This window comes from Glycine soja, chromosome 12 (assembly GCF_004193775.1).
Source record: "Glycine soja cultivar W05 chromosome 12, ASM419377v2, whole genome shotgun sequence".
Lineage (NCBI taxonomy): Eukaryota > Viridiplantae > Streptophyta > Magnoliopsida > Fabales > Fabaceae > Glycine > Glycine soja.
Genome location: NC_041013.1, coordinates 4,124,736 through 4,185,683, shown reverse-complemented (window position 1 = coordinate 4,185,683; position 60,948 = coordinate 4,124,736). Strand labels below are relative to the sequence as shown.

Sequence of the window (60,948 nt, the reverse complement as noted above, 5' to 3'; positions counted from 1 at the left end):
GTTTTCAAAATTTTCGTTTTGATTATTTTTTTATTCTATTAGCAAACATTAATGTTTTATTAAATTTTAAAATAATTTTGATTAAAATCGTCACAATCTTTAAAATGTATTTAATCATAATCTCCATCCATAAAACAATACCCGTATGTCACTCCATAGTCACATTGTTGTTCAACACCAACATAGATAAAAAAATATTAGGCTTCTACATTAATGAGAAACTTTAAGTCTAATGTGTCCATAGTAATTTTAAACCGTACTTTGATCTTAGTTGTTATTATTTTAAAATTTAAAATTAACAAAACATTAATGTTTGCTAATTTGTGAACAATGATTAAAATGAAACTTTGAAAAATATAAAATATCAAAATGAAAATTTTGAAAATATAAAGAATCAAAATAAAACTTTTAAAACTTAACATATTAAAATAAAAATTTAAAAATATAAAAGATTAAAATGAAGCTTTTAAAAATGAATATACCAAAGTAAAAACAACATTAAAATATTATGAATAAAAAAAGACATTTAATTTTTTATTTTTATATTTAATATTTAAGGATAGGCGTAAAGAAAAAAGAAGAAGCGAAATTATATTCAATACTAATAAATTAAACTATAAGAAATTAGTTTTAAGATAAATTATAATATAATTATCATAAAAATTAATAAATTTAGTTACATAATATTTTATATTGGATGAATAATTAAAAAAATTATACTGTTTATATATTTTAATTAAATTCTAATAAATAGATACACAATTCATACAAATTAGAGTGAAAAAATATAGGATAAAACAAATAATGTAATAAAAAAACAAAAAAAAATCCTATAAATGCTTAGTAAATATGATGACTTAAAAAAAAGAAAACAATGTAAAAATGAAATTGTCTTAAATTAAATACTTGACATAACCTAAATATTTTTTATGATATATCAGATTTAAAATGTTATTTTACTACATTATGAAAAGACACAGTGATATAAAAAAATAATAAAAATAAATTAATTTGGAAAAAAAGACATGAAACATTTTATAATTTTAATTTTAATAAATTAATTCAATTTAATGCTGTTGGACTTTGTCTAGTTGGTCTCTCCTCCTGTTCTTTTCAACCCTCCATCCAAAAAGCGCCAGAAACTTCTCAGTGGCATCGCATTCGGCTTCAGCCATGGCGGCCTAGCCTAATTAATAATTCAAAACCCTAAACCCCAACCACCAATTTTCTTTTCTCTTCTCCACTTTCCCGAGAAAATTCAAATGGCCTCGGGACTCGCCTTGCGATTCAGATCCCATCTCCTCCGCACCGCCTCCCTCCTCCCATCCTCCCTTCTCCACCACCCTCCCATCCAACCCTCGCCGCCGCACCTCTCCCTCCACCGCCTCCTCTCCACGGCGCGCCGCTCCCCGCCGCGCTCGAAGAAATCCGTCGACATCAGCGCACGCGCGCGCCAGCTCCAGACGCGGCGCCTCTGGACCTACGCGCTCACCTTCGGTGGCCTCGCCGGCTTCGTCGTGATCGTTCTCAACAACTTCCAAGACCAGCTCGTCTTCTACGTCACCCCAACCGAAGCCCTCGAAAAATACGCGAACAATCCAACAAAAGCGCGGTTCCGGCTGGGCGGTCTTGTCCTGGAAGGCAGCGTGGTGTACCCGGCGTCGTCGCCGGAGGTGGAGTTCGTCGTCACCGATCTCATCTCCGACATCGTGGTACGGTACGAGGGATCGTTGCCGGATTTGTTCAGGGAAGGGCACTCCGTTGTTGTGGAAGGGCTCGTGAAACCGTTCACGGACGAGATCAGGAAGGAGGTGTCGGCGAAGAACGTTTCCGAGAAGGCGAGGAAGATAGAGTGCTATTTTTCGGCCACGGAGGTTCTCGCCAAGCATGATGAGAAGTATATGCCGAAGGAAGTTGCTGCTGCTATTGAGAAGAATAAGAAGATTATTGAGGATGCTGCCACTGCCACCGCCACCGCCACCGCCACCGCCACCGTGGCCATGGAGGGACCAAAGACACCATAGATCGATGGTCGCGGACGTGGTATTAATCAATTTTTGAAATTACTTACAGATTACAGTGTTATGATTTTTTGAGGGATGTTGATTATTTAACTATATAGGATGAGATTTTTTTAAAGTAATAATTAGGATGAGCACGGGTAAAGCTGAGGGTTATAATGGAGAGACAAATTTTGATTATTTTTTTAAACAGAGGCAATTGTTTCTTGTTGTTTTAATACATTATTGTGCGATGTGTTTCTAAATAAATGTTTAACTGAATGATAATGTAGCTCTTTTATACTTTGCTCTGAAAACAATTTGGGTAACATGTTAGCTCTGGAATGGGGTTTAACGTTGTACCCTTTGACTTGCCATGGTTTAGTGCTGGTAATGGATTTGTGGTTTCATGTCTCGCTTGTTACTGTGTTGTCTCGGAAGTGTATCTGATTCTGCACACTAAGCTGAAGTTTGTGTAGTGTTTTGGATCATAATGTGAATGGCTGGCTGGCTATTTAAAATGCAAAATTTCGGAAGATTGTTGGGGGCGTTGAACTTAATTTGATTATTTTAATCTTTTGCAATTCAGAAATTTGGATTGTTGGGAGCTTAGCCTTAGTAAGGTTTATTAGTTGTGACAATTTATTTATGGGCAAGGGGCTTGACTTCAATTTTACAGCCCGTAAGGTGTAATTGCTAGAGAACATGGAGCTTTTACTTGAACATAGTTGTTCGATCAGTGCTGGATACCATTGTGTTAACTGTCAAATACTTTTCAGATACCTGTGGATGCTTCCAACTTATATATTTCAATCATTTCAGAACTTCTATACAAATACAAAAGGGATGCCACAATGATTAGATAAAGGATGGCATTTCATTGTACTTATGAGTAATACTAACTTTTGAAAAACTGTTATCTGTATTTTAATTTAGCATTTGTGTTTTTTTTTTTGTTAATATTATATTGATTTTGCATGTAACTTGGTGGTGTCTTGTATTTTTTAAAGTTGCTGCATCCACTTGTTAGTGTCTAGTCCTGTTCTGTATCTTTGCTTCCTAGATATAGATGTTATAGTCTAATCGATGTACTATGGCCCCTGCTACACTCTTTTCTATTGTCCACTCTCCACTATTTAGAGCTACATCAGTTCATCTCTCTCTCTCTCTGCCTTTTCTTTCCCAAAATGTGACATGAGCTGTGTTTCTTCCCCTTCCTTCACTTACAGAAAGCCAGATAATGACTAGAAAAAAAAAAAGGCAAAAATAAAAAAACTAAAAGGAAAAAAGCTTACCTGTGGCTGCATTTCTGTCCGGGTTTTCATTTGATTTTTTTCCCCAGACTATAACATTAGTTTTCAACAAGCAAATTCTTTGTTTTTATATAATAGTTTTAGTTATCTAAGATTAGAAGGATGGTAAGTTCTTTTTTACTATGGTTGGAAGGTATGAGATTTCCCAGCTTCCTATTATATTCATTGTGCATATTTATGTTGTGAACATGTTCAGTTGGGGTATTTCCTTAAAAAAAAACAAATTGTGACAATTAGCAACCCGACATTTGATTATAGAATTTCAAATTTTATAGTCTTAACCTGGTTTTAGGCAGTGGCTATACTGACGTTGTGTTTCGATCTGCTAGGAATGATAATAATTATCATCTATGAGAATCTGTGATCATTATCAATTATCTGCTATGTAAGTTTACTATAACATCTGAAAATTTCGGCTTTTATTGGGACTGCTTAAAATGGCGTTGCTAAAAAAGATAACAAGTATTCTTCAGTCAAACTAAATACACATTTCCACTTGGCAAATCGAATCATTAGTCCGTTTGTTTGAAATTCCATGTGTGTCTTATCTTTTTTCCACCTTTACAGACAGACAAGAAAACTGTTACTGGTTTGTGAAGTCATTCTCAATGCTCTGATGTATTTTTCCTGTCCTAATTATTGATTAACATAATTTTTACCTTATTTTTTCTCCTTTAAACACTTCACTTTGTCACTCTTTAAGAACACCATGCAAGATCATAAGATAAGAAGTACTTGACGACAGAAAATCAGAATTCAAACAATATATAATATTTATCTCATTTTCTTAGTAGAGGAGCTCAATTAATAAGATAACACAACAATAATAATGCCATCAACAAAAGCACTCACATTTAGTAGAATGAAGATATAAGAGAACAGAATCTGGGGAAGAAAAAAATAAATTGAATAGAGTAGATAGGTTTCACTCCTTGCAGCATGAAGAATTAATGGCATAGAAGGGCAATAAGAGAGAGGAGCAGTGAGGAGCAAACAAATGCTCCAGAGTAAGTCACCAAAAATCCAGCTCCAGCGTCCATTGTTGGTGCTGGTGCTGGCGCTTGAGGGAACTCACTGGTCTGAGCACTCACCCCTGCAGCAAATAGAAGCCCCACAAAGAAAGCCATGAAGAAGAACATTGCTCTGCTCTTGCTAATGCATGCCATTTTTCTCACACACAAAAAGATGTAAACTTGCAAAGAAAGAAGTAATAACAATTCTTAGATAGCTTGAGCTTAAAGAGGTGGTGAAGAGGGTGAGTGAATTGCTTTGCTACTTTTGTGTTGTTAGAGAGAAACAAGACTGCAAATTTATAGGCACCACTTGATAAAAAATTAATATTTAAAGTTAATCAACTATCACATAATTTGAGTTTAGACGGCAACGTCTATGTGCTTTGAATAATTTTAATGGTTGGTGTAGGACCCTCTCACACACTAGACAGGTCATGTTGTGGTCCCTTCACACAACAGGCTTCAAACGGCTATACTTTATTTTCGGTGAAAAATCAAACGGCTATGCTGACAAGTGTCAAGAAGATCCACCGGTGTACCCCCTACATGATTTGTTTTAGGACTCCATACTTTCCCAATTTCAAATTATGAGAAAGGGAGAAAGTTAGCACAAGGTGACAGATCTTAACACTGTTTGATTTCTATACGAATATTTATCTTGCATGACTATAGAATTTCGAAAACTCTAAACATACGCTTCATTTTCTTTAGGTGGAAAGAATCAAGAAAGAGAAAGACAGAGAAAGAGAAAAGATATTAAATGTAACACAAATGATATAATAAGAAATGAAGAGAGAAAAAAAAATAGAATGTACGAATACTTTTTTTTTTGGTAAGGAGAATGGATGAATATAATTACTCGTATAATTTAACTTTTCATTTTAATATGACTTTTGACCATAAAACAAAAGACAAAGAGGAAAGACAAATGATTGAGCATCTTCTTTTCAAATTCTGAAATGTTTCAGCGAAAACTAATGTGTAACTTTGATAAACGTGTTTGAAAATCTGTTATAAAATTAAGTTTAAAAGGAAAAGTAGTTTTACAAATTCTGATATGTTTAGGTGAAAAGTATACGGTAACATTTTCAATTATAAATCAAACATGTCAGATATTATTCAATACTTTCGAAAAATGCATAAAAACTATAGGGAAAAAATAAATTATTAATGTAAATATTACTCAAACATAAATTTCACTAAACACATAGGTATAATTGCAGAGAGAGTTTTGTCTCTTTTTATTCTCGCATAAAATTATCTTTCATGGAAGATATGTGTGAGTTGTGAACCAAAGTTTAAAAAAAAAAAACAGAAGAAGCATGGAAATATATTTTTCTTTCTGTTTAGCCAATTCCCAGCAGGCTCCGGTAAACTAAATCTTTAGATAAGATTATTGCTTTTTAAATATGATATCAACATATCGGAATAATTACTTTGTTTCATTGATAATGTAGTGTTAAGTTTTTATTACTATTTTATTAAAAATAGTAATCAAAACAATATTTTTGTTACTGACAAGTACAATTAGGTTTTTTTTTTCTTACCGTTAAAAAATTAATTTTTCAAACTTTTCAATAATAAAAAACCTACCTCTTAACCAAAAGATATAGCTCAAGTTAATTTATACATTTGTTTAAAAAGAAAAGATTAATTTATTTTTCTGACAGTAAATTATCCCACAGCCGGAAGTCACTAATCCCTCTGGAATTAAGAAGAAATTCTTCTCCCACATGTACTATTCTATGCACATAATTACTTAGTCAGTGATCGAACACATATCATATGTTTAAAAGGTTCAAACTACTTATTATTTGTATCACATCCGTAGGTTTTATACATATGTATTGCAATCATATTTAATTATTTAATTTCATAAAAAAGTTTAAGATTTGAATAATAGGCTGGAAATGAATGTGCACAGCACAACTTTCCCAATCTCAAGCCGTACTCGTAAGTCGTAACAACAGATCGATATATCAATATAGTACCACAGAACATCGTCTTCAATCCTTAGGATTATATTGCAGCCAAAAGTCTCCCCCACCACCAAAAGCCAAAAAGCCAAGTTCCGAAGTTTATTGGAGTATTACTGTGAAGTAAAGTTTTATATTGAGTAAAAATAAAAAAGTTAAGTATCTAAAAATTATTTAGTGAAAATGAAGTTAATATAATTTTTAACACAATTTTAAAATATTTTTCCATCAAATTAAAAAAAATTATTAATTTGAATTTTAGTTTTAAAAAACAAATTCTTCTTAAATTTCACAATGATTTTTCGTATTATTACTCATATTGATAGTGTTTCACCACCACTATCATTTGTATCATTCTGATTATCATTTTATTACTATTAGCTTTGATTTCACTATTGCCACCCATACAATCATAGACATTGTAACTTCTAAATTCCAAAAAACTAACTTGAACTTATGGCTAAGTTATTTTTAGCTTATGGGAACAACATGTGTCATTTTTGTTTTTTATTTTCTTTTTATAACTGTTTGTGAAAAAACTTATCCAAATAAAACCTATATATGAGCGATAAAGACTAATCCTTATATGTATTATTCTTTCTAGTAGGTTAACAATATATCAAATACAAAAGGTTACAAAGAGTATCTATTAAAGAACTTTCTTATATTCACCTTACAAAGATTCGATTGTATGAAGATGATGTAATAATTCATGGTCATAACATTTTGAAATTTTGTAACGCTCATCAGTTTTGAAAGCCATTTTGAATGGTTGTTAATGGATGATAATGGCCAATAAAGAATTGTAACAGCCAATAATGAGTGGTAATGGCTGATAAATGCATTCTTGATGGTAGAATGCCTATATAAGCACATGAATTTGGTCCCTGAGCTCATCCCTTCGAATTCAGTCTTATACACCATCTAGAGAGTGGAAGAGAGAGAGCTTGGAAGAACCAAAACAAGAAACTCTTCATAGCAATGGCTGGAGGTATGTTTTGATCTGTAATTTCCGCATTTTATTAATAACCTGTGTTTCTTTGTAGTTTGTAATATCACAGGTTAAAAGAGATTTGTTCTAACATTTGGTATCAGAGCAAGAATTGCCTCTGCCTTGTCCATTTTCGTTTTTCGGTATTTTCCGATTTGATTTTGTTTATGGTATGAAGGGCCTTGTTTCTTAAAAAATAAAATTAGAAATATGTATTTCGTTTGATTTCCTTAATTTTGGCTTTTGAATCGTGAAAAATGGTGTCCGAATGAATGAAAAACGAACGGGTCTGCGTATGGGTCGGGTTTGACCCGCTAAAGGTTGAAGATGATGAACAGTGTTTTAAAAAAAAAAAAAAAAAGACAAAAACTCCTACGTTTTGTGCTAGCTGGGTATCGAACCCTTGATTTCGAGAACACTAATGTATGTGCAGACCACTAAACCAATAAGGCTTTTCTGATATGTTGTCGTTTTTAATACGTTATATACACATTGTGCTTTACAGTTTTTTGAATTTTGATTTAATTTATGCATGAATATATTCTAGAACATTTTATTCTATGCATATATATATGAAATCAAATGCATAATATTATATTTCAATTATAAAATTATATGAGAATCTTATTCATAATTATATTGTATCTTGATTTTGAAATGCAAAATACTATTTATTCTCATATAATAAATTTTTATGTCTAAGTGATCTTTATGATTTTGATTAATTATGGATTAGCCACAGCATCTATATTTGATTAAAATTATATATTAAGTTGGTTAAAGATCATATAAGGAATTAGACATAATATTGTAATTAATTATACTTATATAATGAATTTTATCTCACAAGAATTTTTATTATATCTGTATAATTAATTGGGATAAAATGACGTATTATTTTTCATGATTTACCCACAGGCATCATGATGTATGGATAATTTGTCGATTTTATCATAAAGTAAAAATTTACGATAGAAATTAAATTATTTTCATATTGTACCCGTAAAGCATGAATATTAAGCAAATTATTTGATTATTCCATCATAAGGTTTAATTGTTTCTTATTGAATTAAAAATTTAGCCCACAGGCAATTTTTATGTCACAAGATTCAATTTTATGGTATGTTTACATTGGTAAAAGATACAATTAAGATTAGTATGCCTCAAATTTTGACATAAGCCTTTGAATTTTGCAGCTTCTCAAACTATTAATTTTTCTGATATTCAATGTGATGTTCCCGAACTCAAAGGAGATAACTATAAGATATGGAAGGAGAGAATTCTTTTACAATTGGGGTGGATGGACATAGATTATGCTATAAGGAAAGACGAACCACCTGCAATCACAAATGAAAGTAGCCCAGCTGACGTTGCGCTATATGAGCGGTGGGAACGATCCAACCGGCTCAGCGTGATGTTCATTAAGACTAAAATCTCGGCTGGGATACGTGGTTCTGTTGACCAGCATGAAAAGGTCCGAGACTTGCTTAAGGCCATTGATGACCAGTTCATCACTTCAGATAAGACTTTAGCAAGCACCTTGATCATGAAGTTTTCTTCTCTTCGGCTCACCAGTGTGAAAGGTGTGCGTGAGTACATCATGAAAATGCGAGATATTTCAGCTCAACTTAAGAAACTAGAGGTTGATATGTCTGAGTCCTTCCTAGTGCATTTCATTTTGAACACCCTTCCGCATGAATATGGGCCATTTAAGATTTCCTACAACACACATAAAGATAAATGGTCTATCAATGAATTAATGACCATGTGTGTTCAGGAAGAAGAAAGGCTTGTAATGGAGATGGGTGAGAGTGCACTACTGACTACTGCTTATGGGAAGAACAAAGCAATTAAGTCTCAAGCTTATCAGAAGGGGAATGGTAAAATACCACCTCAAGCTGATATTAAGAAGGTGGCAAAGTGTTTCTTTTGCAAGAAGAAGAGACACATGAAAAAGAATTGCCCCGGATTCCAGAAATGGCTTGAGAAGAAAGGTAAATCAATCTCATTAGTATGTTATGAATCTAATATGGTTAGTGTTAATATTAACACCTGGTGGATTGATTCTGGATCTACTATTCATATTGCAAATTCTTTACAGGGTATGCAAAACCTAAGGAAACCAGTGGGAAGTGAGCAAAGCATTTTATCAGGCAATAAGCTAGGCTCACATGTGGAGGCCATTGGAACTTGCATTTTGACTTTAAGTAGTGGCTTTATTTTAAAATTAGAAAGGACTTTTTATGTACCAAGTTTTTCCCGAAACTTGATTTCTATTTCAAGGCTTGTACCGTTTGGATATTCCTTTAATTTCAAAGACACATCATTTGAGTTATTTTATAATTCTGAATGTGTTGGGAATGGTATATTGTCTGATGATCTTTATCTTCTTGGTTTACAAAATAATGCCACTTATAGTTCTATGCATGTTCAAACTGGTATTAAAAGGTGTAATATTAATGAGAATTCCTCTATGTTATGGCACCGGAGATTAGGACATATCTCCATTGAGAGGATTAAAAGGTTAGTGAAAGATGGGGTACTCAATACTCTAGATTTTGCTGACTTTAAGACTTGTATGGACTGCATTAAGGGTAAGCAGACCAACATGTCTAAGAAAGGTGCTAATAGGAGTTCAAGCATATTAGAAATAATTCATACTGATATTTGTTGTCCAGATATGGATGCACATGGTCAGAAATATTTTATCACCTTTATAGATGATTATTCACGATATATGAATGTTTATTTGCTTCATAACAAATACGAAGCATTGGATGCCTTCAAAGTCTTTAAGGCTGAAGTTGAGAACCAATGTGGCAAGCAAATAAAAATAGTGAGATCAGATAGAGGTGGAGAATACTATGGCAGGTATACTGAGAATGGACAAGCACCTGGTCCCTTTGCAAAGTTCCTTCAAGAACATGGGATTGTTGCCCAATACACTATGCCTGGTTCTCCGAATCAGAATGGTGTGGCAGAAAGAAGGAACCGAACATTATTGGACATGGTGCGGAGTATGCTTAGCAACTCCAATCTTCCTAAATCCTTGTGGGCTGAAGCACTAAAGATGGCAGCGTATATATTAAATCGTGTTCCAACCAAGGCTGTCCCAAAGACACCTTTTGAGTTATTTAAAGGTTGGAAACCGAGTTTGAAACATATGCGCGTTTGGGGTTGTCCGTCTGAGGTGAGAATATATAACCCACAAGAGAAGAAACTTGACCCGAGGACCATTAGTGGGTATTTCATTGGATATGCCGAAAGGTCTAAAGGTTATAGGTTTTATTGTCCACATCATATTACTAGGATTGTGGAATCAAGAAATGCCAAATTTATTGAAAATGATTTGATCAGTGGGAGTGATCAATTGAGGGACTTAGGTTCTGAAATTGATTATATAGAATCTCAACCTTCCACGTCAAATGAAAGATTGGTTGTAATTCATACCCCTCAAGTTCAAAGGGATGATGAACAACACATGATTGGCATTCCACAAACTGTTGTTGATAATCCAGTAGATCAAGTTGATCATCAAATTCATGAAAATGATGAACAACCAGTTGAACAACATGATCCCCAAGAAAATGTTGATGCAACATTAAGGAGGTCTACTAGAGTAAGAAAATCAGCTATTCCTAGTGATTATATTGTATATTTGCAAGAATCTGACTATAATATTGGAGCTGAAAATGATCCTGAAACTTTTGATCAAGCCATGAGTTGTAAAGAGTCAAATTTATGGTATGATGCCATGAAGGATGAGATGAGTTCCATGCAGAGTAACAAAGTTTGGAACCTTGTAGAGTTGCCTAATGGGGCGAAGGCCATTGGATGTAAATGGGTCTTTAAGACCAAAAAGGATTCATTAGGCAACATTGAGAGATACAAGGCAAGACTTGTTGCTAAGGGATTTACTCAAAAGGAAGGAATAGATTATAAAGAGACTTTTTCTCCAGTATCTAAGAAAGATTCTCTTCGTATAATCTTGGCATTAGTTGCTCATTTTGACCTTGAGTTGCAACAAATGGATGTGAAAACAGCTTTTCTTAATGGTGATTTAGAGGAGGAGGTTTATATGAAACAACCTGAAGGTTTCTCCTCTAATAGTGGTGAGCATTTGGTTTGCAAGCTTAATAAATCTATATATGGTTTAAAACAAGCTTCCCGTCAGTGGTACCTTAAGTTTCATGGGATAATTTCTTCATTTGGTTTTGATGAAAACCCCATGGATCAATGCATATACCACAAGGTTAGTGGGAGTAAAATATGCTTTCTTGTTTTATATGTAGATGATATTTTACTTGCAGCCAATGATCGGGGTTTGCTACATGAGGTGAAACAATTTCTCTCTAAGAATTTTGACATGAAGGATATGGGTGATGCATCTTATGTCATCGGCATTAAGATTCATAGAGATAGATCTCGAGGTATTTTGGGTCTATCACAGGAAACCTATATTAACAAAATTCTAGAGAGATTTCGGATGAAAGATTGTTCACCAAGTGTTGCTCCCATTGTGAAGGGTGATAGGTTTAATTTGAACCAATGTCCAAAGAATGACTTTGAGAGGGAACAAATGAAAAACATTCCTTATGCTTCAGTTGTTGGAAGCCTCATGTATACTCAAGTATGCACAAGGCCTGACATTGCTTTTGCAGTTGGAATGTTAGGAAGATATCAGAGTAATCCAGGTATTGACCACTGGAGAGCTGCTAAGAAAGTGTTGAGGTACCTTCAAGGGACCAAAGATTACATGCTTATGTATAGACAGACAGACAATCTAGATGCGATTGGTTATTCAGACTCAGACTTTGCTGGTTGTGTTGACTCTCGTAGATCAACATCTGGGTACATTTTCATGATGGCTGGTGGAGCTATTTCATGGAGGAGTGTTAAGCAGTCTTTGACTGCTACTTCTACCATGGAAGCTGAGTTTGTCTCTTGTTTTGAGGCTACATCACATGGTGTATGGCTTAAAAGTTTCATTTCTGGGCTGAAGATAATTGATACTATTTCAAGGCCTTTAAGAATTTTTTGCGATAACTCAGCTGCTGTCTTTATGGCTAAGAATAACAAAAGTGGAAGTCGAAGTAAGCACATCGACATTAAGTACTTAGCCATTAGAGAAAGAGTAAAAGACAAGAAAGTGGTCATTGAGCATATAAGCACTGAGTTGATGATCGCTGATCCTTTAACTAAAGGCATGCCACCGTTTAAATTTAAGGATCATGTAGAAAGAATGGGACTTGGTTCCAATTTATGATTGTATACATATATGTAAAAATTGAAACTTTTATATTATGATATTTTCTCATATTTTGGTGCACATTGATTTATTTGAGAAAAATTATGTTTTGGACCAAGAATAAACATTGGGTTTATTCATGAAGTTTTATTACCACTTTAAGTATACTGCTTGGGAAATTGAGTATATTGTAATACATAGATGATATTACTCGTTATAAGAGGAACTATCACTATGATTCATATATTCATTTCTTAAGAAGATTGAGCATTAAGTCAAAATGTTTGGACCAAGTGGGAGAATGTAATAATTCATGGTCATAACATTTTGAAATTTTGTAACGCTCATCAGTTTTGAAAGCCATTTTGAATGGTTGTTAATGGATGATAATGGTCAATAAAGAATTGTAACAGCCAATAATGAGTGGTAATGGCTGATAAATGCATTCTTGATGGTAGAATGCCTATATAAGCACATGAATTTGGTCCCTGAGCTCATCCCTTCGAATTCAGTCTTATACACCATCTAGAGAGTGGAAGAGAGAGAGCTTGGAAGAACCAAAACAAGAAACTCTTCATAGCAATGGCTGGAGGTATGTTTTGATCTGTAATTTCCGCATTTTATTAATAACCTGTGTTTCTTTGTAGTTTGTAATATCACAGGTTAAAAGAGATTTGTTCTAACAGATGAATTATTCACTTAATATATGAAATTTGTTTATGAAGACTTTGAGATTTTTCTTTGGTAAAAACAATACGAAATTGAAAGACTACTTACCTCTACCTTAAAAATATATGCTTTAAAATAAAAATTTTGATATATCATAGATTCAATGCAACAAAGAATAATTTAAAAACTCAAAACAAAAATCAAACATTTATTAGATCCATATTTAAGTCAAAATTTTAATGAAGCAAAAAAGTGAAAGAAAATACTTCTTAAAAGTGGAGACAACGTACTTAAATCAGAAAAAGGGAAAAAGTATCCACCTACCATATGACATATAACATACAAAGTAAATTAGTAGAATGTTTTATTTTATCAACTTTACGTTTTTTGCATCAAACATGAAGGAGTGCTCCAACAGGTATATTTCAAAGCTCCTTATAAAAGGCTCGAGAGAAGAACATGCTACACAGAATAATGATGCAACATAATAAGTTGGAAATAACTTCTATGATTTAAAACATCCTCCATAAAACATAGAATATTCTCCTAGCATTCGTAGGTTATTTCATTTTTTATCAAGCTTGTAGGACAATAAATGTTATCACCTCTTGTACACATTTCTTCGTGATTTACTAAGAGCCTGAATATGCTTGGTAAGAAATAATCTTTGCGAAAATTGCCTGGAGAGGCAAAGACAAAACAATATTTGATTAAGGTCTGAAAAGGCCTTGGTAAAAGAATGCATTAACAATTAGAAACTTTTTTTTTTATTCTATTTGGTAATGGAATTTTTATGGTGTACTAACTAAATGTAGTATCTGTTAAGACAAACAAATATAAATTTTCTGTTCCTTTTTTTTTCTTCTCCCTTATCCTTTACATTTTATAAACAGGGGAGCTGACAAAGTAATGTAGCTTATTTATTTTTACAACTTAAATATTTTTAAGAAAAATATTTTAACACATATTTGTTTGTGTGTATAATAGCGACAATGATAATCAAACAAGTTCTCATGCATCTATCACAACCCTCACCACTATGCTAACCCAAGTGGGTTAATATTTTAACACAGACGAAATATTATTTTGTTGAATACAAGTGTTTTGTAAAAAAAATGTGAAAAGTTTTTACAAACAAAATCCAACTCCCATTAAAGAGGATTAATTTGTTTTTTTTTATAGAAATTAATCATTAGTAAAAATTTTATACCAATGTCATGATGATAAAAAAAAAAATAACATCTAAAAATTTCAACATTATTCTAACACATAACAATCACAACATGCACTTATAATTGTAAAACCACAAAATAATTAAATGGAATTTAAAAGTGTATACATGTAAAAAGGAATTCAAATCCACGCTTTCTACCTCGAAACAAATTCACAGGCAACAAGAAGAAGAGAAAATATTATATATTATAGAGAAATGTAAACAATACATTTTTTAACACATCATAATTTATTAAAATTTATTAAAAATTATAAAATCAAAAAAAGAAACATTAACTAAAAAGTGAGACTCAGAAAATATATTAATTTTCAATAAACTTTAGTTAATAATAAATAGTGTATTCAAAAGAGTGTATATTGACATCTCTTTATTATATATGTATTACCAAACTGTCTAATGGAACAATTTTTTTCTGTTAACTTCTTGATAACAGTATAAGCTTCTCATTTGGTAAAGGTATGAGATTTTTTTTTACCAAATAAAGGTATAATAACCTAAACACCGTAAACTCACTCACACCATAAATCTAAATGGTAAATATTCATCATAAGTTTTATGATTAATATCATTTAATGATGTACGTAGTATTAACCTAATAATTGAATAATGTTAATAAAAAAAATCCAACATTAATTTATAATATGAAACGGTACTGTTAATAAACTAGCCTTAAGTATACAGGCAATTTACTTTTCAAACTTTAATCCATACCTCAAAAAAAAAAAAAAAATCCAAACATAGCCCATTTGGATACTTAAAATTCAATTTCTAAATTATTGGTTTAAGTTTAAAGAATCTTATACCAAACTACTGATTGCTCTACTCGTTCAATGATAAAAATATTAAATAACTAAAAATTACATGTGTATAACTAAAAATAATTTGTATAAAGTTTTAAGGTTCTAACTTTGTTATTGTTTTTTTTTAATGGCAACTTTGTTATTGTTGTCATTATACCTAAAAACAAATCTTGATTATTTACGGCAAGAGAATACTAATGAGTGTAATGATTATATATATATATATATATATATATTTTGTTAGATAACACACTTTACACTTAGAGTGTATTGCTTATTTTCTCAAAAATCTTGCTAAGGAGTGTTTTTAATTAAAAAATTCAAAACAATTTTTTTATTATTGAAACTCATGTAAAGAATATATTAAAAATATGTTAATAACGCTGTCATGCAAAAAACACTTTCAATAACAAATATTTTAATTTTATTAACTACTGCCTAAGGACCCTAGTTAACATTAGAGGTGCTCCAAGAAAAGTTTTTAATTGTTCTGGAAATTATGGAATATGTGCAGTTGCTGTCATGGAAGTTGATGCGGTTTCGTACCAAAGGATTCATTTATCCACTGTCTTCTTGGATCAATAACCCTCTGGCATGTATGAATGGTAATAGAGGAAATTAAAATGAAGATTTCTGGTTTAGGTAGCTGACTTGAAATGTAATGGTGTAGTGTAAGTGCATTGTGGATTTTTGAATGCAATCTTGCAGCTACAGGATTTATGGTTTCGTTGCTGCAGAATGGCTGCGGGCAGGCCACAAGTGCTGAAACTGCACTATGGTTACCTTTCTATTATAGGAAAGGGTGGGTTTATGCTTAATATATTTTTATTGTAATCATGGATGCATGGTTTTTCTGTCAGGTACAACTTGTGCATGCCAAATCCACTTTAATATAGTATCAGTTTTGCCTTATTAAAAAAAAAAACATTAAAGGTGCTCATAAATCAGATTGGATCAGTTTTAATTAAGGAAAAAATTATTAATTTATCATCTAATCAGTTTGATTTAAAATTTTAATTTAATATGATTCAATCCAATTTAAACCGTTGTGAATTGGATGAGTTTTTTTCTTCTATATTTTACTTTATATTTTTTTAAGAAAATATTAAATAAATAATAAAATATATAATAAATATAATAAAAAATATATCAAATATTTCATTTATATGTCATTATATAACTAATAAATTAATGATTAACTTTTAAAACATATACTATTTAAAAAAATAAAGTTACACAACTTGATAAATGTAGTTATGCATCTTAACTTGAATAGTTAATGATAAAATTATCTTTAATTATTTTACAAAAAGAGTTATCTTTAATTAACTATTTTTCTTTTATAAATTGATATAAGTTATCTAATAATTTTACAAACATATAAGAAAAAATAATACAAACATTAAGTGATATTATAAATTTATAAATATATATATATATATATATATATATTTGAAGTAGATTGAAACATCAAATTCAAAATTAAATATAACACAATAAAAATTTTAATTTTAATTTTTTTTATCAATTTGAGTCTCTATATATTGAAATTTCAGTTTTTTAGATAATTTTTCTTATTCTTGTTGAATTGAATATGTTTATGAACCATTAATATAAGTAATAATGGATTATATCTTTTAATTTAAAGTTTGAATTTTGATTTTGGATATAAAATAAAATAAATTAAAAAGAAATACACATTTTATATGATTCATTAATCATTATTTTTATGAGATTATTTTATACCAAAAATATCGACAGGGAACAAAAAAAAGGATTTAAGAATCCCTATTAGCATTACTCCCCTGAAACACAGGTTAAATTAAGTATTGGGAAGCTGGCAAAAGCGTTAATAGTAAATGAGAAAGGGACAAAATAGGGAATGTCAGAGTAACACGCGCACCCAATAGTAACTCCCCACGTCGCCTCAATTCTCAGTAAACGGAGTTCGTTGGTACATACAGAGAGAGAAAGTGAAGCAACAAAAGGCCCTTTTAAATACCAAACACTGACACATACAAACGACGCATCCTTCTCTTTCTTTCGGCTTTGATTTCTCTCTCCTCGACTCGATCCCAATTCCACTAGGGTTAGGGTTCCGTTACCCTTTTCCCCTTCTCAATTCTTGCTTTCCTCTTTTAACCGCTATCGTTTTCGTTTATTCATTGATCATTCTTTCTCGTTTTCTTCTTTTTCGGTGAATCCAGGATTCAATTCCGATGCGATTCCGAGCTTGTTAGATCCACGACAAGGTTTCGTTTCCCAGATTCTTTTGTAAAAAAAAATTCTTCCTCTGCCCAACAGGTTAGATTATCGTTATTTCTCTCGCAATTTTCACTTCGCCGACGTGTCTCTGTGTCGATTCGTTCGTATTGATATCGTCTCGTTTTAATTGTATTTTATTGTGTGAAGGAATTTGAGTTGTAGTTTGGTGGAAATAGTTGGTTGTGTTTTGCAGATACGGACCGCGAATAGAGACGTAGGGTCTTTTTTCCCCTCACATGCCATGGCGATGTTTTTATTGAATTTTCATTCAATTTAATGAAACTTTCAGTGATGAGAGTCAATAGTAGGGTGTTTGAATTTTGCTCATATTGTATGATTGGTGTGTATTACTGTCCCGGCTATGGCCTCTGTACTTGTTTGTTCCTAATAATTGAGGCTTTTAAATGCTTTTGGCATTTGTTGTCCTGTTTCTCTTTTTATGTTTATGAAGTTTTTGGTCAAAGTTTTTTGTTGTTAGCCAATAGGTAGGTGATGTGAGGTTCAATATTTTCATAATTTCCTGAAATTTTGTTGTTAAATGTTTCAATTTTTGTTGTGATGGTTAGTTTTGAGGTAAAAGGTTTTTATGTTAGTCAATATAATTCATATTCTTTTCTGGAAAATATAGATAAAGGATGTGGTGACTTTTAATTGTATTATTATTGTCTGGGAAGGTTAGTGGTTTATTGCATCAACTGTGCAGGTATTGGACACTAGTTGAACTGAGGGGTCATGTATGCATGTGGAATGAAATCTATAATAACACTAAAAACAGGGCTAGCTGACTATCTTTTAACAAGGAGTTAAGTGACTTTATATTTGTGATTAAATCTGATAATATTCATTGATATCTTTTACACTGTCAATTGGAATGGATTTGCAGTAAGACTTTTACCACTGCATCTAATGTCAATGTGCAATCCCTAATTGCTTAAAATTGAATCAGTGCTGTAACTTTTTCTTTTATGGCCAGGGGATAAGGTGGTTGGATTGTTATAAATTGCTCTTTTTTAGGTTTAGGAAGGCATTTTGTGCAAGATTCTGAAAGGTCCTAGTCAAATAATGTTTCACAACATTGCTACCTGGCTTGTGATTTACTTTTTCAGTTTGTTCTTGTGAAGTTGACATGCTCATGAGTCTTAAGTCTTTTGGCCATTTTTAAGGGCTGAGTTTTTTCTTTGGGTGCAACTACATTTTGAAAATTTGGGTTTCTGTTTTTGCAACTTGGCATATTCATAAAGAGGAGCAATGCACCATCTCTCTGTCATTTCTTGTTTAATTGCATGGGTCTGCTCAAAAGCTTGTTTCATCAATATGTTGCATTGGGAAAAGGGTGCTATCCTGTTGCCTTACATAAATTGGACTATAATCATAGTTAGTTATTGGGTTTTTTTAAAATTAGTGATGACGTGATGTTAGATGTTCTATATTTGAATATCGTTTGTGCAGGTAAGTTGTAAAAAAATGGACCATGACAAGACTGGGTGCCAAGCTCCTCCTGAAGGTCCTATATTGTGCATCAACAACTGTGGGTTTTTTGGAAGTGCAGCTACCATGAACATGTGTTCTAAATGCCACAAAGACATATTGCTGAAACAGGAGCAGGCCAAGCTTGCAGCATCATCCATTGGGAATATTATGAATGGGTCATCAAGCAGCACTGAAAAGGAACCTGTTGTTGCTGCTGCTGCTAATATTGATATCCCAGTTATTCCAGTAGAGCCTAAAACTGTCTCTGTGCAACCTTTATTTGGTTCAGGTCCAGAGGGGAGTGTTGAGGCAAAGCCGAAGGATGGACCAAAACGTTGCAGCAGCTGCAACAAGCGAGTTGGTTTGACAGGGTTTAATTGTCGATGTGGTGACCTTTTTTGTGCTGTACATCGCTACTCAGACAAGCATAATTGCCCATTTGATTACCGCACTGCCGCTCAAGATGCTATAGCTAAAGCAAACCCAGTTGTCAAGGCTGAAAAGCTTGATAAGATCTAAGATTTGAAGTTGAAGTTCCATGCCCTGAGATGAAGTTATGCACAATTTCATCATGAAATGATCCGAGTTTCCTTCACATTTTATTGGTGTTCTTATTATATTGTTATATGTGGTGGGTGACTTGAGTTATTGGACATCTCTGCAATTTGAAGGACTCTTTCATGTGATTGGTGAAAATATATATGTTGGCCACTGTTGTTTTTAAGTGCTGGTTTGGTGAAAGTTGGTTGGTGTTGTTAGCTTTGTAATGCATCTATTCTTGTATCAGAATGGTATTTGCAATTTAAAGATGGTTTCAAGAGCATCCGTAGACATGTGTTAGATTGTAATTATTGTGGGCCATCTATGAATTATTTTCGATATGCTAGAATTTTCAGAAGTTGCCCTACCTTGATCACTTATTTAATATATTAAGTACCCAATATTTTTTTTTTTAAGAAGTTGGGTTAATAATTGAGAATTTGGAATAGACTGAATTCGTACTTTAGTAAGAGACAATAATAATGCGTTGACGAGGTTAAAACTCTTATTCAATCTCTAAACCCTGATTGTTTTGCTGGAACAGTAATAATGCGGTGACGAGGTTAAGCTAAACTTGCGACTCTAATTGTTTTGCTGAACCTTGTTCGTTCTCTTAGCTGTCTGAAGGTGGAAATTTGTCCTCACACATTCCATCCAAACCAAATGATGCTCATATTAGGTCTAGTAACTTTGGCATGAGATTGCCAAAATCTCATCACTAAAGCTCATGTCCCAATGTCGATCTCAATGGCTAATCGAAACAGATAAAGAAATGACATACTTGAAACAGGAGTCTTGTCCCAGGCATGACGATCCTAGCGATTACAGAGGAACGTCTCAGAACATGCTGCTATTATTAGCCCGTTTTGGTTACACATTTTGGCAACAGTGAGACAAATTACGGGACAAAAGGACCTTTGAAGCTCTCATTGAACGACATCATCGTCAAACTCGGTTTCGTTTCGGCCATATGTAGACAGTTTCGTAGTCAACGCATCAAAATATGCTTAGTTAAATGTACCTGTGTAATGCGGATAATTTTACTTCCACAGTGCGCAGCACAATCATAAACCAAGGAAGTTGTAGCAACAGATCTTTTTTAGTTGTGGGTACGGGGTTGCTTAAATACCAAAACTAAAAAAAAAAAAATTAAAGGACTAAAATCAAATTTAGTCACATTCAAATATTTATAAAAATAAAAATAAAATGTATTTTACCCTACAAGTGATTAGTTTAATTTGAGGAATTATTCATTTAGCTTTTGATGCAAATATTAAATGATGGGTACGAGTTATGAGCTAGGAATTTATTTTGTTTAGTCCGGGGCCGAAACTATAATTTCACCTTAGTGGTGGGTCGGAATTTATTTGAGCTTGGCACACCGTAAATTTTTCATGTTTTTACTTGACAAAATTGGAACACGAGCACACGAGAAAAGCATATTCCTTAACGATATGAAAAATCACATTTTTTTAAAATCTTTTGAACAGTAATTCAGTTTGTCGTTATTACCGCTGGAGTTGGTTCCACTAAGATCTCTCCAAATAGGTGTAAAATTGTTGTAATCTTGTATGTAGTGTGATGTATGTGATTCATATGTGCCAAATATATATATATATATATATATATTTTATTTTATTTTTTCTTTTTGTTGTGCATGACTCATGGGCAGTTTGGAGTTATAAGGGTAATTTGTTGTTGGGTTACCAGGTTGGGGATACAGAGATAAAGTTCTCGCAGAATGCGTAATATTGTATGTGGATTACAGATGATTGTAATACACACCTAAAGATAATGTATGCAATACACGTATATTATATATATCCTGATGTAACTTCATTGTTTACGAATAAGAAAAAGAAGTTCCTTATTTCTGAGAACATAAGCACACTTGCTGAACCTCGTTAAATCTCTTGTGTTTGCGTGTGTGTGTGATTTCTTTCATCCCTTTTAGAATTCTGGTCACTAGTGCTAACAACTAGTATCAGATGGCGCATAACTGGGGCCAAATCTGGAGTGGGGAAGTTGGATAGAATTGAGAATTTTGGATTGTGGCATAGGCGAGTTAAGGACTTGTTGACACAACAAGGTCTTCTAAAGGTCGACTCAAAGCTTGAGAAAATGGAGGATTTGGATTGGGAGGAGTTGCAAGAGAGGGTTGCGGCAACCATACGCTTGTATTTAGTAGACGAGGTCCTCTATCACGTGACGAAGTTGACGTCTCTGGGGGTGTTATGGAAGAAATTGGAGAGTTAATACATGTCAAAATTGCTGATGAACAAATTGTATTTGAAGCAAAAATTGTACGGGCTGAAAATGCAAGAGAGTTTGGATTTCCAATAGCATGTGAATGCCTTCAATCAAATTATCAGCAGTGATCTCACAAGGTTGGACATGAAGATTGAGGACGAGGATAAAACATGTATTGTGTTGTGTTCTTTGCCTTTTTCTTATGAACATTTGGTGACAAATTTAACGTACATGGAAAGACTTAATCAATTTGGAAGCAATACAGGTTGTACTTATGTCTCTCTCTCAACAGAGACAAAATGCAATGGGTAGTTCGAAAGGCGATGGTCTGCATTTGAAAGGGAAACATGAATGTGGAAGGACACAAGACAAGGATTATGGTGGTAGGCAGAGGAAGAGTCTAAGTCTAGAGAATGTAAGAAAATAATAACGAAGTGCTACAAATGCAATCAGAAGGGGCATTTCAAGAGGGACTCCCCAGAGTTGAAGAAATCTAGTGAAGAGTCATCTCGCTCATCATATGTAGCAGAGACTAACGATTCAGACTACTACAGTGAGGGAGATGTTCTCTTTGGTTCATGCAATCAATTAATAGATGCATGGATTCTTGATTTTTGGATGTTCTTACCATATGACTCCCAACAGGGAGTGATTCACCACATACAAGTTAGGTAATTTTGGTAATGTTTATATGGGTACAACAAAGTGTGTGTTGTTGTTGGAATGAGACAGGTGCATATTCCTATGGATGGCGATGGAGTGACAAAGTTATGTGATGTCTGACATATTCCTAAGTTGAGGAAGAATTTGATATCACTTGGTTCCTTGCAGGCAAATGGTTTCAGTTATAGAACTGATGAAGATCAGGATACCTTTAGAGTATGTAAGGGGGCGAGATATGTATGGGTGTTGACTGTGATGAAAGCACATGGGGCTATAGGAAATATTTTTGGGCTACTGGAGAGCATAGTTGTAGGATGAGTTGCATTTGTTGAGTCTGATGATGATGCTACCAAATTGTGGCACCTGTGCTTGGATCATCTTAGTGAGCGTGGGATGACGAAGCTTCATAAGAGAGAACTCTTGAAATGAGTTCAGAGTTGCAAGTTAGACTTGTGTGAGTATTGTGTGCCTAGGAAATAAACCTAGACGTGGTTTAAAGATGCAAAGCAGACCACATAGGGGATTCTAGATTATGTGCATATTGATGTGTGGGGTCTTACTAGAGATTCTTCCTTGGGTGATTCTCACTATTTTGTGACTTTCATTGATGATTTTTCTCATAAGGTCTGGGTGTACTTCATGAATTACAAATTTGAAGTCTTTGAAAAGTTTAAGATGTGGAAGACTAAGGTGGAGAACCAGACGAGCAGAAAGATCAGGTACTTCACATTTAATAATGACAGAATACATAGACTCACGGTTTCAGAAATTCTATGAGGAACATGGCATTTGAAGACATTTCTTAGTGCAGAAAACACCACAACAAAATGGTGTTGCAAAGAGGAAGAATTGGTCCCTTACTGAAAGGGTCCGATGTTTGAGGCTTTTGGGAAGAAGTGGTGAATATGGCATGCTATTTGCTCAACCGATCATCACGAGCATCATTGGATGAGAAAGTTGTAAAGGAAGTTTGGACACGTAACTTTGTTGATTTTAATAATTTGAGAATATTTGGGTGTCTTTCTTTTGTGCATATATTCAATGATGAGAGATCTAAACTAGATCCAAAGTTGAAAAAGTGATTTTTCGTAGGTTATTCCAAAGGTGTGAAGGAGTTAAAGTTTTAGGATCCAATTTCCAACAAGATGGTGATCAACAGACATGCAATGTTTGATGAACAATCCATGTTGCCAGAAATAGTTGAGACAATTGTGCCAGTGTCTGATGGAGCTTCCCTTGGCTCCATGGAGGTTCAGGTGGACTTTGAGTAGTTGTTGGTGATTCCTAAGAGGGTAGAACCATGTAGTCTAAGGCTTTAGGCCACACCTACATATGGGCCAGGATCAATGAGTCCAAGTGGACTGCATCAAGAGTACAATCTTATCAAAGACAGAGATTGTCGCAACATTAATCCTGTTGTCCAATATCAGTTTGAAGAATTAGCTAAATCGACTGCTTTTGCACTTCTTACTAGTGCTACATATCCTTTTACCTTTCAAGAGGCTATGAACAACCAAGAGAAAAAAAATGGATATGTACTAAGGTGTAGGAGATGGAGACTTTGTAGAAGAATCAAACATGGGAGCTAGTTGAACTTCTTGTGGGCAAGAAAGCCATAGGGTGCAAATAGGTGTACAAGAGGAAACTTCTATATCAGAAAAAGAAGAGGAAAAGTTTAAGGCTCTCCCAATAGAAAAGGGGTATGCATAGCAGAAGGGGGTTGATTATAATGAGATTTTCTCCTAGTTGTAAGAAATACTTCTATCAGGACAATGCTTGGTAGCCAGCCACAACATGCATTTGGAATAGATGGATGTGAAGATAATCTTTCTTCATAGTGATCTAAAGGAGCAAATTTACATGGAGTAGCCAAAATGGTTCAATAAAGGTAGACCAGGTCAACTGGTTAGTAAGTTAAAGAGGTCTTTGTATGGATTGAAGCAGTCTCCAAGGCAGTGACACACACAATTTGATTCCTACATGCTTATGTGAGAAGTCTTGATGATGACTATTTTATTTTTCTGCTATTGTATGTTGATGATATGTTGATTGCTAGTAACCTTTTGCATGATGTGAATGAGTTGAAATCATTATTGAACAAGGAGTTTGACAAGAAAGACTTGGGTCCTGCCAAGAAAATTCTTGGGATAGAGATTCACATGGACAAGAAATCTAGACAGTTGTGGCTCCCACAACAGACTATGTTGAGAAGGTGCTGGACAGGTTCAACACGAGTAATACCAAGCCTATGAGTACTCCATTAGAAAAACACTTTAAGCTTTATGTAGATCAATGTCCGAAGACAAATGTTGAGGTGAAGTACATGTCAAAGGTTCCCTATGCTAGTGCAGTTGGTTGCTTGATGTATGCTATGGTGTGCACTAGACCAAATTTGACACATGTTGTAAGCCAAGTTTGCAAGTTTATGCTTGACCCAGGGAAGCGACATTGAGAAACAGTGAAGTGGATATTGAGGTACCGAAAGGGTACAACAAATCATGGTATTATGTTTGACAATTAACAGGGTGATCCTTCAGTTGTGAAATATGTGGATTCTGACTATGCTAGTGATTTGGATGATAGAAGGTCTACAACAGGATATGTCTTTAGTTTTGGAGGTGAGCTTGTTTGTTGCAAGTCTATAATTTAGTCTTTGTGGCAATGTCAACAATTGAAGCGGAGTACATGGCGTTAGTAGAGGCTAGCAAGGAAGTTGTGTTTTTCATAGAGCTAATGAATAAGCTGGGTATTGAGTAATATGGAGTTCAATTGCAATGTGATAGTCAAAGTGTTATCGATTTGGCAAAGAATTAGCTGAATCATGCTGGAACAAAACATATTGATGTGAGGTTTCACAAGATCAGAGAGTTGATGACATCTAGTCAGGTTTTGCTAAAAAATATTCACACTTTAGTGAATGCAACTGATTTGTTAACCAAGAAGGTCACAACCAACAATTTCAATCATTGATTGGACCTGCTAAATGTTGCTTTGTGCTAGGCATGACAGGACCCCTAACCTAGGACACTATGAAGTGGATTTGTTGTTTATCTTTCACGGGATTGAATATTCGCCAAGGTGAAGATTGTTGTGTATGACTCATATTTTATGGGCAAGGCAAAGTTGGAGTGGAGTATAAGGGCCACTTGTTGTTGGGTTACAAAGCGGGTTGGGATGGAGCGTATAATATTGTACGTGGATTAAGATAATGCACGATGTTTAAGATGATATATGATAATGTATGTGTTTATTTGGTAGGAAATATCAATGAAGCTATTATGAAAGCTATGAACTTGAAAATGGAGAGCAATTTGAAGAAATGACTTTAAATCTTTGTGCACTAACCCCCAATCAAATTGTTTGGGAGTTGGAAGTGAAGGAAATTATTTTATTTACTAATAGCGGACAAATTGGAGTATTATCAAATCATGCGCCTATTGCTACAACCATAGACATAGGTATTTTGAGACTACTTCTTCTTGAAGACCAATGGTTAACGATGACTAATGGACGGTTTGGCTAGAATAAACAATAATGAGATCACTATTTTAGTAAATGATGCGGAAAAAAGTCTGATGTAAACTCATTGTTTATGAATAAGAAAAAGAAAGTCACTTTGCTCTTGAGAACGTATACACACTTGTTGAACCTCGTTAAATCTCTCTTGTATTTGCCTGCTTGTGATTCCTATGATCCTCTTTAGAATTTTGGTTGCTATTGATAACACTTTCATCTCTGTAAATGTGATGGTGAGTGCTCTGCCTATAGTATGTTTCTATAAGACATAATGTATAGTGCTTCAAGGTGTTATCTCCCTAATGTATCGATTGACATTCTTATAGGACAAAATCTTCCATTGCAACAATTCGGGATGACAAAGTGTAATGGGCACCCATAAAAATAGCCACAAGTAGGATAGGTAATTACCCATAATATTGGGATTGGGTACGAGGCAGGTATATACCCATAAATTTACATGGGTATGGGTACAAGCACGAATACTATAGTATCCAACCCGTTCTGCCCCCTGCGCACACACACACATAGACACACACACAATTTGCTGTGAAAAATAATTATATTTTGTATGACTACTACTTTAGGTCTCTAATCTCTAACAATATCATTATCAAAAAGTGGAAAACATAAACCTTTAATTTCAGTTTTTGTTAAGTGATTAGAACATTAACTTTAACAATCGCTATGTTGAATGATTATCTTTATAATTTTGTTTATTTATGACTTAAGTTTGGACAAACCAATTTTATGTTTGCTTATTTTTAATATTTTGTGTGTATGCTTTTAATGTTATGTTTGAATTATTTAAGAATGAATTTTCACTATATATTTGTAGTAATTGTTTTAATTAGTTTTTTGTTTATTTACTACTATTAACTTTATACATAAGTAAAGTATGAGTCGTGAGTACATGTATAGATATATAGGTACCCAATGGATAAGAGGATGAGGATTAAAATTGCTATCGGTACAGGTATGGGATCGGGTACGGATATTATTTTTAAACATGGGTCTAAGAACAAGTATTATAGAACCATAACCAGACCCTACCCATTACATCTCTAGCAAAAATGGTATCCAAAGCTTTGTTCTTTCTTCAAGCACTAGTGTCAAGCATCAATATTTGGTTTGAATGGAAACTTTCTAACACCCTTTTCATTCTCAATAGGAAGAATTATGATAAGTGGTGCATTCAAATGAAGGTGATCTTTCACGACTTTCCAAAAATCACCCACATTGTAAATAGTTATAAAGAACTTGGATATGGTACTATTAAGATTTTTTTTATTGACAAATATTAATTTTTAATTATTAGTTTTTTATTAATAGGAGGATCGAACCCATGATCTTTTTTCCCTTTCCTTCTCCTTTAATCATCCAACCTACCTTATATTTTCTTGGTTCTACTAAGGTGCAGATGGCAGCATATCATGAAGTGATATCAAATAAAAGGGATTGTAAGGCAATGTATATCATTCATCAATGTGTGAATTCAACAAACTTTGAGAATATTATGTTTGTGTCCCCTGCAAAGGAAGCTTGTTAATAATTGTTACATAGGTGTGGACAAGTTAAAGGTGAGACTGCAAACCATAAAGGTGTCAATATGACTTGCTACAAATGGAAGGAATTAGAAGAAATTTGATTCAAAGGAAGCATGGTAAGCAATCTTTTATTACATATGTCCTTTATGTGCCTAATAATATGAAGACCAATCTCTACGGTCTTGAACAATTATTGGAGAATGGATATTCTATTAGAATGGAATAAAATTTGTTAAGGGTCTATGGTAGTAAAAAGAAGTTGATTTTGAAGGCTCATTTATCCAATAATAGGAAAATGTGTGCTTCTGAGTATTTGAATGTATCATTTGAGTACGTATCATCTGATTCTGTATTTTCTTATCAGACTTTACCAACTTCGTTTGAACCTACTTTGTTTGACACACACCGATCACAGATGGTCCAAGAAGCATCACAAATATTAGTTGACTATGAAGTTTCTCTCAACAACATTATAATCAAAGGAAACCTTGAGTTATGACTGATGACATGGTGCATCTAGCTTTGTTAGCAAAAGCTCAACCAGTGAGCTTCAAATAAGTTATGAAGAAGCCTGAATAGAAGGCTGCCATGGAGGAAGAGCTAAGGGCAATTGGGAGAAATAACAATTGGAGTAAAGTGGGTGTAAAATTATGATGTCAAATAGATGAATAAAATCATCAAATCAATTAAACTATGGCTTAAGTATTTTTCTTGTTTTTTTTTAAAAAAGAAAAGAAAATAAAAACTTTTCATGCTTTAGGATGTGAAGTGGGAAGAGAAGACACAATGAGAGATTTAATTGATATAAGTTTTAAAAAATAGAAGATAGTAAACAAGGGGAGAAGTGATAAGGAAACAATTTTTTTTAAAAAAAAATTAAACAATGACCTAAATATACTTTTGGTCCTAATACTTACTCCTTTTTATTTTAATTTTAGTTCTTGCATTTTCTTAAAAGATTCCTAAAATTTGTTATTTGTTTGTCATTGGTTCTTGCGTTAAACATTTTTAACAGTAGCTTAGCTAGCTGGCGTTAGCATGTGCCACATTAGTAAAAAAATATCATGAGTGTCACATTAGCATGGACAAATTTTTTATATGGAATAAAAAAATATTAATTTTTTTTTACAAAAAGAATAAAAACAAAAACATTTTTTTTACAAGAATTGAAAGCAAAATGGTAACATTTTTATATGATGAAAAAGATTAAATCTTAAATATTAATCTAAAATAAATCCTTAAATGTAATAGATCTATATAAAAAATTTAATATGAAACAAATATTTAGGAGTGAGAATAAGCTAGGCTTTCATAGACTTAAGTTATCTTGGTGCAAAATTACAAAAGTTCAGCTTGACCTATTTTCTTGTTAAGGTAAATTTTTAAGCTTGGTTTGTCATGCTTGAAGTTTAATTTATTCTAAAAGGTTTTACATAAACATAACCAAGACATGTTTAACAAAACCAAGGTGTTGGATCACGATTGTAACAATAATGAAAAACTGTTTTGAAAATTTGGCTTGGCTTAAAAGCCTACTTACACGACCTACCCAATTTGAAGGTTCTACAATAGTGGCGTTATAATTTTTTGTTTCTTCAAATTCTTACCATATGCATACAGCTAATCCAATATGGTACCACCCCTGAACCAAATTAAGTCATACCATCACTTGAGACAATCACCCAAAAAATCATAACGCCAAGACTATATAGTCTTTCATCGAGTCACACTTGGCTTAAATAAGTCTTGCTTGAAAAATTCAAGGTTAAAGTTTGTCTATTTGTCATGGATCATATTTTAGGTTTGACATTGTCATTATCAAAGCATAACTTAGTTTATCATAGAGTTTGCAAAGGGTTAGATCATTCGATACAACTAGCTACATAAGTAGGCTTTCAGGTTAGCTAGACCTTTAAGATCAAATCTTATATATATATATATATAGTTTTTGTAAATTATGTTATTTTTGCTTTTAGTTTTTGTATTTTTTTTTTTAATCATGCAAACATGACACTTGTGACATGATATATTTTTTTTTCTGATGTGGTACTTGCTGACATTAACAACCATTAGCCACATCAATTGTCCTTAGAAATTTTTAATATTAACTGAATACTATAACAAGATCTAACTAATTATCAAAAACGAGTTTCATATATATATATATATATATATATATATATATATATATAATCTTTAAAATTTAAATATACTCCCATCATATAATATACGATATATCATCTTATGTTTTTCATATTTACTTAAGGGCCTAACTTAATTAACTTATCATTTTTATTAACTTTAGTTCTGACTTGAATTTTAATATTTGTTTATAAAAATTATTAATAAATAAAATAATATAATATATCACAATATGAATTATTTATCATAAAATATTTAAAAGTATTATTTATTATAAATTTTAATTCTATAAAATATATATTTATTCTCTATTACACACAAGCTAAACACTAATTTATGTATAAAAAAATCATTTGATACTAAAATATAAATCTTAATGTTAACATCCTGCACACTTACATGTTATAAACTCAATTTTTATTTATTCTTTTTATACGTATAAAAAACATCAAGTGAAATACTGAAACGAAAACATAGATATTTATTATCGCTTATTATATTTTTTTAAAACTCTACCTTTGTTCTAATTTAACCCTAATAAGATACTTATAATAAATTATCACAGCATTTTTTATAATATATTTTTTTAAAAAATTATGTCTGTTACATCACTCGTCTTAATTTTTTATCACTTCGATTATAAGATGTCAAAAAGTTGTGAGAAAAGAAGTTTCTAGCTCTTAATTAATTCATCTAATCATAGCATGAATCAATTAATCAACACTTAATTCAACCAAAAGTTTCACAAACATTCGGCATAATAAGAGAGACATAAATATATAATAGATATATGGTCTTTGCTCACTTCCTTTGTGATCAATGTCTCACAGAAAATCAGCACCTATTTTTCTTTTCCAATTGCGAGAATATTAAAAACCCAAAGACAAAAAAATAAAAATGCATAACAAAATTGTATGGCAACTAACTAGTACGTTGTCCCATACTAGAACTAGCTTCCCTTCCTTAATCATTCCACATTGTGAACACCCCACCATTTGACGTCTGCATGGAGTCCGCCGCCGACCAGCCACCGTAACCTCCAGCCGGCATGTCATAGTCCACCTTCACCAGCCCTAACTCCTCCGCTGTCCCCACCGTGTTCCCCGTCGTTGCATTCGAAGCCATACCAAACCCACTTCCCACAAACCCACCAACATTATTATTATTATTGTTACTATTATTATTCTCCAACACAGATGAGGAAGAAGAAGAAGACCCCATGTTCATCATTCCCTGAAGCAATGCAGGGTGGTTCTGAAGGTAACCATTGTAGAACTGAGCATTATTCTGAAAGCTATAAGAAGAAGCGCCACTCTGCTGGTGCAACTGAAGCTGCGTTTGGATGTAACCCTGATGATGCAAAGGGTCTTGCTGGTGAGAGAAGTGAGAAGAACTTATGTCGTGGTTTTGAAGAGTTAGCAGAGGTTGAGGTTGCTCGAACTGGTGGTGGTGCTGCATTAGAGGGTAAGCGTGAAGCCTAGAAGAGCTTGCTGAGGTTCCGTATTGGAACGTGGAAGATGAGCCTAGTGCAATCATCTCTTCGCGTTTTCTCGAAGATTCTAGAGCTTGAGCTTCTTTCAGACGCTTTGCAGCGCCTCCTCCTATTGGGAGAGTGTTGCTTTCAAGAATGGCTTTCACGTCGTAGCGGCTCATGTCAAAGTTTGTGACAGCGTTGAGACCTCTGAACTTTATCGCTGCTATGTCGTATGCTTCTGCAGCCTCTTCCTCAGTACCTGTAATGAAATATTGTGCTGTTCATATTATCAAAATATTTGTGTTGGTTTACTTTTCTAATTTTTTTTTGGTATGAACTCAAGATATTATCTGAGTCAAGGACTAATAATTGAAGATACTGAAGTAAGTCTATTTAAGGGATTAAGTTATCTTAACAGATATTTTTTGCTACAAACAATAAGTGGTTAATTTGAAGTTCTATTTTAGTGTAACATTCTTTGCATGTGATTATTAAATTTATGTCTTACTGAAAGTTCCCAAGTAAAGATCTTTGTTTCCTGCAACTCTGCCAATCCTTGCTTGCCATCTTCCGTGTTGGTGATGCCTAATCAAAGAATAATAATAATAATATTTTGCTAAGAGAAAGTGTAGAAAGAAAAGAAGACAATGCATGGGATGAGAGAAAGAAAAAGAAGAAAGCATTGTTGTCGCATTTGATACCTTGTAACTCCACGATACATTGAGGCACCCCTGGAGAAACCACTGCTTTTCCTGCAAATCATCACCACACTATGTTTAACAAACATTTGAAAGTGATCTACAAAACTTATTGAAGTGTATCAAGTAGAAACTTATCAAAATAAGCTCCAACTTATTTAAAAAAGTATTACATTCAAGTGTATAAATAATTAAGTTCTCTGGTAATCAAAGTTTATTAAATAATTAAAGTTTAAAAAGCTTATAGAAATGCAGCCTTAATGTTTGCATACCCTAAAATTCACTACTTAATCTGACTATTATTTCACTATATATATTATTGACCATGTATATATGCGTTATACATGTATCTCTTCATTAATCACCTTCTAATGGCGGCAACAAATTCTTGTCTCGTCATGTGTTTCATTTCATCCAATTCCTTCTCATAGTTGCTAATCTGTAAAATAAAATGAAATCAATATAACTTTCCTTTGAACCAGTGTCTGAGAAGCATTGAAAAAGTAGAGTCATAAAAAACATACTGGAAAGTTGGTAGTGGTGGATGTCCCCCAGTACTTCAGTGCAGCTAAATCATAAGCTCTAGCTGCTTTCTCTTCTTTATCATATCCACCTGCAGTTACAAAACAAATGAAACAATACGTTTTGTAATCTTATTTTACATCTCCAGGAGCATAATTAAATGAAAAGGGGTTGGAAAATAAACTGAAAGGGACACTTACCCAAATAAACTGAAGGAAAGTTGAGAAGAAATATGTACATAAGCAAAACATTAAGAGAAATGTGTTAATAAAACTCACAATTAATAATATTACCTAAACAACTTCAAAGAAAAAAGAGAATAAAACTCTAAAAGTAATTAATTTGAAGTTTAATCACCTTGGCGTCCTTTTCTTGACTGGCCTTCCCTTCTACAGCTATTATCCCAAAGATGAGCTTCATACCTTCCAGTCCATCTATGTCTATATATTTTCATATAATTTGCATAATTAGAGCAAAAATAAAAACAACAAATTAAACCATGCAAAAAAAAAAAAAAAACCGATTCAGTGAACCATAGAATGTCTATCCAACCGAGTTACTCCACGATATATGGATGTTCTCTGCCCGAATGTATCCAAAGTTCTTCTAGGTGCAACTTCAACAGTAGTGTTTGTGCTATTTTCACCACTGGTTTCACATGTTGAATCCTTACCACTTCCCATGGATAATGTCAATGATTGCAAATTACTATTAGCATTTTCTTGATACTCATTGCTAGGTGTGTCCAACACAGGGTTTTGCATAGGCACCAGACTGTTGTTTGTGAACAGATAATCTGAATCATTTGAATGAATTTCGTTTAAGGCTGCAAGGCCTGACTGATTTTCAGACTTGCTCACTCCTAGAAAATCAGCCACTTTTGGAATTTCGTTGCTACTATGGGTGTTAATCAGATTCCAATCTGTTGAATTATTAAATAAATTAACACCCAAAAAAGGTATAAAAAATACAAATAAAAATAAAAATAGCAGCCAAATTAATATGGAATGAGAGAAAGGAGAAAAGAGAGAAAGTTACCATGATTTTGGAAAGGGTTATCCATGTTCTCGTTCACTAACCCAAGGGAAAATTGATGATATTGAGTTGCTTGAAGATCATGAGCTGGTAAGGAAGAATGAGTAGGAGAAAGAGGGAACGAAAGCCAGTTGTTGTTCATTGAGCCCTTATTTGCTTGCTTTACCTTTCACAAAATCAAAAACCACCTGTGTATCGAATTAATACATTAAAGAAGCAGATAGATATCAACTATAGAGTATGAATATTTTGCAAGGGAAAACAAAGATGGGAAAGAAAATAAGAGATGGCCAAAGAATAGATATAGGTTTACCAAGGGTTCTAGCAAGGGTTTAAATCAATGAACACTTTGTATCTCTCCCACCCTTTTCAATTTCCAAACTTGAGACAAAGGGAGAGAAGAAAGGGCTAACAAAGGAACATTTTAACAATATTTAAAGAGCTTCCCCTCTCCCTTCTTCCATGTTCTTTGTCCTACTATGCACATTAATATAGCTTTAAAACTAAATAGTTAAAATGATGTGTGACTGTTGCACCCCCTTAGCTAAGGTCGATTTTGTAGACTCTGACTCCTACCACCAGTTCCAACACTAGAAAACAAAGTTAAAATCTGCCTACAATGATTATTAAATAATTAATATCTATGTATGTAGTAAGATATTATTAGGGACACGAGTGTGTTATTAAACTATTATCCTTCAAATCCCTTCAGCCTTTGACCAGAGACATTACCACCATTCTAACTGGAAAAAATACAATCTCATACTACACCTTCTCTCTCTCTCTACCCACTTGGTTTGTTGGAACTCTCGTCCTCGTTCTGTGAAAACAATGACTCCCAAAAGCCCAGCATTCCCACACACTACAAATCATCTCTCGGTCTCAAAATCAACGACTCTACGTAAAGTTACTACCGACCTCTCTCTCTCTGTGTATACAAGCCACATAAATACATATACTATACTGTAATGAGTGAAACTAAGTATAATAAAGAACTGAAATATGGGATTAAACATATCAGGTAGAACTCATCAAGCCCATTGTAGAGAAACTCTCGAATTTGGTATATAGTTTACTATAAATTAGTAACAGAGAAAAACCAATCTATGGATCCCCGAGTCGTGCATGTGTTAAAGATGCATGAGTACGGTCATGCAATATTATATGGTGAAAATCCGACATATTAAAAATTAAAAGTACTGAATGAAAGAGTAAGAATTACTTTTTGTTCAAAATGATCGAGACCGAGCTGTATTGCATATTTATAATTATTTAATTAACGTGATTCAATTGAGCTGCAATTAAGAAATATAATTTTGAAGGGTTTCGTTTGTTCCCCCAAGTAAAAATCTGTTGACCACCTACTCGATTTCCTCGCCCGTCAAAAGGCCACTAGCTTGAAATTATAGTTTAAACTAAATTAAATTAAACAAATGTTATAATGTATCTGCAGGGTTGTGTCCTTCCTAACACCAGAAGCTAGTATTCTCCTTTGATTAAGGTTCATCCTAAAAGGTCTATTTCTAGGATATAAACAAATTAAAAAAGATCCACAGCTAACCATCATCTATGCACAGTGGCTTAAGTTGCCCGCACTTAGCATTCTATGTTAGTCCTAATGCATCTTCTCGTATCCGAATGAAATGATTACTGAACATGGCACAAATTTCATATTTTATGGAATGTCTAAGTTATAACTCAATAATTTATAGAATATTACAACTAGCAGAGATAGGGAATAAATTAAGTTACTAGCTAGGCAAAGCTTGGATCTCGTAATATACCGCAATTACAGCACAACACACGCTCATCTTTTATGAACATAAGTATTTGGTAGCTTAAGCAAAACGTTAAAATGTTAAGTACAATTATAAGCACAAACAATAGTTTTAATATCATTAACATTACATATATACTATTGCATATCATAATATATGTTGAGAGGGATGAAATTACAATTATAGAATGATAATGTACAGATACGTGAACTACTAGTACTTGTGATTTATAAATATACAAAATAAAAGGTAGAGATTCTGGATTATGATTTATGAATTTTTCGTGCTGTAATCAAGATGACTATATATACCAGTGCTTATATCAGGTACTACAAGTGTAGAAAATCAAAAGCGGAAGATGATATTAAAATAGTTTCAGCATGTGTTTTAACATGTATAAATAAACTTTAGACTATAAAAAATGTATAAATAAACTTTCTTATTTTATTTGAATGGTTGTTTGTACCTGTAGACATCTCATGCAAGAACGACTACACCATAACTATATCACTTTTTTTATGCATATATCCTACAATTTTAAATTTTTTTTATTGAGCAAATGGAGAGAGAAGATTAAAATTAAGCGCAGCTATATATTTATAGAAAAGAACGATTACATAATTGAATAACTATTTTCAGAGTATAAACACTAATCAGATTCTCAGTGCAAGAGCGAGCGAATCCATGCATGTCAGTATCTATATTCACAAAAATTAATTTTATTTCTACCAAATTGAGAAGTGTGGAACTTTACTAATAAAGTGGTTAGTAATTAGAAACCTTGGACCAGACAATCTCATATATAATAACTCACTAGCTAGCCATGAGATCAATTAGAAGAATCTAAACTAAAAAATAGATTACTATATATAACAAATTAATTAATGTAACAACGATATTACCAACGATAACAGTGAGAAGCACTGGCAGGAAAGAATAAACAATTCCAAATACCTGCCAATGTTGATGATGCACTGTTCCCGCCAAATTCTTGCGCATAAACAATAGGTGATTTTGACCGAAGTGCACACAATAAGGGAGCAAAACCCCACGTCTCTCGCTGTTACAATTTTTATACCTCAACAACTAAAAACTAAAATTAGAACTAGTTCTTGCGTGCAAGCGGTGAAAGCACTCACCATTCCAAACGAGAAAACCCTTTTGGTCCATACACCTAAATTAATCATTTCCTTAAAACTTATGCATGCAAGAAGACGAAGAACACAAGTCTGAAGCACAAAAAACAAAAGGGGATAGTAGAAATGAAAATGGAACTAAAAAGAAGAAAACAAAGTTCATGCATTCATATTGATGAGGAATCTGTTTACTAATCTCACTGTGTGTGAAGTGTTTTTCATTTTATTTTTTTTCTTGGAAAATGTGGAAGACGAACGGAATAAATAGAGTTTGGCGAATGGAAGGGAAGGAAGGAAGGGGTGCATGGTGGCTTTGGTGCTGATTCGCCACCAGCCATACACAGACAACACAAAATTAATCAGGTTATCACGTCGTTTCAAGTTTTAGGGCCAAATTCAGAGTCAGGGGAATTGACTGACATGTGTCTGTTGTCCCTTCCTGCTTAGGATTTTCTTTGTCTTCGGCCTTTCACTTTCAAACTTTGCAGCCAAACCAGCCAACTATCCGGTTTGCATGCCTGCACTAAAAAACACGAATTGAATAGCTAAAGAACTTTGACCACTCTCTCACCACCCTACCCCAAACTATCCCTTCATTATTTAGTGAGAAATAATATATATAAAGGATTTTTATGTCATCATCTAATCACCAATCACAAATTTATATATATACAATATTTGTTGATTTTTATAAAAAAAAAAATATATGCTCATATATTTAGTGGCTCTGATCAAGTTGAATTAGAGTAATTCATTTGTGAGGGGAGAAAAAACCACTGTAACAAGTTTTGATGGTTTGAAGAAGCAGGACATGAGGGTAATTGCATGAAGGGTTGGAGGGCATTTGTGGACAACGGAGCTCACGAGGATCCAGAGAAAATTTTGTGAATTTCCAAGAGATGGGAGGAAATGCCGGGAAAGTGCTCGTGTCGCCTCGAAATGAAACACTCGAAAAGGTTGATGTGTTATGTTTGGTGTGAGCCCCTCCTCAGTATGATCTTAATTTTAACCCTAACCCTTAGCTTGCTATACCTAGGTTTAGGTTTGTTTCTAAAGCACCAGTGCTGAGGATAACGAAGGAGAGAAGAAAATTAAATAAAGTAAAATTCTCTCCATATAAGAAAGCACAGCTTATACATGTATGTGTGTTCCTGGGATTTGGAATATAGAGAAGTTAGAGATGATCTTATAGGAAATTAAGTGCGGAGTGATTATAATCATCAATTTTTTAGAATATAAAATACTTGTACATAATAAGAAATTATTAATTTTGTAATCAACTCTATATATATGCTATATTCCGCGCACTTTAAAAGAATGAAATTTCGTTTCAATATGCAATGCGTGGTATAATATGATCGATGATCTTTAATGTAAGTACTGATGCATGTCCGTGTTTGCTCTCTTTTGAGTTCGTGCAGAAATTAAGTACGACTTCGTTTTGTGGATTTCATCTCGAAGGGGGGAATAGAGAAAGAAATGCACTCAGTTGTTTCATGTTCGAGTAAAACATACATACACATAATGATAGCGATGTGTAATTATAAGGTATTTTTAATTAATTCACGTTTTTAGAAAAATTAATTAATTTAGTTAATTATATTAAATTTATTAATTAATTGTATTATCATTCTAAAATTATTTTTTTATTTGTTTCTCATTAATATTTGAAGAAAAAATAATTAAATAAAAATAAATAAGAAAAGAATAATTAATGCATCAAGAAATTAAAAAAAATCTTATAAAAAGGACAAATAAATTTTTAAAAATGATGATATAATTAGAAACGAAAGAAGTATAAGCTATTCAATAATATTTGATTCCAAAAACATAAAAGGTTCTTCCATAAATTTAGTTATTTTTTTATCTAAAAATAATATATAATTTTATAAGTTCTTAATATTAAAAGTACGCGTGAAAGTTCAATCAAATATATGATACTTAAGTCTAAGTTTCAATAATATACATAATAACAAGTTTACCATTATTTAGAATAAAAAAGAAAATGTAAATACTATAAGTTAAATAATGACTTCATTTTTTAAGAAAAAAATTGAAAAAATAAAGAAATTGAAAAAAGTATTGTATAAATCATTTTTTACTCATTGTGAACCAGTTCTTTTGCCGATTTTTTTTTTATCGATTTATCTGCAATTTGGTTTATGTGATTTATTTGAACTACACATGCACTTAACTAATTTACTAGTTTTTCAATCTGATCGGCTGATTGGTCAAGTTTTCAAAGCACTGTGTATTGGACAACATATCCATTATATTAAAATAATATTAATTGGCATATTGTGTATTAGACATTAAATATATCTTATTAGGTTTATTTTAAAATAATGTCATAATTTAATTAAAAGGTACCATTAGTATAAAAAAAATCATTATCATTTTTTAATCACATATTAACATGTAAATAAATTTATTACTCTCTCCATTCTTAAATATAAGACTTTTTTTAACTAATTAAGAAAGTTGGTTATATAATTAATAACATTAAATTTATTAACAATTTATATTATTTTGTCAAAATTACCCTTAAGTTTATTGAGATTCATAAGATCGTTTAAATTTATTTGTTAAATAAGCGTTTATTTGATAATATAAATAGCTTTCTGTTTTCTTAGTTTATTAGTCTAAATTGTTTCTACTTGAAAAAATTGTGTTTATTTTAATAAACAAATCTTATTTTTCTTCTTAAAAAACATTTATATAAAAAACACTTGTTTTAAAGTTACTTTTTTAAAAGTATAAACAAATTTATTCATAATTTCACTCTTTTCACTTAATTACTTTCACACCTAATTAATTAAAGTGTATTAATCTTCTTATTCAATCCTTATACGAGAAATAATATATTTACTTTTAAATATATAATATTTATTGTAAAGTAATCAAGGGTACTTGAGTAAAAAATAATTAATGCAAAAAACAATTTGAAAAGAGACAAATAAAATTAAAAAAAATATATTTAAAGACAGAAAGAATAATATTTATGATTATTATTTTATGATTCATATATAAGATGTTTTTTTGTTGGTTGACAATATAAAGTAATTTATACTCACATCATTTAGTGACCGATGAACCCTTGCACTTTTTTTTTGTATGGTCGAAAGAGGAAAAATTCATGAGCTAGCATTTGATCCTTAGACTTGGTATATAATGGTTTTTGGACCCTTTTTGTGAATCTTGCAAAGGCAACATGTTGAATTTTGTGACCCGAATCTTGTTTGATTTTGTTGAATAAATATTTAGAGAAAATATCTTAGTAGATTTTGTTGAAGAAATATTTAGAGAATATATGTTAGTGGATTTGGGATTGACATCCCGTATTTTTTTCTACTAATTAATTAATATTCTAGATATTTTTTCTAATTAGTGTATTAATACCAGATATTTTTTTCTAATTAGTATATCAAATATCTCTTATGATTGGTATACTAATTATTTCATCTGATTTTATTGCATTTTATATATTTTGTAACACTCTTGTAACACAATGGAGATGATAGTGAATTTCTCTCCCCAACCGGTGGTTTTTTTCCGTTTAGGGTTTTCACATAAATTCTTGGTGTTCATTATTTTTGTATTTCTTGTTTTCTATTTGTCATTATTTTGTAACAACTGGTATCAAAGCGTTGGTTTAATTTGACTAATGGCAACCATGAGATACCATATTCTGTTTTTGGATTGTAGCACTAGATTTTCGCTATGGCAGGTTAAGATGGTGGCTAATGTTGTCAGAGTCTCTCTTCATGTTTTGTGGAACATTGGGGGTTTTCTCACTACGGTGGCTTCCATTGGAAAAATGGTTTGGTTGCTATCTATCTACACCCCTTTTTGAAGAGCAAAAGAGGTTGTGTCTATTGATGGCTTTGGCCTTGTTCCAGGGCGCTTCCATTAGACCTCTGATTGATTTGGCTATTGCCATTGATCCTAGCCTTATTGTTAGCACATTTGTGTGGCAACTTCTTTGGCTTTTGTTTGTTTTTCTAGGGTAACTTTAGTTACAAGGCATAGGGAGTACCTCCACCTTGGTGGCTTGCTTTCTTCTAGGTTGTCCATTCTTATGTGGTTGCCCTTTGCTTCCTCTCCCTTTTGGGGGTTCAATAACACTATTTAAGTTTGAGTTGTACTTTTGGCTTTTGGTGTTTGCAGGCTACCTTATACTCCCTCCTTTCCAAAATATAAGTCGTTAAGGTTTTAGATATTAAGAAATGTAATTAATATGTTGAATTTCTTACAAATATGTATGTAACTTTCTAATATACCCTTTATCTATCTTATTAATTATTCTCATTTCAGCTCATAACTACTTCCACTGAGTACTCATAATAAATGTTCATGATAATTATTAGCTTACTGATTATCAATGTAGTTGCACGGCTAGCAATCATTCCAAATACTCATAATAAACATGATGAGTCCTTTGGACTTCATATACTCATGGTCATTTGGAGTATAACATTATCATACAAACACAAGCACAGGACTGAAAAATTCTCATGTTAACAAATTTTTTTATCAAAAGTTGAAAATTATTTGAAAATATTCATGCTTTGCCCCCAAATTCTCAATCTTGTTAATAGTTTCTCTCTCAATATATATATTAGATTCTAAACGTAAAAATCATTTGTTCAACAACATGGCCTCTAATCAGATAGCACCATTACTTGATATAGATTTGAATGCTCAATTCACTCATCTAGAAATTGATAATGAAGATCCTCAACCCAAAAGTGCCAAAGAATCCCATCATCTATTGCCAAAATTAAATAGGAGTGTACCAGAAAGTTTTTCTATTGATCTCAACACTATTCCAAACACTCCACCAGTAAATCAATTTTCATTTGACTAAAACATTCAGCCATATGTTGATTTTGAAATAAAGTTCAATGAACAAAACACCTATATATGCATTTTGGTACTGTCAGACCTTAATTTTGTCCGGGCCTCCCAAAAAAAAGAAAGAAAAGAACAAAAAAAGAGAAATAAAGAAAAGAAAAAGCAAAAAAAGTATTAAGAAAAAAAAAAGAAAAGAGAACAAAAAAATTATTAAAAAAATGAAAAAATGAAAAAGCAACACTAAAAAAAAGAGGAAAAAAAGACAAAAAAAAAAGAAGAAAAGAAAAAAAAAACGTGAAAAAAAGAAGAATAAATGTACACTGTATAACCTATTGGGCTCTCAAGGACAACTCATTAAGTCAAGAGGAGAGCACAATGCATAAAAGAGAAAAGTCTATGCATAGAGAATCAGCACGAATCCTAAGGACAGAGAATTGACCAACGAAAAACCAACACTTGGCACCGCCATTAGAGAAGGGAGAGGGGGTTTCCAGGTATCCCTCATTCTTGATTGTCTCGTCTTCCTTGCTTTTTTCTTCTTTCCTTTGCACTCTATTTTCCTCTTATTCTTCTCTCTCTCTTGTTCTTTTCATTCTTTTCCTTTTTATGGTCAGCTTTTTAGTTCATTTACTCTCGTCGATGAGCACCTTGGCATCGTTTTGGGGAGTTAGGCATCTAGGATTTTCCAACCCTGTTGCCTAATTGCACGTTGGGTCGGATCGCCCTGACCTGATTTCAACCCTAGCCCAAAAAAACAACATTGTTATTTACACCCTTTCTTTAACACATACACCTTCCTTCATTTTAGGCCTAACCCGTTTTTGCGAAGTCAAATAAAATAAACATGTTATTTGCACCCCTTTTTTTAACACATGCACATTCTTTCATTTTGAGCCTTGTTAATGGATTGTCAAGTGCACTAATGTGTCCTAAATAGTAAAGTTAAAATAGAAATTTGAATATCGAATCCACAGAGACTTTGTTTGTACTTACGTAGATGAATATTTTATATAAAAGAAGTTAAAGAAAATTAACTTGAAAAGATTATGAGAAAAATAATAATTTAAATTGACAGAAAATTAAATCAAATAAGAGGAGAAATTAAAAAAGAATTTGAATTAATTAAAAACAAAAAAGATGAGAAAATCCAATATTATTGTAAAAGAAAATTCAGAAGATGAGAATGTTGGAAATTTAGCCTATCAGAACTACTCTTTGATGTAATGTTAATAATTTCTCTATTTATAATTATTTCAATTTACATCTGCATCTACTAGTATACTTTAACTTTGGTCTCTGACAGGAAAGAACCTATTCCTTTGTAGAGTTAAAATAGTAAATTGCATTAAGAATAGAGATGTACAACAGACTAAACAAATATCAACCTATCCCTAGTGATGACTTTATTTAGATACAGTTTCTCAATTCTATTAGAAAATAATGTTTCCCAATGTTACTATTAACTCGTTGACAAGTGTACCAAATTGTCACAAATAATAAAGTACTCGGAAGTCCGAGTGTCGAATTCAAAGAGACTTTGTTTGTACTTAGATTAATGCAAACCCAAGTTAGAAGCAATAGATAAAGAATTTAAAATAAAGATAAAGAAGTATATTAGATAAGATAAAGATTTAAAAGAAAGGATAAAAGATTTAAAGATAAAAATAGAAGATAGAGAAGATAAAATATTTAAATTAAGATATGATAAAAATAAAAGAAAATAGAAGATAAAAGATAAGAAAAGTAAAAGATAAAAATAGAATATAAAAATAAAATAAAATCAGAATTTGATAAGGTTGGGACCTGGCCTACCTTGTTTGCCTAGGATGTATGAGTTTATGAGTTTTCTTTATGAATTTAGGTAATTCTATTCTACCCACAACTGTTCAATCACTTGCCCTTGATTCCTCACGATGACAAGCCTATTTTATTTATCTATCTTCTAAATTCCTTTGTAAAGACTCAACAAATAAAATGCATGAAGTATGAATTCTAGATGTTTGCAAGAATGCATGGGCATAAAATTATCACTCTATTCCTAGTAATTATTTTCTTATGAAATCATTTCTTTTTGTTCTATTAGAAGTTACCCTCTCCCGAGGGTCTAACCCCTAAAACCAATGCATGCATATCTTCTTTAAATCTTATTTAGAAGTTACCCTCTCCCGAGAGCGTCTAACCCTAATAGAATTAAAAATGAATAAGGCAAGATAAAAGTAAGAAAGATAATAGAATAGAAAACACCTTTGCATTGATAAATAAATAATGAGTACATCATACATCGCTTGGCTTTTAGGCCTGTCAGTCAGTTACTCATGGCCATTGAGGGCTTTAAAATGGATGAGGTATAAGAACTGATGGGATAAAAGGGATGAAAGAAAGAAAGGGAGTAAATTGAAACCCCTAAAAGAGGGGGTTCTGTGTTGTTGTGATTCTCCTCCTTGACTCTCTTTTTATATATCGCTTGGCTTTTAGGCCTGTCAGTTACTCATGGCCATTGAGGGCTTTAAAATGGATGAGGTATAAGAACTAATGGGATAAAAGGGATGAAAGAAAGAAAGGGAGTAAATGAAACCCTAAAAGAAGGGGTTCTGTGTTGTTGTGATTCTCCTCCTTGACTCTCTTTTTACAGTTGTTGGAATGGGCTTGGGCCTAATGTTAAAAAAAATTTTCAGTGATATTTTTTGGATTTGTTTTGCTTTTAATCATATCTCCCTGATACTTCCTGATATTTTGGATATTTTTTCAATCTTTTTCTCTTTTAATCTCTAATCTCTCCTTTTCATATCTGCAAGTCATAAATAAGAAAAATATCAAATCTTAATATTTAAGCCAAAGATAACTGCTAAATAAATATTTTTAAAGATATTTTCAATATATTTTTATTATCAAAATAACTCATATTTAGCAGTTATCAATTATCCCTAAATCTTACCATGCAAATGGGTGATCAAGCCACAGTCAATAATATTAAGCACATAAAATGTTAATGCAAATGTAATATTCATAAATAGATAGGAATAAAATTTATATCAAGTTAACCAACATGTTAACTAATCAATTACGATAAATTGGATCGGATTTTGCGATTTTTCCTCCTGTTGGCTGTCAAATTCCCAACAAAGGAGGTATAAGCTCTTATTATCATGGAGGTTTTACAATTATAAGAGGGAAATATTTAGTAAATGGGGAAAAAATAAGAAAGGGAATGGAGGGAAGGAATGACTCCTAATACTTGTTTCTCCTTCTTCTAGCCTTTGCCTCCTATAAGGAATTATATTCTCTTGGAATTTCGGTATGTCTTTTCCTTCTTTTCTTTTCTTCTTTTATAGGTAGCAGACTTCTTGCACTAAGTTCACCTTTACTTTCCTGAATTAGCCATACTTTCCTTAATTTGTTTGTTTTCCTTAATTATTCTACTTTTCTTAATTAGCCTATTTTCCTTAATTAATCTTATTTTCCTTAATTAACCCTACTTTCCTTAATTAGCTCGCTTTCATTAATTATTTCTACCTTCCTTATCCTGTTTTTTTGTTTTGTTTTACTCACTAAGCATTATATATTCATTAGGTTTAATACTCTCTGCACAAAAACTTAAATGATGTTAATTTAATAATTATTTATTCAAAAAGGAAAAATTATAAATTCCTATATAATTTAACCCCAAAATATAATTATAATTACCAATTATCAAGCCTAGTCCATTTTTTGATGCAAAGTCTAAAATAAATAAATACTGATGGTTACACCACCTCCATTATATATGCACCCCTGCCACTTAAATTGGTGACTAGACCTATCATATCAGCACTCCGTCAGTTGACTAGGCTTGTCATGTCAGCACTCTGTCAGTGTTGACTAAGTCAAAGTCAATTCTTTGACTTTGACAAAAAAAGAAAAATAAAAATATTTATATATATTAGTAGATAGTTCTTTATTTTATTTTATTTCTTTATTTTCTCTATCGTTTATTTTATTTTTCAATGTGATTTTTTTATCATTGTTTAGTTAGTTAGTTTAATTAATAATGTTGTGTAAATATCTTATTATTCATCTTTTTTTCCCCATGTTTCAATCCTGCATCCTTAATTACTAAGTGTACTTGTCACTTCTATTTTATCCTTTTTTATTTTCATTCTATTTATTTGATTTCATAGCACTATAACCATTATTTATTTATTTTTGCAAATTTGCATTAGCATTCTTTAGTACATGCTTACGTTCTTTGCACTCCATGCTGAGTCTCCGACTTGCTTGGCGGTGTTTTAATAACGTGAATAAATTTTGTGAAAGTCATGTTGGGTATTCGACTTGCTTGAGTTCACAAAATTTACCACAAAACAAATTTTTTTTTCAAATGGTCTTAGAAAGTCTACATTCTAAGACGGTTCTTTGACAATCGTCTTCGAATTCTTAAATTTTTTATTTAAAAAAAAAACAAGGATTCTAAGACAATAAAAATCATCTTAGAAAGCCTATTTTCTAAGACAGTTTTCCCAATTTTTGAAAAATCGTCTTAGAATTCTCATTTTTTATTGTTTTTTTAAATATTCTAAGACGATTATCAACATAAAACCATGAAAACCGTCTTACAATGGTAACTTTTCTAAAATGGTTTTTTAAGAACCTTCGTAGAAAGTCTTGATTTTCAACAACGTTGGCTTCAAAGACGATTCAAAACTATGTCTTTAAATGTGTTAGAAAATCGTCGTGAAAACATGTTTTTTTAGTAGTGAGGACTGTAGGCACACTTGAGACCAAACTAATACATTCAGTTAAAAAAGAAGTTATCTGAACATTTTTAATTAAGAAAGTCTTACTTGCCATCAAGGAAAAATGCCCCAGAGAAGAAATTGGTTCTCCAATATTCATTCAACAAGACAATGCTAGAACACACATTGATTCTCAACATGAAGAATTTTGTCGAGTGGCATCACAAGATGGATTCGATATTCGTTTGATGTGTCAACCATCGAATTCTCCATATTTAAATGTTTTAGATCTTGATTTTTTCAATGCAATCCAATCCTTACAATATAAGGATGCACCTAAATCTATTAATGAGCTAATATGTGTGGTTGAAAGATCCTTTGAAGAATTTTCAACTATAAAGTCAAATCACATATTTTTAACATTGCAATCTTGTATGATTGAAATTATGAAAGTAAGAAGTTCCAATAACCACAGGATTCCACATTTGAAGAAAGTGATGTTAGAAAGTGAAAATCAATTGCCTATACAATTGAAATGTGATTCTGCACTAGTGCAAGATATTTTTCGCTGTTTAAATTAACTTTCATTTTTATCAGACATTTAATTATATAAATTTAAATTTTTTAGGGTTCAATCAATTTCATTTCCACCTTGCAATGATGTAATTTCGTTCCAATGAATATTATAATTATAATTGTGCTGCAATTTCGGTACCAATGAATATTATAATTATAATTGTGCTGCAAATATTATAATTACTATTAACGCGTATCATGTGGATACTAAATTAGTAAAGAAAAAAAGCAAAAAAAAAATGTGTTTGACTCCACGTATTCCCATTTATCAAGCTACCAAAATCTATTGCATAAAAAAAATCACTACTAAGAAATACGAAACGATTAATCCTCTAAAAAGACAAATTCTTACCAAGAAACCCTATACCATAAGCCATTCTTAAGTTATCTCTGCATATTTAATAAAACTTTGGAAGATAAATCTTCATCATAGCCCTTACTTCCGTTTTAAGGCCCTTTTCATTTGAACTTTCATCATCATCATTCGGAAATTTGTTCCAATCAAATCCACAATTTGTAGGAAGATTTAAATCTATATCAAATACTAGCTTTTGTTTTGATGTGACATCAATGAAGTCTTCATCTTCTGCATCTATTGAGTCTTGAACCACCTCTAAATCCATGGAATCTTGAACTATCTTTGACAATATAAAGTCTTCGTCATCTTTTGTATCCATAGAATCTTTAACAATCTCAACATAAACTATTTTTGAAAATGTAGAGTCTTCACCATCTTGTACATCATCACCTTAAATTGTCTCCAAATCCATGGAATCTTTTATTATTTCTAAAAATATAGTGTCTTTGACATTCTTCGTTGCTTTTGAAAAAAACAAACTTCTCAACCTTTTATAATAATATGTCATTGTTTTGTGAGTAATCCACATCAAGACAAATTTACCAGTGCAACTATTATGTACTTTGGGGTAAATATTGGAAATGTTAGTCTTAGTTGGAATCCTGTAATTAATATATACTCAGAAATGGTAAATAAGTGTTCCTTTAGAAACTAAAGTTATGAAACTTGAGAATAACACTCTTAATAATGGTTAAGGGTATTCTTGGAAAAATGTATTTAATGCTTCATTGGTTTTCTAAAACAACTTATATTTTGAAACAAACTTTTATCTCTAAAAAGACTTATATTTTGGAATGGAGGGAGTAGTAGACACTCAAGAAATTATTGAGAGGGCCCACTTTAGTGACCTAGATTATGTGAAGCTGATATTGTGGAGACAGACCACATTGATGGAGACCTACTAATTACTTTTGATGGCAACACGAGAGTCGGTGATGAATGGATTCTAGACTCTAGTTGTATGTTTCATGTGACTCCTAATCGGGATTGGTTCGCGACATATGAATTAGTGCCCAAAGATACTATGGTGATGGGTAATAATGCGTCATGCATGATAACTGGTACTGGGATAGTCCAAATTAAGATGTTTGATGGAGTTATTCGTACACTTGGTGATGTTATGCATGTTCTTGATGTGAAAAAAAGTCTTATCTCTTTGTGTACTCTTGATTCAAAAGGTACAAGTACACTAGTGAAGGTCGAGTCTTGGAGATTAGCAAAGGGAGATTCTATGTTATACATGGTTCTATAGATTTGGGTGATATTGCTATAGTCACTCATTCTCTATCAATTGGCGTTGGTTGTTAAGTTTAACTCTTTGGAACTTTTGTGTGGAAAAGGAAGAAATGATTCATTTGTTGTTAGAGTTAGAGTTTATGGTTTCTTCATTGCATTATGGAGTTCATGTCAATGCGGAGATTTGTTGTTGTGCATGACCTGCAATGTAATTATGATTCCGTGCGAAGGATATTTTGAGAATGAAAAAGAATCATTGCCTTAGTATGGGTCAATAGCAAATGGAATGGGGCAAATAGCAACTCCCATAGTAAAGGCCAGAAGACAAGCCCAAATTACTCGTTGACAAGGACAGGAGAACTATGGGCTTCGGCTTACTTCAAAACTGAATTAGCCTAAAAGTTTGAACATACAATTAGATATTGAAAGCCTTTGGACCTAAAAGGAAAAGACTAAAAGCCTGGAACTACTGTCTAAAAAAAGGCTGCAAACTAGAGCCAGTTTATTATCTTTAATCATTGGCAAAAATCAGACCCAAAATACTTATTGACTCAACAATGAATATTTCCAATTTTATTTCCCATGATATTACTGGTTACTCACACGATGATACAAGGAATAAAAAATTATCAGAATTTAATAAATTTGCCAATAACTAAAAAAGAGTTTATGTGTAATTAAAAAAAATAGGAAATGTCAATATAATTTGTTTAATTATTAATACTAAGGTATCGTAGTTATTCAAAACTAACGGACATGCTAACATAATTTGTTTAAATATTAATATTAAGGTATCGTAGTTATTCAAAATATACTAAAGTAAATTAATTAAAAAACTAAAATTTTAGTATGATTGCTTCGGTGTTCTACATTTTTTCATAATCAAAATTATAATAAAATATTACAAGAAATACACCGATCTACGTACCTAAACCAAACTCTATCTAAACTGCTGAATCCTTTACATGAAAACTAACCACACATCTGATCTAAATACAACTTGGAGGATTTCTTCACCAATCTGAAAACTTAACGATATCACTTCATCTCATAGAAAACAAGTTCCATGACGTCACTTTGATCAAGTTATCTAGACGCAAAAAATCCCAAGATTCATTTCTGAAAATAACACAAAATTCCGTACAGAGTGACCATGATATGAAGATAGCAAACCATGTGAAGATCCCAAGTTTCGGTGTTCTACATTCATTTATCCTTTACAAAGATGAACATAGGAATGAATGATCCTTTATAAGTTTAATGGTGTATTTGGATTAATTTCATGAAGAAAAACAATCAATTACATTTTCATGACGAAGATAAAATAATAAATAGTTATTTTTACTTTTTTTTTTTTTGCTATTACAATAATTTGATAGGTAAAATTAATTTTTGTTTGTAATTCAAACACGCTATAAATATGTTTGAGGTTCTATGGTGTATTTATTTTTATATTTTGTTATTTGCTTAAAAAGTTATGAACTTAATTAAAATACATTGATTAGTATTTGCAACTAACGAGCAGAAAATAATTATAATATTTTATTACTTTAATTAAAAGGGTTTGATTAACTAATGACTTTAAGATATTAGTTAAGAAATTAAAAAAATATTTATTGTAAAAATTATAAAAAAAAAAGAAAATATTTTATCAACAACATAATTTTATATATCTCAATAGAAATAATTTTTCTTTTAATTCATTAACCAATACATTAAGGACACTTATTAATATTTACCTAATTAAAATTACTGAATTTTCCCTGAATTAGGTTGTTAATTGGAAACCAAATCTCATGATACTCATCGACCACATTGGGAAGCCTCCGCATATCTAAACCTTATCCAAAACCAAATCTCCGGCAAGATTCTGACATCAATCATCAACCTTGGTTTCCTCAAGCACCACATGATAAATGATGGACTGAGCCAATCTATCTGAATATATTCATCTTTTTAATCAAATGCAAAATTACATTTCTAGTCTCATTAAGTAAATTCGCAATTGTAAGGTCTTCAACTTGAATGGTTTACCAGTCTGGAGGTGTGAGGATGCTATGGCATTGATTTCAAAGGGAAATTTGAAGTGCTTGCAATAATTAACCTCATGACGACTAGTCTCCCCAAGTAAAGGACACTCTATCCTTGTGATCCCAATGAACCAACCTCTATGGGTGCATGTTTATAGGATGAATTAAGACAATTTTATCTTAATTTTTTATATAATCATTTATATCTAGCATGATAGTAGATGAGACATTCTTTTATGTATATAAGAAAAGAAATATATAATATATTAAAGCATTGAGTACCAGTATACTCAAAATTAGAAGTGGACACCTTAAATATGTTCCTAGCCAACCTCTCCTGTTGCACCATAAACAGATCCTCCACATCATGAAAACGAATAACTAAATGCCTTCTATACAAAAATAATTTAGACAACCATCCTGCACTAAACACCTAAGCCTGATGCATAATTTTTTATTGAAAAATATTAATTATTAATTTTTGTTAGAATGTTAATGGAAAAGATTCGAATTTATTGACTTTTTTTCTTGTCTTATTTCTTCTCTCTTCAATCATCAAATAAACTTTATATTTGCCTGATGCATGTAAAATGATTTCCATGTAATTGTTATAATGGCCAAATCAACGAAAAGATGTCATAATGGCTAGAACATGTATCTATAAGCTAGCAATACACCCATAATAGATTCACATGCCAGCATACTATGGGGATACTGAAATCTCGGATGGTTTACATTTTAACCCAAGACCTTAGTTTAAATTAGCTCCACTCAGATTATGAATCTTTAAAATAGAGCCTTGTTAATTCCTAACTATAGCAAGTCACAGCTTTTTTTTATTGATAAATGTTAGTTGTTAAAATATTAATTTTTGTTAGCAAGTCACATTGACATTCCACAATTTGCTATTTACTTCCTTTCCTTCTCCCTTGATCATTCAACTCACCTTAAATCTCCCTCTAGCAAGTCACATTGACATTCCACAATTTGCTATCTGTTCTTTGTCTCTCTCAATTAATCCATGGAATTGCTGAATATGAGATCAATCCATGTTGACTAGCATAGCTATATTAATTCCAATCCACTTTAATCATTAATTAATTCTCTCTATATATTTATTGAAGCTCCTCACTCAGAAAATATGCTGGATTGATTCCACTGCACTAAAACAATGGATGCAGATTTACTCAGCTTTCTGGTATTCTCTGCAACAAATCTTTCCAAGCAAATAACTTTACTTTCAGCCGCACACACTTGTTCCACAACAACTTAAAAGATCCGTGTTCTGTCAAAATTTCCTCCTTCACGATTGAATAAGCTGATTTCACGGAGTAATTTCCATTTCCTTCCCTTTTCCATCAACATCTATCACTATAGTCCTGTATTATAAGTTAGAATTAGAACTCACAATTTGAAAAGTGGAATTCTCTTTCATACCATTATCTCAATTATTAGACATCCTAGGGAAGAAGAATGCTGCATAATTAATCTATTGGAATAGGAATAGTATTTCCTTAACAATCCTATTTGTTGTTGGGCAGAGCCGCTACCATGAGATAAGCCAGCCATGATCAATAACGACAAAAAGAAAAAGAAGCTCTTTAAAATGATCATCATGTGCGTTTATTTTGCATAAAGTACCATAATGTAATTAAATATGCATTAAAACCTACTATATGAAAATACTCTAAAATGGCTTTCAGTTGTAATTACGGTAGAAATTTAGGGTATACTAATGGACAATATGAAAAGAAGAGTGTAATATTTTAAAATAATGAAAAGTAGTGTGTCGTTTAAACTGTTATTTATAATATATAGGATAATATAATTTATTATATTTAACATTCTTTAATATATACCCATTGCACACGTTAAAATATCAATTAAAAATTTATTAGTTTTATAATATTTTCTTACTAAATTTAAAATTCATATATATTCTAATTCATAGCTTTTGGCGGAGATATAAAGTTTTATTATATTCACATGTGAAAAAATATTTATTTAACAAAAAAAATTATGTTTAATTTTTTTAGTATGTAAATTTTTTTAAAACTATCTATGATCATACATTACCAAGAGTTTAATATGTAACTTAATGAGTTAGAAAATAGGCATGTTATTGGTATCTGACCCAACTAAAAAAATCATTTATACTCTATTACATTTACTTATCCTTATGATCCACTCCCAACTGGACCCCACCCCACCCCCAAATAATTAAAAAGAGTTTGGCTCTGCATGATATTTTGTGTGTGTACCCATGAAGTGTATATTGACTGTCTATCTGAGTAAATTAAATAGAATTTTTCTTTTAGTAACAACTAGCAATCACTCACTCAAAAACATTGTGAGTTCAGTTACGATTTAAAAGATACAGTGAGGTAAAACCATTTTCCTTAGGCAATCATGTACTTTTGACTCGTATAATATTGTCCTCACTGGACATATATGCACTTGTGATTAATTTTAAGTAGGAGCGTTTGCGTTTCCATCTTCTCGATTTGAGAAAAAAAAATCATCTGATTTGATTGTAAAAAACTTGCAGCAAAGTTTGGATTAGTTTAACAACAATACCAAATTCAAACCAATTTAATATGCTCTAATTTTGCAGTTTGTGAATTGCACGATTTTGATTTTTATCTTATTTTTAAGGGACAGTCCTTTATTGTTTAGTTAACGAATAAATGAAATCTTAATTAGAGTAGGGTAATAGAGTTTTAAACTAACAGGTGAATTTTTAGTGACTAGTTTCTCAGTTAAGGAATAACATTTCTAAAATACATAACAAATATAAAAGAAAAAATTTTCAATTAAAAATCGCAACTTGATATAAATTACAAAGTAGAAGTCAAAATAATTTAAACTTTATTTGACTGTACAATAAAAACCAATATTAATTTAAAAATTTTATAGTTTAGTTCGGTTATAAATATAAAAGCTGAAAACCATACTAAATCAAATATAAATAATAAAAAAGTATTTTTTTTTTTTACAAAAACAGTTCAATTTTTTATTTTTTTAAAATCAGTTTACCAATTTAAAATGGTTTGGATAGGTGCCTGAGCACTCGCACTTGTGAGAGGATTTAATTTCCAAATTATTTGAACATAAAAAGTTATTTTATGAGATGGAAGCTAGCTAGCACAAGGTAGGATACAGTATACAAAACCCTTTCATAACAAAATAAAAAAATCAGAAAAAAAAGCCTTATTCTTATCTTATCCTCCTTTGCTTCCACTCCATGTCCGTATAGCTAGCTTTAAAGGAGGACATATACTCTTATTATTAAAAACATCTTATTGTAGGATCAACAACTTCTCATGATAATGCAGTACAAAACTTCTAGTTTTCAGAACAACATTGTTTAATAATTTGATATAAAATGTATTTTTTTATTGATTTAACCATTAAATTATATCAAATAATTTATATTTTATTGTATTTTAAAGAATTTATAATATGTCAATTTTAATATATGAATAAAGTAATAAATAATTTTGATTAATATATATATATATATAGTTTCATTATGCCTCTCACCATTTGCGATCTCCGCAACCACTTTGCAATGATACTGTACTTTGAAATTTGTTTATGCCATCAATAGCAACAATATATAACAAAGAGACTGAACCCGGAAGAATAAAAAAAAGCTGAACACAATACAGAATGGAAAATCAAAACTTCAACTATTTACGGCTATGCTATGGCAACGTATAAAGCAGCCTTAATTGGTTTGCATCTTCTCCATGATGAAATGCAGCTGAGGCTTCCAGGTGGATGCAACCATCACTCATACAAATGCATACCATCAATATGATTCTGAAATAACGGAGTTCTGTCATTCTTTCCTTTTTCTGACAAAAATGATAGAGAATTAGGCCCACTAAATGCTCCTGCTACAGAATTTGATCCAAAGGTCATAATTGATTCTGATGAAAACTTAGGGGCTAACTTTATGAAAGAAAAATAAAAACTTGAGTTAAGGTTCAATGATAACAACCCGTGTGCAAGCAGGCCTTACAAAAATATGAAAATAGCATGAGTAATCATATAATTAATGGATGATGATTAATATTCTTTCTCATATATTTATCATTTCACCCGATCATTTTATCTCATATTTTGCTCTCTTTTCTTTTTATATTGCAAAAATATAAAATTGTAGAGATTTGTCATATAAAATAATTTCTCGTTAAGTCACCATATCGAAGTCATGCATGTACCAAGCTATATACTGCTATTTTTTATTTTTTATTTTTACAGCAAAGCTATATACGGCTAATGTAAATGCTAATCCCCACTCACCCACTATTAAAATAAAAAATAAAAAAAAATAAAAAGAGCCAGCGCTCTTTGCTGTTTATCTACATGAACAAGCTGAAGTAAGAAATCAAATTCTCTATTTATAAGATCTTATTAAATGTATATTGTGTTCATCGCTAAAGACCATAGAATGTGGATGACTACACATGCATAAATTTTTGTCCTACACAAAGCAAAAACATTAAGCTTAATGGAAGCTCAATTATTTATTTAAAAAAAAAAGCTCGATTGTGCTTGTTCTATCGGTAGAAAAGTAGCTGAAAGTGTGAAACTAGCAAACACGAGTTTTTTTAATACTCAAGAAGAATATATAATGAATAGTAAATTAGCATTTTTCATCATTCCTCCACCTAAATATCAAGCTCCCAATCCCAAAGACCATATTTTTTTTCCTAATTATCTTGTAGACTTGATTTAAATGGAATTCCCATTAACACCTCCAAAAGAATTTATTTTTCTAAGGAATTCTTTTGGGTGGTTGGATCATGGCCGACAATGGCATCAAGCCATCAACAAAGTGTAAAGAGCTTTTCTCTTTAAAGTACACATATGTTCCAAACTTTGACATGGGTGGAGGAATATAATTACTACTGGTACATTTTTTTTTCTTTCTTTCCTTTACTTGAGCTTAGGTGGAAGCTTATATTTTCTCCAAGCGAATGATGAACGACAGGAAAGCATATGGTGAAACTTCAAAGGTAATGTAAAGTTATGTTTCAAAATTTGGAGTGGGGTTATAGTGTCTCCAACATATATGAGCTCAAAAGGTAGGCCAAAAATAAAATAGTATACAAAGATCTCATGTAACCTAAAGTTGTATTATATGGGGTTTTAGTTGTGGGGTTCTTTTCCAAAGAGCTAGTCCCTTAGGTTGCATACTTGTGGCACCTAAATCCATATATAGCAATTTTTCTTATCTCACGGATATATATATATATATATATATATTCCGGTTTGCTTTATGTGTTCATTGTGGTATTTTCTAGCTTTCAACTTTTAATTGCAATAAGTAATAGCATTTGGCTAATTGCTAGTAGGACTAAGCTCCCACAGATCGCCCTACAATATCACATGACAACTTGGTTAGCTTTCTAATAAACAAACTAAAAGCCACCTGTTTTACTTTAATCTAGCCCATTAGGGCAGCTTCCATTAAAAAAAATGAAAATCTAAAGAATTGTGCTGGGTATAGAAAACTAATTTAGGGAAGCCAATAGAGCAGTGGATTTTCTGGCAAATTTGGATCATAGGGTCAATTTTGTTATTTCTGTTGTTGATACTTTCTCTCCCCCTTTGGGTTTGATTCTGGCAGAGAATGGTAGGGGAGTTGTTTTCGAGCGCTTTGTAAAGCCGTAGTATTTTTGTAATTACCCCAAGTATAACAAAAACTAATTTAGGAAAAAAGGATGGTACTACAGCTCAAGGCAAAGAAAGCTTCTATGCTAAAAAAGTGTTAGGTTTGAATTTGTATCTGTCAACAAAATTTTATCTTGCTTTATCCACCAACTCGTTAGAGTTTTTTTTTTTAACAGAACTCCTTAAAATTAAAACAGTTAGTTTTTGCCAACCAATTATATTTAAAGACACTTTATTAGATTAATATCGTAAATTACTTTTCACAAACAGAATCTCTTTGCGTTCTTATATAAAGTTTAATTTATATAATTATGAATAAGAATATACTTAATTTGTTAACATGACGTACATATCATATGGTGGCTTGCTTTAAATTGTTTATACTGATACAATCAACTAATTTTAATATGAATCAGGTCAGGTAATTAATAGTTACAATTAATTTAATGTATTCAAGAAGATGAAAAATGAATTCAATTAATGAATCAGGTAAAGAAAGTTTAGAAAGTAGCTAGGACGCTAAGAACCTATCCTATCAATCAAATGATGCTACATTTGTAATTAATAATATAATGCACTGTCTGTTATATATGAGAGATATATAACCTAATCATCATTATTCAATACGACATCAAAGATTCTTGAGATATATCCAAGATTTATAGGCATTACAATAATAGATTTATCAATCCCTCAAGATTTACACGTGATTACCACTAACTGTTAAGAAAAATATACATCGCAAATTAATAGATTGAGAAGCTGATGATATGTAAATGATAATAGGCAGTACGTAATGGATAATTAATTAGTTAGCCAATTATTATTTAGTTTTCAGTATATTGGTTAATCCAATTCATTGTGTCACAAATATAATTAACACGTTAAAATATTCATTTAGAAAAGGAGATCTAGAATATCATGTTACCAGAGAATATGTGAAAATTAAGAAAACCTGTAATATATATATAAAAGAAAAAGAATAGATGAATAGGCTATATTGGCCTTGAGTACCTTTTTCTTTTCATGGATATATATATATATATATATATATATATATATATATGGATTTACGTGGGATCATTCAAAATCACGTTAAAAACTAATTAACATAATTTTAGACAAATATTGAATACTCAATTCTATATATGTTGAGAAGTTTATTTTAAATTCATAGTTGATTTTGAGTTAAACTAAATTTAGTATGTCATGTGTATGTTTTCATATTGAATATGCACGTTAACTATTAAAATTACATCAACCTTTCAAAATAAAATTAAAATCACATCAATTGAATAAAATAACGTGTGTTAAGTAACTTTTACATTAAATCAATTTTTCTTTTACTAAATTGTAGCCTCGTCCTCACTCAAATCCAAATAAATGAAACACAAAATCAAATATGTGCTAAATAATTTTTCCATTGAACCAATTTTTTTTTTTTTTTTTTGCTAAATTTTCCTACTAACTTGTTTTTAATAAAAATATTCTTAACATAAATCTAGTCATTTCAAAATCAATTCTACATAAAACCAATTTTATTTTAAATCAATTTTACAAATATGCTCGCCAAAATACACTTACTCATGCATGTTGCCTTCTCTATGTGAATGTGTAATTAAAGTTTCACGTCATCCACACTAATGAGAGGATCAGTCCAATAATAAAGCACTTAAAACTTTAGTTTGAAATTCACCAACAAAAAATTATTTATTGTTAAAGTAAAAAAGATCTTATACATTAAAAAAAAATCACATATGTTAATAAAAAGACCTAACATATTTAAAGTAAAAAATTTATTTTAAAAATTATTTTTGGACTAATTTTTTGTTTTACTGGCTCTACCCATGAGTAATGCAAAGCTTCCAAAATGATCCCACAATCTTAAATATATTGTTGCAAATCAAAATTTATTTTGGACACAGTCCTATCGAGGGGACCCAGTAACAGGGTAGCTTTGGCCCAAGATTATGGACAGTGGACAATTAGGGTTTAAGTCGTTTTGAAGGGAGTACCGTGGCAGCTAGCTAGGCCGGAGCACACTACAGGAACACATGCGTCTGAATTGTTAGCATCAAACAGTGTGTGTCCAAGCATTCAATAACTCCAACAATGCACCATCCATGCATCTTCACTGCATGTCTGTACCTTCGTGTTTATTTTGTCTTTTCTAATTGATATCCGGGTTAATCTTTTTCGAGCATTTTCTGAATAAGTGACTAATTCTCTTTCTTATTTGATAAAAAAAGGTTGTTTACATTTAAATGGAACATGTTTAACACAAAATGATTCAGACAATGGTATAAGACAATCTTTATATTCAAAGAGTGAAAATAATTTATTTAATAAAAAAATTTATGTTTAATTTTTATTGTAATAAAATTCCATCGAATAACAGTTAGTCATGTATTGTAATTGAGATTGATTTCTAACCCAATGAGTTGGGTTGATGTACACATGTAATTTCTCATTTAGGAAAAAAATTTAAAAAGTATGATAAACCTAATATGTTATTCAACACATAAAAATAGAAAAAAAAAACATAAATATAATAAGGATGTATGATGTAATAGGATAAAGAAAAATAAAAAATGTTAATAGTGTATAAAATTATGGATAATTCATATATTATTACTCTATTTAAATTAAGAGATTTACAATAATATTATTTTAGATCCTTCCCCCACCCAAGGTGCTTCTCTCTCGCAGTATATATATATATATATATATATATATATATATATATATATATATATATATATATATATGGAAATAGCTAATGGAATAGAATTTAAATTTTATACATCTAAAAAATATTTTTCCAATCAATCAGTTAAAAATTATAATAAATATAATTTTTAAAATAATTATTATAAAAATTAATAAATTTATTATATATAACTTTTTGTTATTAGATAATAATCTAAAATCTTTTTATATTGTCATTGTCAGAGCATTAACAATTTTATCATCACAAAAATTATCTCCGATTGATAGAATAATTAAATTGTTTAATGGATAAATATATGAGTATGGCTAATTAATTAATATCTACAAAATTTAATTGAAATGAGTATGGTCACTAAGGATCGGTGCAACATTTTTGCTTATTGATCCTTCACTTAACCTATCATTGTGTTTGTTCTTTTTTTATTATTATGTTATAAGTATAAAGTATTTATTAATTTTATCGATAACTAATTTTTATTAAAAAATTTGACTAATTATAGTTAATAAAGTCTCATCTCCAATCATATTTTTTATTTCATAAGACCAACTCAAACCTAAAACCTTATTAAAGGGATTTGAGTTTAATTTCACTCAAACTAATGTAATGTTAATTTGTGTTTTCTCTTTTTTAATCTCAATTAAAATATAAGAAAAAATTAAAATATAAGAAAAAATTGATGAAGTGTGCACCATTATTTCCTCATTCAATAAGGTAGTTGATTGATTATATAGTTGTCAAACCTTACTCATCTTCATAACGAAACTCTACTTTTTTATGATTTGTACAACTAGTACATTTATTGTCTTCAACAACAATGATGTTAGTATATGTAATTGATTAATATTTGATATACTTAGGTATGAAAATGAGTAAATTGAGTTTAATTGATTCGATTAAAACTTAAACTCATTAGTTTGATTCCATTCAATATTTTGATTATATTATATATTTTATTTATATATTTATTTCATGCAAAAAAACTTAATTTAAAAAGTTAATTATCCAATGAAGTTAATTATATATATAGACCAAATTATACATAACTTAAGTCCAACTCATTTATTTAATGAGCTAAAATGTGTGTTCACTTATTCGTAAATCAAATTCAACAAATCAATTATTAAATTGAGTCTTGAGCTAATTTTGATTTGTTCATTCTCAACCTTAAGATATACTAATGGTGTATTGAATTTATAATGAATTTGATCATTTTTTTTTTCAATCCCTTTAATTTGTTTCCTTTTTTTTCATTTTGTAAGATAACCTTAAATCAACCCAACTTAACCCAAATACAATTAAGTGGGATCAATTCATATCAAAACTAAGAATGAAGAACTCGGTCTAATTACATATGTTCTACCTAATTTATGTTTTATTTACCCACCTAATAAATTGACCACCCTACCTCCCACTTATATTTACCCCTAATAATTTGGGTCATAAACCCAAAATGAAGAGAGAGAATACATTTTTGGATTCAACCTTTAAATTGGAATTAAGTAATCGATAATTGAACATTTTGTTAACTTAATTTTATCTTTTCTCTTATTTATTTTTTTACATTATTTGGACAAAATTAAATGTTTGTAATTAATTGTTTTTCAAGTTAATTTTTTAAAGCCACAATTTGAAGTGGAAAATTTACTAACGAAAAGCTTTTCAATTCATGTGTCAAAGGAAGCATAATGATTTTGTCCTCCACTTGTCTACGATATTAAATTCTCTTTTAATAACCATAGCTTAATTCTAATTTATCGTTTATGTTGACATAAAGCACACACTTTCGACAAAGCCATCACTAATTCACAACCCACCTAATAAATCATCAACATGGCAATGGCAATGGCAAATCCAGATTAATCAGTGGCTTTTCATACTAAAAGGATTACCATTTTGGAATTGTCACCGTGAAGTGGTGTACCAGTTGGCACGGAAATTCCACCTAATGAAATATCGAATATGTTAAACTCCATTGATATATAGTGTTGTCTTTTGTTGCCATTCAGTTTGGCGTTTAATTTGCGTGATTTGATCATAGTATTTAACATTATTTACAAAAAAAATGGGTTGATTATTAAATATTAGATTAAATATATTTTCAATCTCTATAAATACAATAAATTTCGTGTTTAGGCTCCTAAAATTAATTTATCTCCTATTAATCCTCATTTATGAAATTGTATCAGATATGTTTTTTTTTCATGAAAAAAATCATGCTTTTATTCTCTATTTTATAAAAATATATAAATAAAAATCACATATGACGCATTTCTATAATTGAATAACTAAAAAGAGACAATTTGTTTTGAAAAGACTAAAAGCAAATATTATCCTATTTACAGGAGTTAAAAAAAAATGACCCTAAAATATTTTATTTTCAAATTTATCGTGATAGCTGAGTAGTTCATTAGCATTCCAAGATATAATTTCGTACTAGGTTAATCGATCAAAATTATTCAAATCGAAAACAAAGTGTTAATTAAGTG

General features: G+C 31.4%; 3 protein-coding genes and 1 pseudogene across 3 annotated transcripts; 3 read left to right on the top strand and 1 right to left on the bottom strand.

Annotated features, from left to right (window-relative positions):
• Positions 1-1,093: 1,093 nt before the first annotated feature.
• On the top strand, positions 1,094-2,415 carry LOC114380516 (cytochrome c-type biogenesis protein CcmE homolog, mitochondrial-like). Its single transcript, XM_028339615.1, has one exon. It carries the CDS (start codon positions 1,263-1,265, stop codon positions 2,022-2,024), a length of 762 nt encoding a protein of 253 aa, XP_028195416.1. The 5' UTR covers positions 1,094-1,262; the 3' UTR covers positions 2,025-2,415.
• Positions 2,416-17,184: 14,769 nt separating this feature from the next.
• On the top strand, positions 17,185-19,886 carry LOC114379878 (zinc finger A20 and AN1 domain-containing stress-associated protein 8-like). The gene is made up of 3 exons (XM_028338676.1): positions 17,185-17,333; positions 17,452-17,548; positions 18,959-19,886. The coding sequence occupies exon 3, from the start codon at positions 18,974-18,976 to the stop codon at positions 19,496-19,498; it is 525 nt and encodes a 174-aa protein (XP_028194477.1). The 5' UTR covers positions 17,185-17,333; positions 17,452-17,548; positions 18,959-18,973; the 3' UTR covers positions 19,499-19,886.
• A 10,509-nt stretch (positions 19,887-30,395) lies between these two features.
• Positions 30,396-33,829, bottom strand: LOC114379373 (AP2-like ethylene-responsive transcription factor PLT2). Its single transcript, XM_028338016.1, has 10 exons — positions 33,680-33,829; positions 33,370-33,554; positions 32,884-33,253; positions 32,689-32,771; positions 32,532-32,540; positions 32,334-32,422; positions 32,175-32,248; positions 31,813-31,863; positions 31,620-31,696; positions 30,396-31,370 (listed from the first exon to the last, which is right to left on the bottom strand). Exons 2-10 carry the CDS (start codon positions 33,506-33,508, stop codon positions 30,601-30,603), a joined length of 1,662 nt encoding a protein of 553 aa, XP_028193817.1. The 5' UTR covers positions 33,509-33,554; positions 33,680-33,829; the 3' UTR covers positions 30,396-30,600.
• A 6,124-nt stretch (positions 33,830-39,953) lies between these two features.
• LOC114380283 lies at positions 39,954-47,685 on the top strand (annotated as a pseudogene).
• The last annotated feature ends 13,263 nt before the right edge of the window (positions 47,686-60,948 follow it).

Excerpts from the sequence above, each read along its gene's own strand:
- LOC114380516 (XM_028339615.1), top strand. The coding sequence starts at position 1,263 with ATGGCCTCGGGACTCGCCTTGCGATTCAGATCCCATCTCCTCCGCACC.
- LOC114379878 (XM_028338676.1), top strand. The coding sequence starts at position 18,974 with ATGGACCATGACAAGACTGGGTGCCAAGCTCCTCCTGAAGGTCCTATA.
- LOC114379373 (XM_028338016.1), bottom strand. The coding sequence starts at position 33,508 with ATGAACAACAACTGGCTTTCGTTCCCTCTTTCTCCTACTCATTCTTCC. Across the intron at positions 32,249-32,333 it reads CCACCACTACCAACTTTCCA|ATTAGCAACTATGAGAAGGA; the intron begins GTATGTTTTTTA and ends TTTATTTTACAG. Across the intron at positions 31,371-31,619 it reads TCTTTACTTGGGAACTTTCA|GTACTGAGGAAGAGGCTGCA; the intron begins GTAAGACATAAA and ends ATTTCATTACAG.